At 43.0% G+C, this 65,973-nt stretch overlaps 2 protein-coding genes and 1 long non-coding RNA gene across 5 annotated transcripts; all 3 read left to right on the top strand.

Annotated features, from left to right (window-relative positions):
* The first annotated feature begins 6,666 nt into the window (after positions 1–6,666).
* On the top strand, positions 6,667–41,142 carry gna11b (guanine nucleotide binding protein (G protein), alpha 11b (Gq class)). 2 transcript variants are annotated; one of them, XM_023973164.3, is made up of 7 exons: positions 6,667–7,835; positions 27,026–27,210; positions 27,386–27,540; positions 30,870–30,998; positions 35,229–35,358; positions 35,642–35,795; positions 35,912–41,142. In XM_023973164.3, exons 1-7 carry the CDS (start codon positions 7,700–7,702, stop codon positions 36,100–36,102), a joined length of 1,080 nt encoding a protein of 359 aa, XP_023828932.1. In that variant the 5' UTR covers positions 6,667–7,699; the 3' UTR covers positions 36,103–41,142. The 2 variants fall into 2 exon arrangements, with proteins under 2 accessions (XP_023828932.1, XP_023828931.1); XM_023973163.3 differs by lacking the exon at positions 30,870–30,998 and adding an exon at positions 31,549–31,677 and having other exon boundaries at positions 6,671–7,835.
* On the top strand, positions 31,688–32,656 carry LOC139023129 (uncharacterized). Its single transcript, XR_011474280.1, has 2 exons — positions 31,688–31,768; positions 31,817–32,656. It is a non-coding gene; the product is annotated as an uncharacterized lncRNA (long non-coding RNA).
* A 540-nt stretch (positions 41,143–41,682) lies between the features above and the next one.
* Positions 41,683–54,085, top strand: LOC111953223 (TLE family member 5). Of its 2 annotated transcripts, none has more exons than XM_023972346.3 (8): positions 41,683–42,444; positions 44,172–44,269; positions 44,432–44,495; positions 46,139–46,183; positions 46,696–46,758; positions 46,886–46,960; positions 47,053–47,226; positions 50,970–54,085. In XM_023972346.3, the coding sequence occupies exons 1-8, from the start codon at positions 42,418–42,420 to the stop codon at positions 51,054–51,056; spliced, it is 633 nt and encodes a 210-aa protein (XP_023828114.1). In that variant the 5' UTR covers positions 41,683–42,417; the 3' UTR covers positions 51,057–54,085. The 2 variants fall into 2 exon arrangements, with proteins under 2 accessions (XP_023828114.1, XP_023828116.1); XM_023972348.3 differs by having other exon boundaries at positions 41,686–42,444; positions 47,056–47,226.
* Positions 54,086–65,973: the final 11,888 nt, after the last annotated feature.

The following is a 65,973-nucleotide window of genomic DNA, read 5'->3' as shown; positions in this document are numbered from 1 at the left end:
TAAGAAATAACACATAAAAAAACAAAATACTGCATATTTTCCAAGGAACGCGAAGCGAGGCGGCCATCTCGTTTCGGCGCCGGATGTTGTTACCACTTAATTAGGGTTAAGTGCCTTGCTCAAGGGCAGATCAACACATTTTTCACCGAGTCGGTTCAGGGATTCTAACCAGCAACCTTTCGGTTACTGGTACAACTCTTAACTGCTAGGCTACCTGCCGCCCCAAAGCTTTAAATAAGGTCTATAGTCTCTAATCTATCTCTCTCCCAGGATTGAGTACAGCATATTTGTCTATTATATTTCTCCAGCATGAATCTGGCCTCGACCCAAGGAGACATGGTTATACTAGACTGGTACACATACACATCATAGTTTGGTATGTCCCCCCCAATCCTCCTTGGAGAATTTCACTGCCTATTGGTAGGTCTCCTTCTCCATAAAGGCAAGTTTGCCTTTGGAGTGGAAGCCAATCCAGGAGTAGTAGAAAGCGTCCTTCCATTGATCAAAGTACTTCCTGATGTAAAGTTGAGCGCAGGCCTTTCCATCTTTAACCCAGCTGCAGACTGGCTTCACAGAGCGATAAATAAAGGGGATCCTCCCCACTGGCGTCGTGAAACTCAGGACCCCACTAAGGTGAATGCACCAATTTGTAAGGTGAATGCACCAATTTGTAAGTCGCTCTGGATAAGAGCGTCTGCTAAATGACTTAAATGTAAATGTAACCAATGAGAGTTCTCCTGGTGCAGCCTGGCCAGTAGGCCGGGATTCAGGAGCACTGAGGTGTCGTAGCTCCCAGGGGCCCCGCGCCTGACCACGGTGTAGTCCAGCCTCTCTTGTTCTTATAAAGCACCACTGGTCCAGGAGCCTTCCGGGGATGTCCGTCCATCTGATCTGGGCTCTCCCTCTCTGTGTGCTCTTTATTTCCAGCTTCATCCTGACAGTTGTTGCTCATTACCTCAGCACCCTGCAGTCCACCGTACGGACAAATGAAATCCTCTCCACCGAATACAAAAATCAGCAGCAGTGCTATCCCTGCTGAGGCACCCCAGCTGACTCACATCTCTTTTGTTGCAGCTTCGGATTTCACCTGGCGTCATTCCAGGGAGTTCCCGAAATCTTTGGATCTCTCTGAGGAGATTGTGTGTGACCTCATAGGTGGTCCGTGGGTTGTATGCAATTCCTTGTGGGTGGCTGTATGGATGGTTCTGTGTTATGTAGAGCTTGTCCACTCTGAAACTCATATAGCCTTCCTGTCTGACTCTGAATACAACTCGGTATCTTGTTGTCCTTAGAATCCAAGGAGTTGTAGCAGCTTTTAGTGACATAAGCAAGAAGTGCTTTGTTGTGGTTGCCATTGTGGTTGAGATTTCCCAGTGTGTCGTATTCATCCCCGTCTGGATAAGGTAACATACGTTCATAGTTGTAATAGTGATGAAAGCCGTAGTCTCCCCTGTTTGGTTCGAAGGGGGGGACTACTGATGTTGCCATTGTTGTCGAAGGCGATATTGTGAGCAAACAAGTGCAGCAGCGTGACGCCGTAGCGAGGGACGTTTGGTTGGCCCTTCCCTTGCTACGGCCTCACGCTGCTGCACTTTTAAAGCTCCTGCTGTTCATTAGGTCTCTGATTAGATTGAGCAGATAAGGATTCCTCTTGTCAGGGTCAAAAGTGAAGTGGAAGCTGAAACGGTTGAACTAACAAGGCACATTTATGTCTAAGTCATAAAACTTTGGCAAACACTCGTTCTTTAGATTTACTGGGTGTGCAGGCTTTTACTCCAACCCTTCTCTAACAYTCAGCTGCTCATCAGGACCTTTAGGTTTGGCCACCAATGGTGGAAAGAAACCAACTCGATGAGAGATTTCTGCGATAGTGTACTATGGGTATGCGGTTGAGTTACGTCCTCTTATCTCCCATTTCTCTACCCCCCTCAACCCCCCACACCTAGTGGCCTATCAGAGCTGAACTAGGTGCAACTCCTTTGCCCACGAGGCCCTGCATGATAGTCCTAGTCCTAGAGGGTTGCTACAATATAAACAAATATATAAAGACATAGAAACTATATAGAAACTATAATACCGGTACCCTGAATGTCTTACCTTGTTTATGTCTGCAGAAGGCTTGTAGTGAAGTGAGCAGACAACTGACTGAGCCTATTGATTCTGTGTTTTTTGACTTTGTCCTCTCTAGCTGTAGCCTCCCTCTCAACCCTCAACAGGGTCGTCACTAGTTACCACCCCGCCTACTTCTAAAATGTATCTTCTGAATAAAATGTGATTTTAAACCTAACCTTAATCCCACTGCTAAACGTATGCCTAACCTTAAATTATGACCAAAAATATTATTTTAGTTTTCAGGAATTTTTACGATATAACCAAACTACAGACATAGCACAGCCACAAAGTATAAATCTGACTATCTAGTGGAAACCCCTCAACAGTCGCCTCAGAATGGAAAGGGAATGTGATCTACGCTTGGAAAGTGAAACTCAAACTCCCGCTTCTTTCTAGTGATGTGTATCCCATCATACCCAGGTCCCATACCCATCATTTATAGATTTATAAACACTGCGTCTTTCCCTTGGCCTTGATTTCAAATGTGGGTATGTTCCCTTGACTCAAATGTGTGGTTGATATTTTAAAGCTCCTGCTGTTATTTACAATTTGTTATTTATCTTAGCTTTTTCAGGGACCTGAAAGCTCTCGAGGGCCTGCCCGTTTGAGAGTGTAATTATGCAATATGGCCACAAGATGTCATTACACTTCTTCAAAAGTTTTGCTCGCTACATTTGCTTTACTGTCGTGGTGATTCTGTTTATTTATTTATCATGTTGTTGTTTTTTATATGCTGTAATGGTCTCCAAAGAAATTGTCATCAGTGTTCTAACCTATTAAAAATAGGGTACTGGGCGGTATCTTGCCCCCTGGGGGTAACTTCCCCCACCCCCTGTAATTCACATTAAGACCACAAGATGTCACCAAATTATTTCCCCAACACTTTCCTGGCTGCCACTGCTCTTGCTCAGCACATTGTTTTTATTTATTTTATTTAACCTTTATTTAACTAGGCAAGTCCCTCTGTGATTCCCTCTGTGTCATCACAACTTTGGGAGATATTTCAACTAAATGATTTTGAGGTAAGTTTATCTATTTTTTAATTTTGAAAAAGTTGTAGATATATTCTAATGAAGTTAGAACTATATTTTTTTTAATATACAAATAGGAACGGTTTAAGATAAATAATCCACTTGTTTAGAGAGAAAAATTGTAATATTTTTTTTGTAAAGTAGTAATATATTGGATGAGTGTGGGTAACTGATCCCTGGGGGCTAGTTACCCCTTTATGGTTATGGATGGGTTTCTACCTGTCATTTAGGCAATGACTAGAACAGTTAGCGCTAGTTTATTCTAACTTGCTAACTAGCAACTTCACTATCAGTAAATGCTAGCCAGCTAGTTAGTTAGCATTAGCTGCTAGGAGTGATAACGAGCAACCTTACTACCAATTTTGCATTGTTTGTCACTTATTTTGTACATGTTGCTGCTACTGTATCTTATGATCGAAAAGAGCTTCTGGATATCAGAACAGCGATTACTCACCTCGAACTGGACAAAGATTTTTTCTTTAATGAGTCCGACGCAAAGGATATACTGTTTCTCCGAGACCAGGCCCAAATAATTTGTGTGAGGAAAAGACAGAGGTACAGGGGACGGCGATCGGGGTTCCTTGTGAGAATTCATCTGCAAGTGGGTAACCCGTCTCTAAATCAAATKAKATTTTATTTGTCACATGCGCCGAATACAACAGGTGTAGTAGACATTACAGTAAAATGCTTACTGACAAGCCCTTAACCAACAATGCGGTTTTAAGAAAAATACCTAAAAAAAAAAGAAATAAAATAACAAATAATTAAAGAGCAGCAGTAAATAACAATAGTGGGGCTATATACAGGGGTTACCGGTGCGGGGGCACCGGTGTTGAGGTAATTGAGGTAATATGTACGTGTAGGTAGAGTTCTTAAAGTGACTATGCATAGATAATAACAGAGTAGCAGCAGCGTAGAAGTGGGGTGGGGGCAATGCAAATAGTCTGGGTAGCCATTTGATTTGCTGTTCAGGAGTCTTATGGCTTGGGGGTAGAAGCTGTTTAGAAGCCTCTTGGACCTAGACTTAGCACTCCGGTACCGCTTGCCGTGCGGTAGCAGAGTAAATAGTTTGACTAGGGTGGCTGGAGTCTTTGACAATTTTTAGGGCCTTGTTCTGACACCGCCTGGTATATAGGTCCTGGATGGCAGGAAGCTTGGCCCCGGTGATGTAATGGGCCGTACGCACTACCCTCTGTAGTGCCATGTGGTCCGAGGGCGAGCAGTTGCCATACCAGCAGTGGCGCAACCCGTCAGGATGCTCTCGATGGTGCAGCTGTAAAACATTTTGAGGGTCTGAGGACCCATGCCAAATCTTTTCAGTCTCCTGAGGGGGAATAGGTTTTGTTGTGCCCTCTTCACGACTGTCTTGGTGTGCTTGGACCATGTTAGTTTGTTGGTGATGTGGACGCCAAGGAACTTGAAGCTCTCAACCTGCTCCACTACAGACCCGTCGATGAGAATGGGGGCATGCTCGGTCTTCCTTTTCCTGTAGTCCACAATCAWCTCCTTTTGTCTTGATTACGTTGAGGGAGAGGTTGTTGTCCTTGCACCATACGGTCAGGTCTCTGACCTCCCTATAGGCTGTCTCATTGTTGTCAGTTATCAGGCCTACCACTGTTGTGAAAACTTGATAATGGTGTTGGAGTCGTGCCTGGCCGTGCAGTCATGAGTGAACAGGGATTACAGGAGGGGACTGAGCACGCACCCGAGGAACACCTATGTGAGAATGCTATTCATTGGCTACAGCTCAGCGTTCAACATCATAGCGCCCACAAAGCTCATCACTAAGCTAAGGACCCTGGGACTAAACACCTCCCTCTGCAACTGGATCCTGGACTTCCTGACGGGCCGCACCCAGGTGGTAAGGGTAGGCAACAACACATCTGCCACTCTGATCCTCAACACGGGGGCCGCTCAGGGGTGTGTGCTTAGTCCCCTCCTGTACTCCCCATTCACCCACGACTGCGTGGCCAAGCACGACTCCAATACCATCATTAAGTTTGCTGACGACACAATGGTGGTAGGCCTGATCACCGACAACGATGAGATAGCCTATAGGGAGGAGGTCAGGGACCTGGCAGTGTGGTGCCAAGACAACAACCTCTCTTTCAACGTGAGCAAGAGAAAGGAGATTATCGTGGACTACAGGAAAAGGAGGGCCGTCACATTGAAGGGGCTGTAGTGGAGCGGGTCAAGAGTTTCAAGTTCCTTGGTGTCAACATCACCAACAAACTATCATGGTTCAAACACATCAAGAAAGTCGTGAAGAAGGCCTTTTCCCCCTCAGGAACCTGATAAGATTTGGCATGTGTTCCTAGATCCTCAAAAAGTTATACAGCTGCACCATCGAGAGCATCCTGACCGGTTGCATCACCCCCTGGTATAGCAACTGCTCGGCATCCGACCGTAAGGCGCTACAGAGGGTAGGGCATACAGCCCAGTACATCACTGGGGCCTACATGTACAAATTACCTTCAATAACCTGTACCCCCGCACATTGACCCGGTTCTGGTACCCGCCTGTATATAGCCTCGTTATTGTTATTTTATTGTGTTACTTTTTAAGTAAGTATTGCACAGTAAGGTCTATTTGGCTGGCGCATGTGAGAAATACGATTTGATTTAGCTTGATAGCTAGCTACATTTTTAAGAGAGAACATTTCAATTGGCATCTCTCCCAGTTTTTAGTCACAGGTGGGCTTATGAGTTGTGCTCCACTATTACTGGGGATAGCTTTATTTGTGACCTATGTACAAATTAGAATCGTGCAATAGCAGAGCATAAGAGTTGCCACATCAATGTTACACTGAATGAATTAGTTATGAGTTATTGTTATTAAACGTTATATTCCAATGTTATTAGTTATATTCCAATATTATATTCCAATTAATATTTTTTTTCAGAATTAACAACTATTGAAAAACCTTTTGCTACTGAATGTCATTTTTAAAACTGTTGTGATTTAAAATCTTGCATTATTCAAATAATATGTAGTGTCATTGTACATAATGGATTGTACGAAAAAGAACAGCAGAGAAAATTTATGTGCAGGTGAATTAAAAAGAGGAACCTTACATCAAATCTCCTCATAGTGCGGATATTAATGGTGACATGCAATGTGCGAATGTTGCTTTTTTGTATCAGCAATTAGACATTGTTCTTGGGGGGGCTCCTAACGTCCATAAACTCCATCATCTAATAGCGTGCATTTGCAGTGCAAACCCGCAGATCATTAGTGGGTGGGAACTGCAATATTAATCCGTTGATCCCTGTGCCATTGAAAAACCAATACCGGTAATCACCCTAAATAGATCTATTATAAACTCATAAGGAAATATGGCAAAAATCTGAATTATTTGTCGTTGATTTTTAGCTGTATTTTATGTGTGCCGTTCCTTGTATGCATCGACCTAACTTGAGTGGTTCTCAGAATCCACATCCAGAATTAAAAGACGTCCCGCCCCTTTTCCTGTCCATGTAACGTGCAAACCCACTGTCACTCACTTTGGTTGCCTAGTACCCTCCTGGCATCAATCTAAAGTGTGCCATGCCCACGGTTTTCAACAGAAGCGCAACGATCTGCTAATAAATGGAACTGCTAGTTGCTAGCGAGTGATGGATCCATCTTCTTGGACGAAGGCCATCAATACGCATTTTGTTTTCTGTTTATTTAACTAGCGGCTGTGTTTTCATAGGAAATGTATTAGCAATCTAACGTCAGATAGCTCGATAACTGCGCCAAAAATGATGCGAGATTCAATCGAATGRTGCACTGCTAGCTAGTCAGCCAAATCTGACTGGGGAATGGTCATTTCTCAGTTTGCCAGCATCACAGCTCTGACACATCGCGAAGCCGTTCAGCTATCGAGACATAACGCTGGAACCTAGCTAGCGTTTAGTTGGACAGAAAAAGAGGACGAACATTTGTTGGGAAGCGGTGACTGTGCCATTGCAAGACTGGTCATATGGATGCTTCGTGTGCATTTTATTGACAATTGTGGCTTGGCTCTAGCTAGGGGGCGGACAGCTCTGAGAAGGCGGACAGTTGGCTACGTTAGCTTGTTGGATGTCGCGACAGTGCAGTTAGGTTCGTTCGTTGTCATGCCAGGGARGCACGAACCCAGTCAGTGAACAGGGGGTATCGCAATCGAGGCGGGTAATAGGGATAGTTAGCTAGCCAGGTAGCTAGCTAGTTGTCCAACTAACGTTAGCTAGCTAACGTGAGAAATCTAAACAAGGCTTGTAGCGCGCATCAACGGAGTGAGGCCCTCAACACACCCCCTCGCATCGACACTGCCCCCTCTTCGCCGATCCTCCCGTGATTTGCTGAGATCTGTACACGGGTGAAGTCGGACAGTTCTCGGTTGGGGACAACTTGACAGCGAGGCCCCTAGCTCCCCTCCCCCATTCCCATCCAAGACCCCTCAGTCCACCTCTTCGCAAGACATTAGAAGCGAGGATCGGGATATTAGATACCTAGCTAAAGTTAACCCATCCAACCGAAGTCTGTCATCCAGCTAGTCCATTCTAACCCGCGGGTTGCCAAAACCAGGAGGTATGACTTTGGAGTCGATGATGGCTTGCTGCCTGAGCGAAGAGGCGAAGGAATCGAAACGAATCAATGCGGAGATAGACAAACAACTCCGGCGAGACAAGCGGGACTCGAGGAGAGAGCTGAAATTACTSCTTCTCGGTAACTCAAACTGTCATTCATATTTTGGGGATTCTTTGAACCATAGTTAGCTAGTTGCCGTTTTGTGAAATATCAATTTAGCTAACTAGATAGGTTAGCTAGCTAGCAAGCTTCAGGCCTCCACCCCCCCCCAAGCTAGCTAATGTTAGCTAACCAGTCAATATGTATTAGTTAGTTAACGTTAGCTAGCTAGGTATGTGTTTGGTTAATAAACGAGTTTGTTAGCTAGTCAGATGGGTAGGTAGGTAGCTACCTCCTGTTGCTAGCCAAATCACCAAGCCACTTGGCCAACATCTGGTCACTTTAGTTGTTGGTGTTGGTGCTACTAGTGCTTGCTAACCAACTAGCTACCTAACGTTGGCATCTAGCTATTTGCTGTCATTGCTTGCTTGCTAGCTAGCTAACTGTATCTTGCTTACCATCCACTCACCCCTGGTTTAACTAGTCAATTAGTCTATGGACGGTTAGCTAGCTAAGGGCTAGGCTTCAATTTAATTCTTAGAACGGGGGAATGGTTCGTAATCAAATCAAGTGGTTATGCTAACTATGTATTATTAGATGAGTAACGTTAGTGTCACCATATTGTTATAACCAAGTTCTACTATTACTACAAGGACTGGAGAGGTCAATTTCAGAACGAATCTGATGGTGAAAATAATTTAAGCATATATGGTCATGTTAGTGGTACTGTATTGCAGAAAACAGATCCCTCCTGGCTATTTTTACGTTAACCCCAGCCAAATGAATGATCCATTGGAAGGTGATAGATTGTAACAGTTGTACTGCTAAATAAAGAATACAGGTGAGCTGAAAGGATGAATAGGACTAGGGGGTCACACATTACACAACCTGGCAGATGCAATTCCTATAGCTAGGCCTAGGCTCTATATGGGAAAGAGTTCTGGTGTGTTCTTTGAATTAAATGTATATATGAAACATTGGGTGCAGCTTCTCAACATCAGTCAGAAGCATGAAGATACTTGTTTGTATATGTGTCTCTGTGCTTTTACAGACCCCCACGATGAAGAGCATGGAGGCAAAATCAGCAGTAACTCTTTTAAATCTCCTGGCAGTAGAAGTTGTCTTAAGACACAGGTCTCTAGGATCAGTTTGGCGTTCCTAAATCCTAACCTTAGCCACAGGAGAAAAATAACTGGCCTTAGATTGCCAGCATCTACCAGTCTTCTAGACACTAAAAAGTTACATTGTGTTTCTATTGGACAAGTTCATTTCGGGTAGTAGACTACCTCTGTTTCAGAAACGTTTGCTCCCGTTTCACACTTACAAAACATATCCCAGGTTGTCTGACACGTGTGATTGCCCCTCTCTCCAGTCGTTTCCCTGTGGACCCTGGCTCAGTTCTGAGAAGTAGGCCAAACCACACAGAGACACACTATTCTATTGTAGGCTATTTAGTCATTTTTTCCCCCTATTTTATCACATTCTATCCTACTGTATTGTATTCTTGACTTGAACCTGTGGGGAGCATACTAGGCCTAGGTCATGAAGAAAATAATATATAGCTGTCACACTGAACAAAAATATTAACGCAACATGTAAAATGTTGGTTTCATGAGCTGAAATAAAAGATCTCCGAAATGTTTCATACGCACAAAAAGCTTATTTCTCATTCTGTGCACAAATTTGTTTACATCTCTGTTAGTGACTATTTCTCCTTTTGCCAAGATAATCCATCCACCTGACATGTGTGGCATATCAATAATCTAATTAAACAACATGATCATTACACAGGTGCACCTTGTGCTGGGGGCAATAAAAGGCCACTAAGATGTGCAGTTTTCTCACACAACACAATGATACAGATGTCTCAAGTTGAGGGAGTGTGCAGTTGGCATGCTGACTGAAGGAATGTCCACCAGAGCTGTTGCCAGAGAATTTAATGTTCATTTCTATACCGTAAGCTGCCTCCAATGTCGTTTTAGAGAGTTTGGCATTACATCCAACCGGCCTCACAACCGCAGACCATGTGTAACCACGCAAGCCGAGGACCTCCACATCCGGCTTCTTCAGCCACTTGGACAGCTGATGAAACTGGGTTTGCACAACCAAAGAATTTCTGCACAAACTGTCAGAAACCATCTCAGGGAAGCTCATCTGGGTTCTCGTCGTCCTCACCAGGGTCTTGACCTAATTGCAGTTCGGTATCGTAACTGACTTCAGTGGGCAAATTCTCACCTTTAATGGCCACTGGTACGCTGGAGAAGTGTGCTCTTCATGGATGAATCCCGGTTTCAACTGTACCGGGCAGATATGCAGACAGTGGTATATGGTGTAGTGTGGGGCAAGCGGTTTGCTGATGTCAATGTCAGAGTGCTCCATGGTAGCAGTGGGGTTATGGTATAGACAGGCATAAGCTATGGACAATGAGCACAATTTCATTTAAGCAATGACAATTTGATTGCACAGAGATACCATGACGAGATCCTCATYCCATTCAAATGGCGCTATCACCTCATGTTTCAGCATGATAATGCATGGCCCAATGTTGCAAGGATCTATACACAATTCCTGGAAGCTGAAAATGTCCCAGTTCTTCCATGGCCTGCATACTCACCAGACATGTCACCCATTMAGCATGTTTGGAATGCTCTGGATTGGCGTGTACGACAGCGTGTTCCAGTTCCCGCCAATATCCAACAACTTCACACAGCCATTGAAGAGTGGGACAACATTCCACAGGCCACAATCAACAGCCTGATCAACTCTATGTGAAGGAGATGTCGCGCTGCATGAGGCAAATGGTCGTGAAACCAGATTGGTTTTCTGATCCCCCTCCCCTACCTTTTTTTTAAAATCTGTGACCAACAGATGCATATCTGCATTCACAGTAATGTGAATTCTATAGATTAGGGCCTGATTAATTTATTTCCATTGATTGATTTTCTTTGAACAGTAACTCAGTTAAAATCTTAGAAATTCTTGCATATTGCATTTTATATTTTTGGTGTGTGTACACAGAGTAGGCGCAGTTGGATTACTGTTCCCCACTTCCATTTCTCAATTCTACTGCTTCAGAGTGGAGCACAGAGAGGATGGATGTGTGGGTTGGGACTGCTCACTTCATCATCAATTTATCTCTGTTTATACCTACTGACTATTCCTACTCTTGTGATGCAATGCTGTGTGAGTCTAGGACCAGGGCTGGAACTAAAGCCAGTACTAGTTCTGCAGGAACTAAAGCATGTAAAGACCAAGCTAGCCCTGATCAGGGATCAGTGGAGAAGTCTACTTCCTGTATCAGATTCTTAGATGTTAGTCAGTCAGTGGGACTTCTGTGAGAGGCAGTGTGTGCCTGTGCCTCTGTGTGACCAGTCATGCTGTAAACAGACTATTCTAAGTGAGTTAAGGCTGTGTATTTGTGTCTGAGCAGGGATAAGGAGGTGTAAAGAAGGATTAGTCCTTGTCTATAATAGGCTTTGTTAAACATGGATAAAGCTTAGACTGATATGTCACTGACTCCTATTAGTCACACGTCTCACTAGGGCTGTGCGTGGTTTTCCAGGTCAATTAACTTGTTTTTAAATGCTCCATAGTTCTACACTCTCCTGTTCAATGCATGATGTTACGAGTACCACAGTCCCAAGCTGTTGCATTTATCAGGAGTTGATTGTACATGCAAATACTGTGGTTTCCTATGGCTCGGTTGGTTGGAGTATGAAGTGCTTGTATGACCAGAGTTGAGTTTTGATGCCCAAAGATAGGACAGGCCATGGAGACCTCACTCACTCTCTACCCCCTCCCCCCGTAACATGTGCTGCTGAGGGCAATATCAGGCCATAGGACCAGCCATGGTGTTTTTCTCTACTTGGTCAAAACATAGAGGGCTCTAGGCTGGCTCGGCTGGTGGCTGCTGTAGCTTGACTTGGGGCTTGCTGGCTTGGGCTGCTATTGCTGGGCTTGGGGCTGTGCTGTGCTGGTTGGCTGGGATTGGGGGCTGCTGTAGCTTGACTTGGGGCTGACTGGATTTGGGGGCTGCTGTAGCTTGACTTGGGGCTGACTGGATTAGGGGGCTGCTGTAGCTTGACTTGGGACTGGCTGGCTGGGCTGGGGCAGTTGTTGCCTGAAATGGGGCTGTGTTGGCTGGCTGGCTGGCTGGGCTGGTGGCTGCTGTAGCTTGACTAGGGACTGGCTGGCTGGGCTGGGGGCTGCTGTAGCTTGACTTGGGGCTTGCTGGCTTGGGCTGCTATTGCTGGGCTTGGGGTTGTGCTGGCTGGCTGGGATCGGGGCTGCTGTAGCTTGACTTGGGGCTGACTGGATTGGGGGCTGCTGCAGCTTGACTTGGGGCTGACTGGATTGGGGGCTGCTGCAGCTTGACTTGGGGCTGGCTTGGCTAGGGGGCTGCTGTAACTTGACCTGGGGCTGGCTGGCTGGGCTGGGGGCTGCTGCAGCTTGACTTGGGACTGGCTGGCTGGGCTGGGGGCAGCTGTTGCCTGAAATGGGGCTGTGTTGGCTGGTTGGGGGCTGCTGCAGCATGACTTGGGACTGGCTGGCTGGGCAGGGGGCAGCCGTTGCCTGAATTGGGGCTGTGTTGGCTGGGCTGGGGGCTGCTGCAGCATGACTTGGAGCTTTGTTGGCTGGCTGGCTGGGCTGGTGGCTGCTGTAGCCTGACTTGGGGCTGTGTATCTGTGGCCTGGGTGACCTGGGCTGTTGGCTAAATGAACTGCTGCCTACTCAGTCACTTTCTTGCCCTGCTGCTTCGCTCCAAATGGGAGGGGTATCCATGTCGGGCTAGCAGGGCTTAGACTCTCCCAATGGAGAATAAACTAGCTCAGATGAAGTTCGATTTGGGTGGTCACTCACTAGCCAGGGGCAGGTTGATGGGTTTAGTTCTAAACCCTGGTGACGGTCAGAGCAGAAATAGCCTGGAGGAGAAAAGACTCAGGTGTTCTCTCATTATTTTGGTCATATAAGGGAATGTTGTCATGCTTCTTGAGCTAGTTCTGACAGCCCTGTGTGTGTGTGTGTGTTAAATCCCTCCATGCCAAGGGTCAGGTTTAGGGATAATGATCTGACTTGCATTACATAAATGCTATTACAAAAAAATGGTATAATTTTATAGTGGCCATTTTTTCACCTCCTAGGCCATCAACACGGTGTTCAGGTTCAACAAACGTTTTCTATGATTCTGACCCACTGGCTGGTACACAGTCCGACGAACACACACACACACACACACACACACACACACACACACACACACACTCAGAAGCCAGCCTATAAATACTTTCCCAGGTGCTCACCTTGTTAATGAAGAGGATTTTAATCGAGTGTGTGTCCCACAGCCGCCAATCCTCATGGAACACCACACACACACAGCCCAAACGGGGTCATGCATTTCTCTCTGGAGATGTAGGGGGGTTATGAGGCAGAGTTCTAGACTAACTTTTATTCTGGCGGCTCTGGTGCTCCCAACGTTTTCAGTTGATGCCACCAGCACATGATTTGGTCGTCCCGGTTTTTCACCACTGCTCAGCGATAATGACCTGAGTCTCATAATGTGCCTGCATTCCATACAGAACCTAATAATGACTAGCCGTCTTTTATATTAGCATGCCCTTGCAGAGCTTGACATTCAGGTACATTTGCCAGTGGCACACCGGGCCAGTGCCAACAATGCTACTGGCCCAAATTAAAAGAATACTGACTAGGGAAAGCGGATGATGCACGCATAATTTAAATGTTATCTTTCGTTGGTGGGCTGAGCAAGTAGCCTATAGTCTATAATGACCTACCCTCCATACACAAAGAAATTACATTTTAACTTGACAATATCATTTATATTGATTGTTTGGAGGGAAAAAATGGTGCAAAGATTTTATTTAATCTCAAAAAGGGTGTTAATGTTAAAGATTTTTGAAGTCACTTTGTAGGGTCCTATAAAATCCAGTTTTATCTTTTGGTAAATTCAGTTTTCGCTGTTTTATTTTTCCAGGCTTCTGAGTTATCCTAGTTTTTTTTCAGGTTTTCTCTCTGTCACCTTTTTATAGAAAAGAACATTCAATTTCTGTATTTAAGTCCACGACAATGCTTAAACCACATCAGGAGAACAAAAGCAACATTGGAGGGTGTAGTTGCCCTTTAATTTGTGTAAACTAGCAAGAGACCATTGTTTGGCAAGTTGTTTTTTTTTACTCTAGGCTACAATGTACAGTGTAGGCTACATGTGATGGCAGTTTGCTAAACAAATGTCCCGCGATTGGTACAAATCATCATGAAATCATTCTGCCAGGTAGACCTACTTTGCAGTCAACATTTTAATTGGGAAGTTTTTTGGGGGAATGCCTTTAGAAATGTTCATTCAGCCTCCCAAGTGGCGCAGCGGTCTAATGCGTGCTGCGAAGTCACTACAGCCTGGAGTTCGATCCCACAACCGGCCACAATTGCCCAGCATTGTCCGGGTTGGGAGGGTTTGGCCAGGTTGGGGTGCTTTACTTGGCTCATCGTGCTCTAGCGACTCCTTGTGGCGGGCCGGGCGCCTGCAGGCTGACTTCGGTCCTCAGTTGAGCGGTGCTTCCTCCGACACATTGCTGCTGGCTTCAGGGTTAAGTGAGCGGGTGTTAAGAAGCGCGGTTTGGTGGGTCATGTTTCGGAGGACGCATGACTCGGCCTTCGCCTCTCTCTCGTTGGGGAGTTTCAGCGACGAGACAAAATCGTAATCACAAAAATTGGGGAGAAAAAGTGGGTAAAAATTACTTCAAACAGTGCATGATGACTGAATTGCGCAACGTGAAGATTCAACCAAGACTTCGGACCAAACTTTTTGAATACCTGGTTTACCATTGCTGTTTTTAAAAGCTAAATGTGAACCAAAGACTAACGTGACCAGCTAAAAAAAAAGAAATAACTTGCGACCAATAAAAAATTTGTGTCGTACTGCCAAGCCAAATGGTTGCAAATGCAAGTCTGTTTTTTTGTCGCAGTTTTGAGCCTTGTGAGGGTAGAGGGGGAAACTGGCCAATTTACTACCCCATTGTCAGTCCCAAGGGGCCAAGGTTCCGTTCTAGAAGCACGGTTTRGACTGCTCCTACAGTTTTGCTTCGGTACTGCAGTTTAACTGACACCCAGCCCAGAAAGATATTTGCCACATAGAGAAGTCAGATTCGAAAATTCCTAATACGCAGCTCTCGAATTTCCCGGCGGCATCGACGGACATGGCCGTAATGCCTCATAAAAAAATCCATGCCTTGCAGCCAAAGTGGCCATTGTGCCCTTGCGCTGAATACATTAATTATTCTTCGCTTCTCCCAGCTACCAATCGCCATGCTCCGAAGCACCTCTCGCTCACATGTCTTTCTCAGATAATTCAATTCTTATTAACCATGCCTGTCACTTGATTGGGTCCTTCTCACCGGCGTCGCCGGGTAGACTACAAGTGAAGACGGACTCATCAGGGATMCAYCCGCGGGCCATTCTTATCTGAATTCCGATGCACAAATAACCTGTTATCAGCGGTCTTCTTTACCACAATGCAAATGTCTATCTCTGGATTTGCAAACACTTATATATACAGTGTGTATGTATATATATATATATATATATATACGGTTGAAGTTGGAAGTTTACATACACTTAAGTTGTAGTCATTAAAAACTAGTTTTTCAGCCACTCCACACATTTCCTGTTTTAAACTATAGTTTGTTTTGGCAAGTCGGTTAGAACATCTACTTTGTGCATGACACAAGTAATTTTTCCAACAATTGTTTACAGAAAGATTATTTCACTTATAATTCACTGTATCACAATTCCAGTGGGTCAGAAGTTTACATACACTGAGTTGACTGTGCCTTTAAACAGCTTGGAAAATTCCAGAAAATGATGTCATGGCTTTAGAAGATTCTGATGGGCCAATTGACATCATTTGAGTCAATTGGAGGTGTACCTTTGGATGTATTTCAAGGCCTACCTTCAAACTCAGTGCCTCTTTGCTTGACATCATGGGATGTAGACCTCCACAAGTCTGGTTCATCCTTGGGAGCAATTTCTGAACGCCTGAAGGTGCCACATTCATCAGTACAAACAATAGTACGCGGGTATAAACACCATGCGACCACGCAGCCGTCATACCGCTCAGGAAGGAGACGCGTTCTGTCTCCTAGATATGAACGTACTTTGGTGCGAATAGTGCAAATCAATCCCAGAACAACAGCAAAGGACCTTGTGAAGATGCTGGAGGAAACAGGTACAAAAGTATCTATATCCACAGTAAAACGAGTCCAATATCGACATAACCTGAAAGGCTGCTCAGCAAGGAAGAAGCCACTGCTCCGCCATAAAAAAGCCATACTAACCTTTTGGAACTGCACATGGGGACAAAGATTGTACTTTTTGGAGAAATGTCCTCTGATCTGATGAAACAAAAATAGAACTGTTTGGCCATAATGACCATCGTTATGTTTGGAGGAAAAAAAGGGGAGGCTTGCAAGCCGGAGAACACCATACTAACCGTGAAGCACGGGGGAGGCAGCATCATGTTGTGGGGGTGCTTTGCTGCAGGAGGGACTGGTGCACTTCCCAAATAGATGGTATCATGAGGAAGTGAAATTATGTGGATATATTGAAGCAACATCTCAAGACATCAGTCAGGAAGTTAAAGCTTGGTCGCAAATGGGTCTTCTAAATGGACAATGATCCCAAGCATACTTCCAAAGTTGTGGCAAAATGGCTTAAGGACAACAAAGTCAAGGTATTGGAGTGGCCATCACAAAGCCCTGACCTCAATCCTATAGAAKATTTGTGGGCAGAACTGAAAAAGCATGTGTGAGCAAGGAGGCCTACAAACCTGACTCAGTTACACCAYCTCTGTCAGGAGGAATGGGCCAAAATTCACCCAACTTATTGTGGGAAGCTTGTGGAAGGCTACCCACAACGTTTGATCCAAGTTAAACAATTTAAAGGCAATGCTACCAAGTACTAATTGAGTGTATATAAACTTCTGACCCACTGGGAATGTGATGAAAGAATTAAAAGCTGAAATAAATCATTCTCTCTACTATTATTCTGACATTTCACATTCTTAAAATAGTGGTGATCCTAATTGACCTAAGACAGGGAATTGTTACTCGGATTAAATGTCAGGAATTGTGAAAAACTGAGTTTAAATGTATTTGTCTAAGGTGTATGTAAACTTCCGACTTCAACTGTATGTGTGTGTGATATACACGCAGGCACGCATGCATACACACACGCGTAAATCACCAGGTAGGGCCCTATAAAAACGGAATCCAGATGTYGAAACGGAATAAAAAAACAAACAAATTTTAGTAAAAATATATCTATATCAATTTAAATAGACTATTTTGGTTAATGGCCTTGGTGCCCTAGCAGGTGGCCTTGGTGCCCTGGCACACTGGGCTCCTGTTGAAGGCCAAATGGCCTTGCCACTAAGAAATTCCAGGCCTGCTAATAAGACCCTTTTAGTCATCACATCACATCGGAATTAGTCAAATAATTGTAGCTGAGGCCGAAAATGTAAAAATAAACGTAATATTATTTAGCACTCACAGCCAAAGATATTAACGTTTTTATATTCATGCAATGTCTGCCATATTTTTGGATAACGTGATGTTGCTGCTTGCTCTGCTCTGTGCGCACTGAGTGGTAGTGCACATGTGATGCTGGTCTGTATAAACCGGATGCAACCCGGATATAGACGGTCCATGAATTGGCGAACGTGAGTAGATTACCTTGAAAACAACGAGCCGTACGTCTTGGACGCAGTCTCCAGTTCTTATACCCCAGTGGTCAGACCCCCACGTCTCTTTCTCCCCCTCTCTCTGTATCCCTCTTTCTCTGCACCCCCTCTCTCATCATTCCCTTTTTCTGTCTCTTTATATCCCCTCCCTTCCCCCTGTTGATGTCAGAACGGAAGTGATTCACTGGTACATACGTTTGTTCCCCCTTCTTACCCTAAGCTTGGGTATATGGGTGGGTGTGTGTGTGTTTAGGTAGGCCAACTAAGGGAAGTGGGGCGTCACAGCGAAGGTAACATTGACTGGCCTGCGGCTGACCACAGGATCTCTATAACCTCAGTTGGTAGGCAGCTGGTGTGTGTTGTATGCCTTAGGGCTGCCTTGGCTGCTACTCTCTGTGTGTGTGTGTGTGTGTGTGTCCTAAATGCTGCCAGAGAGATACGTATACTTTGGGTCGCCCAGCAGGCATGCTTTTGTGTTTGTCTCTTCGCTCCAAATGTCTCTGTACAATGATTAGCTGAATAGTCCATTATTTCTTCTCCTTTCTAAAGTAGTACCCACACCCACGTTTCCACAACAGGTTCAGGGTACAACAAAAACATAATGGGGAAAAACAAATTAAAAAAATCCCAAGACATTAAGAAATAGTTGTTTTTTGTTAGGTGTGAGGCATTGTAGACGAAGCTTGGGCAGCATCGACACGGTCTATGATCACGTTCCCATCCCACAGTGGGGAAGTCCAGAAATGAACTACACAGATAATCAACCACAGTTCACCACTGTTTAACCTCACCTAACCTGTTATCAGCAGTCTGCTTTACCACAATGCAAATGGCTACCTCTGGATTTGCAAACACACTTATATAATATATACACACACACGTAAATCACCAGGTAGGGTCCTATTAAAACTGAATCCAGACTTKGAAACGGAATAAAAAAACAAACCGATTTTAGTTAAATTATTTACGTGTATTGAACTTATTAGAAAAGTAGTTAAATTGCACTGAACTGTCAGCAGAGGAAATCCATTTTGAGATATTACAGGTTGTGTCTGCAGGTGCAGACTTTGGTCTGGTTTGTTGTGTTTCAGTGTCTTTACTATGTACAGTACCAGTCAAAAGTTTGGACACACCTACTCATTGAAGGGTTTTTCTTAATTATTATTCTACAATGTAGAAAATAGTAAAAAAATAAAGACATCAAAACTATGAAATAACATACAGTTGAAGTCGTAAGTTTACATACACTTAGGTTGGAGTCATTAACTCGTTTTTCAATCACTCCACAAATTTGTTAACAAACTATAGTTTTGGCAAGTCGGTTAGGACATCTACTTKYTGCATGACACAAGTAATTTTTCCAACAATTGTTTACAGACAGATTATTTCACTTATAATTCACTGTATCGCAATTCCAGTGGGTCAGAAGTTTACATAAAGTAAGTTGACTGTGTCTTTAAACAGCATGGAAAATTCCAGAAAATGACATCATGGCTTTAGAAGCTTCTGATAGGCTAATTGACATCATTTGAGTCAATTGGAGGTGTACCTGTGGATGTATTTCAAGGCCTACCTTCAAACTCCAGTGCCTCTTTGCTTGACATCATGGGAAAATCAAAAGAAATCAGCCAAGACTCAGAAACTAAAAATTGTAGACCTCCACAAGTCTGGTTCATCCTTGGAGAAATTTCCAAACGCCTGAAGGTACATGTTCATCTGTACAAACATTAGTACGCAAGTATAAACACCACGGGACCACATAAGCTCAGGAAGGAGACGCGTTCTGTCTCCTAGAGATGAACGTACTTTGGTGCGGACGTGTAAATCAATCCCAGAACAACAGCAAAGGACCTTGTGAAGATGCTGGAGGAAACGGGTACAAATTTATCTATATCCACAGTAAAACGAGTCCAACATCGACATAACCTGAAAGGCCGCTCAGCAAGGAAGAAGCCACTGCTCCAAAACCGTCATAAAGCCAGACTACGGTTTGCAACTGCACATGGAGACAAAGATCTGTACTTTTTGGAGAAATGTCCTCTGATTGTGATGAAACAAAAATAGAACTGTTTGACCTATAATGACCATCGTTAGTTTGGAGGAAAAAGGGGGAGGTTGCAAGCCGGAGAACACCATCCCAACCTGAGGCAGCATCATGTTGTGGGGGTGTTTTTCTGCAGGAGGGACTGGTGCACTTCACAAAATTGATGGCATCATGAGGAAGGAAATGATGTGGGTATATTGACGCAACATCTCAAGACATCACTCAGGAAGTTAAAGCTTGGTCTCAAATGGGTCTTCCAAATGGACAATGACCCAAGCATACTTCCAAGTTGTGGCAAAATGGCTTAAGGACAACAAAGTCAAGGTATTGGAGTGGCCATCAGAAAGCCTGACCTCAATCCTATAGAAAATTTGTGGGCAGAACTGAAAATGCGTCTGCGGGCAAGGAGGCCTACAAACCTGACTCAGTTACACCAGCTCTGTCAGGAGGAATGGGCCAAAATTCACCCAATTTATTGTGGGAAGCTTGGGGAAGGTCACCTGAAACGTTTGACACAAGTTAAACAATTTAAAGGAAATGCTACCAAATACTAATTGAGTGTATGTCAACTTCTGACCCACTGGGAATGTGATGAAAGAAATAAAAGCTTAAATAAATAATTCTCTCTACTATTATTCTGACATTTCACATTCTTAAAATAAAGTGGTGATCCTAACTGACCTAAAACAGGGAATTTTTACTAGGATTAATTGTCAGGAATTGGGAAAAACTGAGATTTAAATGTATTTAGCTAAGGTGTATGTACATTTCTGACTTGAACTGTATTTATACACACACAGTACTCAAGTTCAAAATAACGTCAAGATTTTTTGCTGACCGCATTCTAGCTTTTTGTTTCGCTGAGGAATTGTATGTTAAACAAACACTTTTAACATTTGTGTGCATTTACCAATAACATTTTCAAATGTGGTGTTTAGTGTCCGCTAAAAATCAGTACGGTGTGTGTGTGTTTCTGTTTGCTGAGGTTTTTGCGCAAGGTTCCCCTATTACTCTGCTCTCTTGCCACCATCATATCTGTTACCACATACACCCCTCTCTTTACCAGACGTGTGTGTGTGTGTGTGGGCTGTGTGTTTCACCCTGCGCTGTAGCCTCGTGGGCGTTTTTCTAAGCGCTGCGGTCTTTCTCGCGCTGCTGCCTGGAAAGACCCAAGTAGTGTCAGCTAGTAAAAGGTGTGTGTGTGTATGTAAGCGTTGCTCTGGTTCGCTCTCTCTCTCTTTTCCGACTGGGAAGGAAAGCGTTATCAAACCCAGTAGTGTGGTCTATTAAAAGGTGACCTCCGTTTTTCTAGGTCGCCACCAAAAAAGAATGGACAGATTCTAGTTCTGAATATCCCAAATGCTTGACAGGGAGGAGAATGAGCGAGTGAGGGACGGAGAGGCGAAGGGAAGGGGGAGGTGGATGATAATGGGGGAGATGGATTTCCAGCCTCAGGGAGTGGGAGGAAGACAACGATTAGGGGCATGAGAGGAGAGATGGAGTAAGGGCGAGGCTGGGTGAAGGGGAGGCGGGAGTGGGCTGGGGGAGTGGGAGGAAGACAATGATTAGGGGCATGAGAGGAGAGATGGAGTAAGGGCGAGGCTGAAGGGGAGGCGGGAGTGGGCTGGGGGAGAGGAGGGGAGGCGGGAGTGGGCTGGGGGAGAGGAGGGAGACAGAGGCTGGGCGAAGGGGAGGCGGGAGTGGGCTGGGGGAGAGGAGGGAGACAGAGGCTGGTAGTGTGCTCTAGAGGAGAGGAAGCGACAGAACAGAAGCGAGATGGAGGGAGAGATCTTATGACAGGGTCACGAGAAATAAATCAGACCTCAGACTGATCTTTCACTGAGGACACGGGCCGTGTTCCAGTACTGTAACACAGCCTCTTCTCTCCTTGGGCTGCATACCAATACTGTGAAGGGGAAATACAAAACTGACCTTATATCAGCAGCGTCTTTTTTAAATTTATTTTTACCCCCTTTTCTCCCCAATTTTCGTGGTATCCAATTGCTAGTAATTACTATCTTGTCTCATCGCTACAACTCCCGTACGGGTTTGGGAGAGACGAAGGTCGAAAGCCATGCATCCCCCGAAACACAACCCAACCAAGCCGCACTGCTTCTTAACACAGCGCGCCTCCAACCCGGAAGCCAGCCGCACCAATGTGTCGGAGGAAACACCGTGCACCTGGCTCCCTTGGTTAGCGCGCACTGCGCCCGGCCCGCCACAGGAGTCGCTGGTGTGCGATGAGACAAGGATATCGCTACCGGCCAAACCCTCCCTAACCCGGACGACGCTAGGCCAATTGTGCGTCGCCCCACGGACCTCCCGGTCGCGGCCGGCTGCGACAGAGCCTGTGCGCGAACCCAGAGTCTCTGGTGGCGCAGCTAGCACTGCGATGCAGTGCCCTAGACCACTGCTCCACCCGGGAGAGCAGTGGCTTTTATATATACAGTACCAGTCAAAGGTTTGGACACCTACTCATTCCAGGGTTTTTATTTATTTTTACTATTTTCTACATTGTCTATGTAATAACTATGAAATAATACATGGAATCATGTAGTAACCAAAAAAGTGTTATATAATATATATTTGAGACTCTTCGAAGTAGCCACCCTTCGCCTTGATGACAGCTTGTGCCTTGTTAAAAGTTAATTTGTGGAATTTCTTTCCTGCTTAATGCGTTTGAGTCAATCAGTTGTGTTGTGACAAGGTAGGGGGGTTTACAGAAGTCCATATTATAGCAAGAACAGCTCAAATAAGCAAAGAGAAATGACAGTCCATCATTACTTTAAGACATGAAGGTCAGTCAATTGGGAACATTTCAAGATCTTTGGAAGTTTCTTCAAGTGCAGTCGCAAAAACCATCAAGCGCTATGATGAAACTGGCTCTCATGAGGACCGCCACAGGAAAGGAAGACCCAGATTTACCTCTGCTACAGAGGATAAGTTCATTAGAGTTAACTGCACCTCAGAATTGCAGCCCAAATAAATGCTTCACAGAGTTCAAGTAATAGACAGATCACAACATCAACTGTTCAAGGGGAGACTGCGTGAATCAGGCCTTCATGGTCAAATTGCTGCAAAGAAACCACTACTAAAGGACACCAATAAGTAGAAGAGACTTGCTTGGGCCAAGAAACACGAGCAATGGACATTTGACCGGTGGAAATCTGTCCTTTGGTCCAAACTGTCTTTGTGAGATGCAGAGTAGGTGAACGGATGATCTCCGCATGTGTGGTTCTCACCGTGAAGAATGGAGGAGGTGGTGTGGGGGTGCTCTGCTGTTGACACTATCAGTGACTTATTTAGAATTCAAGGCACACTTAACCAGCATGGCTACCACAGTGTTCTGCAGAGATATGCAATCCCATCTGGTTTGCGTTTAGTGGGATGATCATTTGTTTTTCAACAGGACAATGACCCAACACACATCCTGGCTCTGTAAGGGCTATTTGACCAAAAAGGAGAGTGATGGAGTGCTGCATCAGATGACCTGGCCTCCACAATCACCCAACCTCAACCCAATTGAGATGGTTTGGGATGAATAGGGGTGCAGAGTGAAGGAAAAGCAGCCAACAAGTGCTCAGCTTATGTGGGAACTCCTTTTAAGACTGTTGGAAAAGCATTCCTCATGAAGCTGGTTGAGAGAATGCCAAGAGTGTGCAAAGTTGTCATCAAGACAAAGGGTGGCTACTTTGAAGAATCTAAATTATATTTTGTTTTAATACTTTTTTTGGTTACTACATGATTCCATATGTGTTATTTCATAGTTTTGATGTCTTCACTATTATTCTACAATGTAGAAATAAAGTAAAACCCTTAAATGAGTAGGCGTGTCCAAACTTTTGACTGGTACTGTATATATATATATTTTTTTWAATCTGTATTTAACTAGACAAGTCAGTTAAGAACTAAGTCTTATTTACAATGATGGCCTACCAAAAGGCCTCCTGCGGGGACAGGGGCTGGGATTAAAAATATAGGACAAAACACACATCACGACGAGACCACAACACGCCATAGAGACCAAAGACAACGCCATAGCATGGCAGCTACACATGACAACACAGCATGGTTGCAACACCACATGACAACAACATGGTTGCAGCACCACATGACAACAACATGGTAGCAGCACAACATGGCAGCAGCACAACAGTTGTTTAGAAACAGCCTCGTCCTCCTCCTCAGTATTGTATCTAACAGACTGAAGAGAGGAGCAGGGCCCTTCTACATAGCAGCAGAGCGAGATGGAGAGAGAGAGCCTGAGGCATAGTTATATTTACTATCCGCTAGGAATGAAAGAGGGGAAAAAATGCAGGAGGAGAGAAGAGGGTTGCCATGGCAACCGAAATATGGCTGCTCTTCAAAAACCTTGAATGTAAGTGGTGGTGTTTCTTTCTCTCCATCTCTTTCTCCATCTCTTTCGGTTTGCAGATATAGCAGATCTGTGTTTAGGGATTGATGTGGCAATAGCCTGGTGTTAGCCTGCCTCAGGTTATATGTGTATTTCTGTGCATATGGTGCAGAGAGGCTGAGAAATATGGGTTACCAGCAGCCCCCTTGGCTAGTAAGGGTTTAGCCAGCGAGGTGAAGTAAATCTAGCTAAAATAGTTACTTTGCCAAATGTGTGTGTGTTGTGAGTTCTCATAAAACCACTGCATCAGAAAATGAATTTCTGATCGGACACGTTCAGATAGTATCTCGCCGTTTCTTTCCGTCTCGTTCGTACAAAACACGACCCCGGTGAGGACAGTTGGTGCCAGAAATCGATCAGTTATTTACCAGGGAGAACAGAGTTGCAGCAGTACTGTAGGCCTGTAGGGGAACACCCCTCCTTTAAAAGGCAAGCGGCTCAAGTTGTTTAATCTCACCCAATGATATGGCTGATTATCGTATTCCATAACTCCCCCCCTCTCAGATGGCTGTAGTATTGGGACAAAGAACCTTTGACATATCTGAGAGCATAAACAGTTTAGCGTAATCAATTAGATCTGTTCTCAGTACTGTTTTGTAAGGCATGGTGTCTGGCTGGGCCCTGGAGAGGCTTGTATTAGCAAAAGGAGATGAGGATATGGCAGGGTCCCAAGTTTCTACTGGAAAGACAAGGGTCTACTTCTGGCAGTCAAGTCATGTGACAGTTTTGTTTGAACCAATTCCCTGCCTCCCCTGGATTATATACGGAAAACAAAAATATAAACGCAACTTGCAACAATTTCATTGATTTGTACTGAGTTACAGTTTATATGAGGAAATCAGTCAATTAAAATAAATAAATTAGGCCCTAATCTATGGATTTCACGACTGGTCACAGATACCTTAAAAAAAATGGCCTCACAATGGTCCTCAGGATCTCGTCACTGTATTTTTGTGCATTCAAATTGCCACCGATTTAAAATTGGTAGAGAAATCAACATTCAATTCTCTGACAACAGCTCTGGTGGACATTCCTGCAGTCAGTATGCCAATTGCACGCTCCATCAACCTGAGACATCTGTGGCATTGTGTTGTGACACAACTGCACATTATAGATTGGCCTTTTTATTGTCCCCAGCAAAAGGTGCACCTGTGTAATGATTGTGCTGTTTAATCGGCTTCTTGATATGCCACAGCTGTCAGGTGGATGGATTATCTTGGCAAAGGAGAAATGCTCACTAACAGGGATGGAAACAKATTTGTGCACAAAATTTGAGCGAGAGTTTTTGTGCGTATGGAACATTTCTGGGATTTATTATTACAGCTCATGAAACATGGGACCAACACTTTACATGTTGCCTTTTTTTTTCTTTTTTTCAGTGTATGTCATTGGTTGGATAGAGCCTCATTTGAACCCATTCCTCTGTTTACGATTCTTTCTCTTCTCACGGAAGTGCACTCATTCATCCCTCTTCATGGATTGGAAAGGACTGGTGAAAGAAGGAACGTTTAGGCAGTGGAAACTCCCTGTAGCCCATACCTACACCAAGCCAATGATTTTAAATTCATGAGGTGGGAGTGAGCAAGCACTCCTTTGTGGAAACTGTGAGGGGAGTCTAACTTGTGGTCGTACAGTAGTAGGATTTCATAGTAACCCCAAACCGTCCTATTGTAGTTGACCATGGGGGTGAAAAGAGACCGTGTGCGACTGGATACTGCAMTGCAGGCTGGGTTGAATGGAGCTCTGGGTGGTGGGGGTGTCGGTCTGAGGAGGAGGACATGACTGTGGAGATCTGAGAAACATCTGGTTCCTTCTGTTAGAAGCTGTCTGCTGCTGTCGTAGCTGTTTGTGTTAAAGAATGACACCGTTGAAACGGATCTCACTGGATTCCCCTTCACCCTGGCACTCACAACACAACTCCCTCCCTCGCTTTCTCGCTCTCCGTCTCGCTCGCGCTCTCCGTCTGGCTCTGTATACTATGCTCTTCAGTGATGTATTGAAGGTTTAACGCAATTTACACACTTTTTTCAAATGTAATTTTATGAATAGCATTTACACACCTATCCCGCTACATTAGCGCACCTGTTGCACAGCACAGGGTGTCGGATGCATTTGCTGTTTGTTTTGGTTTTTCATATTATTTTGTGCCCAATAGGAATGAATGGTAAATAATGTGTAGCCATTTTGGAGTCACTTTTATTGTAAATAAGAATAGAATGTTTCTAAACATTTAAAGTGGATGCTACCATGGTTACGGATAGTCCTGGATGAATCATGAATAACGATGAGTGAAAATTAGATGCACAAATATCATACTCCCAAGACATGCTAACCTCTCACCATTACAAGCATCCACATTTAATGTAGAAGTGTAAGAAATTCATTTTTATTGTGCCCAATAAAAATGAATAGTAAATAATCTGAAACYCAACCAAAACAAACAGCAAACACATTTGTAGTCACAAGCTTCATGTAATCATTGCGTGCTAAGGATACGGGACCAAATGCAAAAATGTTGACTACTTTAATACACAAATTAATTTGTCCCAATACTTTTGGTCCCCTAAAATGGAGAGGGGGGATATGTACAAAAATAGTTGTAATTTCTAAACCGTTCACACAATATGGATGAAAATACTCTCAAAGTTGAGTCTGCACTTTTCAAATCCAACGTGCTGGAGTACAGAGTCAAAACAAATACTTCTGGAGCTCACTGTAGGTGTGTGTGTCCAGGTACAGGAGAGAGTGGTGCTAACAGTGGGTGTTCTATGTGTGTGTCCAGGTACAGGAGAGAGTGGTGCTAACAGCGGGTGTTCTATGGTTTGTCCAGGTACAGGAGGAGTGGTGCTAACACGTGGTGTTCTAGGTGTGTGTCCAGGTACAGAGGAGAGTGGTGCTAACAGGGGTTTCTATGTGTGGTCCAGGTACAGGAGAGAGTGGTGCTAACAGCGGTGTTCTATGTGTGTGTCCAGGTACAGGGAGAGTGGTGCTAACAGCGGGTGTTCTATGTGTGTGTCCAGGTACAGGAGAGAGTGGGAAGAGTACATTCATCAAGCAGATGAGGATCATCCACGGGGCGGGCTACACAGAGGAGGACAAGAGGGGTTTCATCAGGCTGGTGTACCAGAACATCTTCACCTCCATGCAGTCTATGATCAAAGCCACAGAGAACCTCAAGATCCCCTTCAAATACGAGCAGAACCGGGTAGGAAGTACTAACGCAACCATAAAAAAACACTGCCTTCCACACACACAACCAGAATAGGTTTGGTCAGAACGCATCTACAGTCACTCACACAAACACAATCTAGTTCAAATGCGCTCACTCTTCCCTCCTCTCTCTCTCTCTTGCTCTGTCTGTCTCTCCCCTCCCTCCCCAGTCTAATGCCATGTTAGTGAAGGAGGTGGACATAGAGAAGATCTGTGGTTTCGACCAGCCCTACATCAGCGCCATCAAGACCCTGTGGGCCGACCCTGGGATACAGGAGGCCTACGACAGACGCAGGGAATACCAGCTYTCAGACTCCACTAAATAGTATGTCCTGGTGTGTCTCTGTGTGTAAGAGGTTGTTCGGGTGGGGGAGGGGTGGATGTGAGCGCACGTGTGTGTGTGTTGGGGTTAAGGCATTTGCGTGTGTGTGTGGTTCACTCTGGTGCCTCTCGACCGGTTGCCCCAACTCGAGAGCTGATGGCTAGAAATAAAGTGAGATACCGACTGTCACACACAGTGCATTTGGAAAGTATTCAGACCCCTTCACTTTTTCCATGTTTAGTTACGTTACTGCCTTATTTTAAAATGCTAATTTATAGCTGTATTTGGAGAGTTTCTCCCATTCTTCTCTGCAGATCCTCTCAAGCTCTGTCAGGTTGGATGGGCAGTTTTGCTGAACAGCTATTTTCAGGTCTCTCCAGAGATGTTCGATKGTGTTCAAATCCCGGCTCTGTCTGCGCAGTTCAAGTACATTGAGATTTGTCCCGAATCCACTGCTGCGTGGCTTCGGGACACTCTTGGCTGTGTGCTTAGGGTTGTTGTCCTGTTGGAAGGTGATCCTTCGCCCCAGTCTTAGGTTCTGAGCCCTCTGGAGCAGGTTTTCTTCAAGGATCTCTCTCTACTTGGCTCCGTTCATCTTTCCCTTGATCCTTACTAGTCCCCTAGTCCCTGCCGCATAAAACATCCCCACAGCATGATGCTGCCWCCACCATACTTCACCGTAGGTATGGTATTAGCCAGGTGATGAGCAGTGTCTGGTTTCTTCTAGACGTGACGCTTGACATTCAGGCCAAAGAGTTCAATCTTGGTTTCATTACACCAGAGAATCTTGTTTCTCATGGTCAGAGTCCTTTAGGTGCCTTTTGGCAAACTCCAAGTGGGCTGTCATGTGCCTTTTTACTTCCGTTTGGCCACTTTACCATAAAGGCCTGGTTGGTGYAGTGCTGCAGAGATGGTTGTCCTTCTGGAAGGTTCTTCCATTTCCACAGAGGAACTCTGGAGCACTGTTAAAGTGACCATTGGGTTCTTGGTCATCTCCCTGACCAAGGCCCTTCTCCCCCGATTTCTCCGTTTGTCCGGACAGCCAGCTCTAGGAAGAGTCTTCTTCCATTTAAGAATAATGGAGGCCACTGTGTTCTTGGACCTTCAATGCTGCAGACATTTTTTGGTACCCTTCCCCAAATCTSTGCCTCAATACATTCCTGAGCTCAATTTTGAGTCTCATAGCAAAGTCAAATCAGATGTATTTATATAGCCCTACTTACATCAGCTGATATATCAAAGTACTGTACAGAAACCCAGCCTAAAACCCCAAACAGCAAGCAATGCAGGTGTAGAAGCTTGGTGGCTAGGAAAAACTCCCTAGAAAGGCCAGAACCTAGGAAGAAACCTAGAGAGGAACCAGGCTATGAGGGGTGGCCAGTCCTCTTCTGGCTGTGCCGGGTGGAGATTATAACAGAACATGGCCAAGATGTTCAAACGTTCATAGATGACCAGCATGGCCAAATAATAATAATCACAGTAGTTGTCGATGGTGCAACAAGTCAGCACCTCAGGAGTAAATGTCAGTTGGCTTTTCATAGCGATCATTGAGAGTATCTCTACCGCTCCTGCTGTCTCTAGAGAGTTGAAAACAGCAGGTCTGGGACAAGGTAACACATCCGGTGAACAGGTCAGGGTTCCATAGCCGCAGGCAGAACAGTTGAAACTGGAGCAGCAGCACGACCAGGTGGACTGGGGACAGCAAGGAGTCATCATGCCAGGTAGTCCTGAGCCATGGTCCTCCGAGAGAGAGAAAGAAAGAGATAAGGAGAGAATTAGAGAGAGCATACTTAAATTCACACAGGACACCGGATAAGACAGGAGAAATACTCCAGATAATACAGACTGACCCTAGCCCCCCGACACATAAACTACTGCAGCATAAATACTGGAGGCTGAGACYGGAGGGGTCGGGAGACACCGTGGCCCCATCCGACGATACCCCCGGACAGGGCCAAAGGGTCTGTATACTTATGTAAATAAGTTATTTCTGTTTTTGAAAAGCCTGTTTTTGCTTTGTCAAATGGGGTGTGGTGTGTTGATTGATTAAGGATTTTTTTTTTTTTGTAATCCATTTTAGAATAAGGCTGTAACAAAAATGTGGAACAAATCAAAGGGGTCTGAATACTTTCTGAATGCACTGTACACACACACACACACACACACTACAGTTCACACACTCCTCTCTCCACCCCTCACACTCAGCTAATTGAAAGCTTATGTTGAATATACACCATTGCTTTACCTTCTAAGAGGTGCTGGGAATAAATCTCCAGTACTTATTCAACAATAATATTACACTACTACACACGCATTTACCATTCAACAATAATATTACACTACTACACACGCATTTACCATTTACACAATCTATTCCTGACATTTAATTCAAGTCAAACCTTAGAATAAATTGAATCGTGTGTGTGAGTGTAATGTTGATCTTTGATTCCTGGTTGGTTGCCTGTTAACGTTATGGGAGGACACCATCTCTGCTGACACCCGGCTAATTGGACATCAGGACCTTGATAAGCTGAATTGGGTGTGATTGAGTTGGACTGGGCTGGAACGAACGCCTGCACACCCAGGGCTGAAGAATCGCTCCCAACGCTGCCCTCTGTCAAAAACCCTGTTGTATTACAGCTAATCAGTCTCTTCTGCCCGTGTGTGTGTGTGTGTTTGTGTGTGAGAATTACATGCTGACCACAGTGCTCACGGCGTAAGCGTTGCAAAATAAATGTACACAGACATGTTATCATTGCACCCACACTGCTTGCACACGTCAACGAGCGTCTCCGTAGCCAGGCTCTAATATAGAACTTGGTTCTATTTGTGACGCTTGACACGCTGAAAGTCCCGCCTCTCCCAGCTCCTCATTGGTTTTTAGGATTATATACCCACGTGTGTGATTGAAAGATGAACTGAGGTCCATTGTCCAGTTGGTGGTGGTAATGCACCCTAAAGTTGGGTGCCAGCCGCCATATAAAGTCAAAGGAGAAGAAGAAGCCCGAAGGAGGAGAGATTACTAGTAAACAAACTCGGTTTACCCTTTTATCTGTGGATTCAGTGTCGGAGTAGAGGACCTTGTGCATTTCAGGTAAAATAACAACCCAATGTTTATATCATGCTTTTCGACCTGTCCCCAAATTAATGTAGTTGGTTCAGAGTTCGTTTTGATATTTCAACCTGCGTGTCCTGATCGCGTCTGGTGTGGGTGGACAAAATCAACATGCGCGCGATGGCGCACAAACGAGCAGTCTGGTCAGCATGTTGGTGTGTATGTGCAGCCATCCAGTTTCTTTAGTGATAGACTGTGTGTCTGTGTGTGTCTTCAGTTACCTTAGTGATATAGACCGCGTCACCGCGGAGGGATATGTTCCTACTCAGCAGGATGTGCTTCGTGTCCGGGTCCCCACCACAGGAATCATAGAGTACCCATTTGACCTGGAGAACTGCATCTTCAGGTACCGTCACGGTACTGCAGCGAGGGACTGCTCCTTCTCTGCCTCTGCTGCTGCCACCGACGTCCTCACTATGTCACTGTCCTGCAACACACTGACACACACACACCCAGGTCCCCACATAGCACCTCTCTGAGACTGGGCCCACTCAGGACAACCCAACTGTTATGCAATCGTTGCAGAACCCCAAACTAGAAATGATGTGAAATAGCATCAACATGGCTTGTTAGCTTGATGCAAAAATGGCTACAACTAAACTAAAGCCTCAAGGTCTTTTATTGTGATGGTAAAGACCTGAAACGGCCGTTCTCAGAGTTGCTTTGGGGGGTGAGCGGGTCTGTGTATGGGGCTCGGGGTGGTGGTGGAAGCCTAATACGGACCAACACCACTGTTCTTCTAGACTTGGTACGGGCGCCCAAGCCTTCCACACTGGACTGATCCACCTTCTCTGGATTGGTAGGGGMGTGTGGCGGTAATGCTTACTGTCTACCGTGCTTTATATGACTGTGGTCTGTCTCTTTCTGTCTCTCTCTCTTTCTCCCTCTGTGTGTAGCTATCTAACTGATCTGGACCGTATCTCAGACAACKACTATCTGCCCACACAGCAAGATGTTCTGAGGGTGCGAATCCCCACCACCGGCATCATAGAGTACCCCTTCGACTTGTCAAGCATCATTTTCAGGTAGACAATGCTAGCGTGCTAACTTTAGCCTAGCAAATGCATCAGTCAGGTGGAGTTGCTAACATTAGCCTAAAAAAAGCATCATATTCAAGTAGAGGCTAACGTGCTAACATTAGCTTAGCAAATGCATCATTTTCAGGTAGACAATGCTAACGTGCTAACATGAGCCCAGCAAAAGCATCAGTCGGGTGGCGCAACTAACGTCAGCTTAGAAAAACCATCCTATTCAAATAGAAGAGGCTAAGGTGCTAACATTGGCCTAGCAAATGCATCATTCAGGAAGGGGATGCTTGCATCAGTGCCCTTGTGCAGTCATGTTAACCAGTGAATCATCCCATGGCCCTGCTCCATTACTTCTTAAAATGCATCCTCCTTTTCTCAAAGTAATCACCGCTTTGGCATGAGAGCATAGGTGAAATTTAGGGTCCCACTTTAAGCTTTCACCAATCCAGTCATGTCAGGAATTAGTGGTTACTTTAAATTAAGGAAGGATGCATTTATTTATCAGTATTTGGACAGGGCATACCGATGTGTGCGTTCATCTCACATGTCATACGTTCTGGTTGTTCCATAACTATCATTGAACTCTTCGATCAGCAGTGGACAGAGCTGTGTTTTATTGTAGGCTTGATCTCCACCATTACGGCCCGATCTCTCTCTCTCTCTCTCTCTCTCTCTCTCACACACACACACACCCACACCTAACCTCATCCACTCACACACATCCTCGTGAGTCCAAAGTCCTACATTCTGGCGCCCGTCTTTTTAAAATGGGTCACCCTCTTTCTCCTCTCCTCCCCTCTGTTCATCCTGGCAGAGGAAAGGAGGTCGTCCTCTCTCTCTCCCAGTGAAGGATGTTATTTCGGGCCTGGGGTCCTGCAGGGCTCTGATTGGCTCTTGGTCTCTGTGGACTGCAGTATCCCATGCTACAGCAGGAGGGCGTTTCATCACAAATTAAATCACATACATTCACTTCTGGGGGGAAAAAACAATCTGTTTAATTCAAAGACAGGACTATGCAAATCTAGGCCTCGAAGACCACAGTACTGCTGGTTGCCTTTTCCCTGGATGTTAAATCATTGATTAAGATCACTGACTTAGAACAAGTCTCACCTGGTCTGAGTCAGTTCCTGGTACATAATGTAACTTTATCAGACAGACTAACATTTTACATGACTTAACTTTACTTCTACTTGAATCGTTTAACACAGAAGAACGCTTAACAAAACCTAAAAGACAACCTAGGAAGACAGTGGCAAAGAAAAACGGAAGGAAGAAACCTTGACATGCACACACACACACACACACACACACACACACACACACACACACACACACACTCCAGTCAGAACTACTCGGAGGACACACTCCTGTCGTTCACCCAGCAAAGGAATCCTGCCATCATCAGAGGTGCCTTCTGTATCCCTCCCCCTCCATCTTCTTCCCTTTTTTATTCTCATCCCTTCCTCAGTCTTCATCTGCTCCTCTTTCTCTGTTCCTAGTCCTCTCTCTACCTCCTCTCCCGTTCTCCTCTTTTTGTCTCACCTCCACTAGGGTTGCACAATTGCTCTTGGCTAATGCTTCAGGGACACGGACACACACACACACACACACACACACTAGGGAATGGTGGGAGAGCTGGTTTGCTTTTTATGCCCTCCCATCTTGCCACTGGGTGGACTAGGTAGAATTTTCCTCCATCCACTGATCCAGGATCTGATATATCTTCATTCCCCTTATGGTTAATGTTTGGAATTGGGGTAAGGTTATCTGATCCTAGATCTGAGGTTAGAGGCAACTTGAGAATGGTGATGGGCACCGCTCACTCTTTACTGATGATCCATTCACTGGGTAACACTTTATGCATAGATAAGGTTATAAACTGCCTATAACATAGGCCTACCAACTAAATGATGTAATGATAATAAGCAGTTTAAAGTCAGATCTTCAAGAAGTAAAGTGTTACCTACATTTGTTTCCACACTGTTACATACAGTACCAGTCGAAAGTTTGGACACAATCATGTAGTAACCAACAGTGTTAAATAAATCAAAAAATATTTTATATTTGAGATTCTTCAAAGTAGCCACCCTTTGCCTTGATGACAGCTTTGCAAACTCTTGGAATTCTCTCAACCAGCTTCATGAGGAATGCTTTTCCAAACGTCTTGGAGTTCCCACATATGCTGAGCACTTTTTGGCTGCTTTTCCTACACTCTGCGGTCCAACTCATCCCCCGAGTGATATTGGAGGCCAGGTCATCTGATGCAGCACTCCATCACTATCCTTGGTCAAATAGCCATTAGACAGCCTGGAGGTGTGTTTTGGGTAATTTCCTGTTGAAAAACAAATGATAGGCCCACTAAGCACAAACAGATGGGATGGCGTATCGCTGCAGAATGGTGTGGTATCCATGCTGGTTAAATGTGCCTTGAATTCTAAATAAATCACCGACAGTGTCACCAGCAAAGCAACCCCACACCATCTTGCTTTCCTGTGGTGGTCCTCATGAGAGCCAGTTTCATCATAGCGCTTGTTGGTTTTTGCGACTGCACTTAAAGAAACTTTCAAAGTTCTTGAAATTTTCTGCATTGACTGACCTTCATGTCTTAAAGTAATTATGGACTGTCATTTCTCTTTGCTCATTGGAGTCGTTCTTGCCATAATATGGACTTGGTCTTTTACCAAATAGGGCTATCTTCTGTAAACCCCCCTACCTTGTCACAACACAACTGATTGGCTCAAAAGCATTAAGAAGGAAAGAAATTCCACAAATTAACATTTAACAAGGCACACCTGTTATATGAAATGCATTCTAGGTGACTACCTTATGAAGCTGATTGAGAGAACGACCAAAGAGTGTGCAAAGCTGTCATCAAAGCAAAGGGTGGCTACTTTGAAGAATCTTCAATATAAAATATATTTTGATTTGTTTAAAACTTTTTTGGTTACTACATGATTCCATATGTGTTATTTCATAGTTTTGATGTCTTCTATTGTTCCACAATGTAGAAAATAGTAAAAATGAAGAAAAACCCTGGAATGAGTAGGTGTGTCCAAACATGACTGGTACTGTATTTCAGTTTATGATCTGTGTGTGTTTTCCACTGTAGGCTCTCCTTCTAACTGTGACCTCTCAGGGCCATAGATGAGACAGAATTCAGCGAACAAACTATCCTCCATGTTGCCACCAAACGTTCTCGTTTAGATTCTCAGTGCAATGGGATTGTCTTAGAACGTTAGGTGCCAAAATGGCGGCCATTAGGATTCTACATCTCAAGTTTGCCACCACCCTCTGTATATGTGTGTGGTTTTGGGCTCAGTCTTCAAGTAGCTGTTGAATCCATCCATACACTACTGTATGTGGAGTTAAATCACAGACATAGAAAATCAATGAGGACCAACCCTTTTGCATGGATGGATTCAGGAAGCCATTTTAGAGTTTTTAGACAGTCTTATTAGTTGTTCTACAAACACAACAACACTGTTTAACATCTCTTCTCTCTCGTCCTCCGTGTCCTGGCACCTCTCCTCCCTCCGTCCATGCTCCAGGATGGTGGATGTAGGGGGTCAAAGGTCAGAGAGGAGGAAGTGGATCCACTGTTTTGAGAARGTCACTTCCATCATGTTCCTGGTAGCCCTCAGCGAGTACGACCAAGTACTGGTGGAATCTGACAACGAGGTGTGTACACACGCACTAGGGAAAGGTGGGAGAGATGGTTCGCCTTTTTGTCTACCCAGTTTCCCATAGTGAAACATTGGTGCACTAGGTAGAATTTGACTCTTTCCAGTGATCCAGGATCTGATATGCCTTTATCCCCTAATGGTTCATTTTTGGTGTTGGGGTTAGGTAATCTGATCCTAGATCTGTGGTTATCATGTCAAAGATACCACACACTCGCCGCACACATCACGGCACACACACATCAAACACCCTTACTAACTGTCCTCTGTCCCTCTGTCAGAACCGTATGGAGGAGAGTAAGGCGTTGTTCAGGACCATCATCACCTACCCCTGGTTCCAGAACTCCTCAGTCATCCTGTTCCTCAACAAGAAGGATCTGCTGGAGGAGAAGATCTCATACTCCCACCTGGTCGACTACTTCCCTGAGTTTGATGGTGTGTGTGTGTCTGTCTACAGTTACCTTCGTGATATACCATGTGTCTGATGGTTTCTGACTACCGTGATGCGGGATTGACTGTGTGTGTGTGTGCTCGTGTCTGTGCCGCCCCAGGTCCCCAGCGAGATGCCCAGGCAGGCCGGGAGTTTATACTGAAGATGTTTGTGGACCTGAACCCGGATAGCGACAAGATCATCTACTCCCACTTCACCTGCGCCACGGACACCGAGAACATCCGCTTCGTCTTCGCTGCCGTCAAAGACACCATCCTGCAGCTCAACCTCAAAGAATACAACCTGGTCTGAGAGACTCTTGCACACACACACACACTCTTCCCAGTTGCACAGCTTAGCCTACACGCGCGCGCACACACACACACACACACACACACACACACGGACACACGGACACACACACGGACACCTATGAAGCTTACACACACCTACATGTCTAGTTGATCTTTCCCCCTCCTGCTTATCACTCCAGCGATTTAAGACCCCTCTCTTCCAATATCTCTCCTCCCATCCGCTCTCTCATTCCTTCCCTCTTTCTACCCTTTTGCCATAAGCCTGTCCTCTCCCTCGTTCTCAGCAGCTTGTTAGTCTCCTCTTCTCCACACCACACATACACACACGCCATGCAGTATACAGTGACTACGGGAGGGGACAATGGGTGTATGTGTGTGAGAAGGTGAGGAAGAGGACCAGTGTGGTCAGTGAACTGTGGGTCTTTAACCCTTGAACCCTCAGTCAACTAGCCTGAGATCACATCCTCTGATTTGGTGGAAGGAGTGACCCAACCGCAAGGCAAAAAACACCTGAGAGGGTGACGTTTTACACTCTATAAGGGAGGGGCTAAAGACTGGGAGGGGGGTGGAGACGATGAGGTAACAAAGGAAGCCACTAGGACCCGAGCAGGAAGTGATGTCACACACAAGTGAGGAGTCAGACCAAGGATTCTGTTTGCACCTCGCATTGATGAATGTATACTCCGAGTGATCGTTGCAAACGCAAAAAAATATATAATTAAATATGTTATAAAGTAATTACATATGTAGACAAAATACACGAAGACTGAAAGCACCAGAGGGAGAGGAAAAAGCGAATTGATTAAATATGTGTTTCGCTGAGCTTTTTTACAAATAGTTTTTAATAATAGTAACTTGTTGCTACGTCAACTTCTATCCGACGACTAAGAAGTGGTTTGAAAAGTTTTAGAAGCGGTTAACAAAACAAAATCTCGTATTTAAAAAATTTGCAAAATTGCCAAAATATCACAAAAACAAGATGGTAACCAGAAACTGACTCTAATTTTATCCTTTACAGACGGCTGTGGTTGTTCATGTTTAGGTTTGATCACATCGCTTCCCTCCTTCACTGGTATACTGACTGATACACCGGAACCTTCCGTTTGACATCCGCAGTACCACGTTCTGTTTGATACACGCTACATTAAGATTACCGAACATCCGATACTCGCTACTATGTTCTGATTGGACAGTTGCTGAGGGGGAGGGAGTCATGTATGGATATGATGTCATCACCGTACGGTACATCAGTCTGTGAAAGAATGACATCACGTGTTAAGTCGCCCAGCGACCCAATTAGATGTGCTCTGGAGATTCTGGGCAATCCATCCCCACAAATGACACGGTGGCATCCATTATTCCAGACACACAGGAAGCTATATGTTGTTTACCTTCTTTTTTTTTTACTGTATAGACACTTTTGTTTGTTGATGAGAGGTGGTTGTTGATTGGTGGGAGCAGGAGACGTAAGATCCTGTCTCCCAGATGGCCAGGCAAGCATACTCTGAAGTCAAAAAGTTATTGTTTGTGTATATTTCTGTTTGTAAATATATGTACACAGAAACGCTCCTGTACAAAAACACTCTGTGGTACAGTACACCATCTTTGGCAACAACAGAAAAAAGAGAAGAAAATCCATTTTTTTCCCGATAGTGTACTGTTTTTGTTTTCCTATGAATTTACTAGTATTTATACTGTGATTCTGGATTTGTTTGATTATTGATAATCAGTTGATTATAAGAGGACTACACACATAGAGGGCTGCAGTGAGAGGAAAGGAACAGTCTCAGAACAGAGGTTCTTAACCATCAGGAGCCTTCTAGTCTAGAACCTTCAGAACATTCTAGATCCTCGGCTCTCCTCTGCAGCTTCTCCCTACTAACACTAGAGCAGATTAGTTATTCACAATATGTTGACAAAAGACATGATATTAAAAGAGTAACTAAATAAAGATTTTTTTTTTTTTTTTTAATTTATCTAATAATTTATGGAACCAGGTTTGAAGGTGTTGATGAATTTGACAGCTTTTGTTTCTATCATGTTGAAATGCGGTCGGGGCTAGACTTGAGTCTAAACTGCTGTAACAAAACAAACGTCTACTATAGTATGTACTAAATCTCTGCTTTCTTTTTTTKTCTTAAGACAATTCCAGATGTACTTTGCCATTCTATCTATATCCATGTTAAATTCTATGGTTTTCTTCTCACATTAAGTCACTTTGTTTCGTTTCATTGATGAAAACTTGTATTTCTCCTCTTGGGTTTCTAATAGGCACAGCTCTGTAACTGCATACATAGGAAATGTACCATATGAACGTAGGTGAATTTTTATAACCAGTGATTGGAGACCAGTACGGTCTATGCTTGCTCTGTCGTTGTAATTTAAACACAGTTTGCGTTGTCGTTGGTTTGAGTTGTTTTAGTTCAAGTTCCGAGGCTTGCTTTGATAGAACCAGTGACGTTGCAGATCTACTTTTGAAACTCTTTCTACAGGCAACTTTTTCTTCATTATTCTCATTAAGGGCTATCGCCATGCACCAGACAGGCAGATGGGGGAGAACTAGTAGAAGACGGGGCTCAATTCGGTTTTCAATTCATGAAGTGAGTGGAAATTCAATGAGTGAATTCAAAAATCCTAGAAAGCGATGGGCAGTAGAGGACAAGGGTACACTGTTGCATTCTGTCCTCAAGGGCTGCAGTCTTGCTGGGGTTTTTTTTCTGTTGCCTTCTAACCAAAAATGGATTTCTACCTGTGAAATCAGGTGTTTGCAATCCCCAGCCGATTGGTAACATTCATTGATCAAGTAAATGCCGGGGAGAAATGAAAACCAGCAGGAATGCGGATTTCGAAGCACTGGGTTGTGCACCCCTGGTTTTAGGTTCACAGTCAACTAAGCCATTCACTCATGAGTGTTTGTGGGATCATTTTGTTCAACAAAGACTGTGTGTGAATACAGCTGTGGTAGGATACATGACCAACACTACTATTAGAAGGTTCATTTTTTTTACTTTTTCTTTCTCTGGATCAACAGTGGATCACACAAGCTTCCAGCTCCAAATGAGGGAATCTCTCAAGCCCCAAGTTCCCTACTGCACTGTTTGATGTGTTATCATCAGGGGTGTGATCCTGGATCAGCTTACCCTCCTCCCTCAATGCTAACCTTAAAGGCCCAGTGCAGTCAAATGTGATTTTCCTGTGTTTTGTATAGATTTCCACACTGAGGTTGGAATAATACTGTGAAATTGTGAAAATGGTGATAATGCTATTTTAGTGTAAGAGCTGTTTGAAAAGACCGCCTGAAATTTCTGCCTGTTTTGGTGGGATGGAGTTTTGGTTTGTCTGTTTGATATCACCATGCGATAAATTAGTTAATAAACCAATAAAAAAAAGTTTCAAACCTCTCTGCCAATAACAGCTAGTTTTCAGTTTTCCCCTCGCCACTCACACCACTTCGACAGTCCTAGCAAAATTCATGCTTGATAAATTACTCATGCTAAGGAGCTATTTTTGTTTGTTTTCACTCAAAATGGTCAAAAATAATCAAAGGTACTTAATTGTTACCCAGAAATGACTTGATTTTGAGGTAAAAACGTCTGCATTGGGCCTTTATCCATTAGGGGGGATGCAAAACTGACCTTAGATCAGTGTTAAGGGGAACTTTCCTTCTACTGTCCTACTGCTAGTTTTACCATCCGGGGGTGTGCTTTGTGCTTGTTGAGGAGATTTTGCACATTGTCAATAGACACTCCTACAGTAGAGGCAGGGTGGTAAACCAGGTGTTAAAATGCTATTCCAAGTTAAAGCATAGCTGCGCAACACACAGCTCTAGCACACCTGTGCAGGATTTTGTTCCATACCAGCACTAACACCCCAGTCAACTGATTGAGAACTAATCATGGTTTTGGATTTAGACCGCAACTAGTTGAACCAAGTGTGTTAGTGTTGTACTGGAACTAAAGCCTGCACACTTCAGCCAGTATTAGAGGATGTTATCCAAGTATGACATGCAGTATTTAATTCAGTGTTGACCTGCCCACAAACAATGTGTTGAATACAACTCGCATACCAAACAGACAAGCACTTGGGCTCCTGTACTGCCTCCACAATGAAGGGTGAAAACAGCCCTAACTACAAGCATCTGACTTGGTGATTAATCAGTCATATTTATAGGAAACACTACTAATCTCTTGTTTACCACTTTCTGTGGGTTAATTGGTTGGCACTCCTGAAGTGTCTGCACATTAGGGGCCAGAGTTTTTCCTAGGCTGTAACTAGGACCCAGAGTTTTACCTGGTCAGATTAACATGGACATGGTGCGTATTGAGAACTTAGCTTGACTTATTTCCTTTAAATCTTTTTTGTAAGATTAAAAAAACATTACCGGAACACTATTGTATTTAGGACCACTTGATTTATTTTTTAATCTAAGGAAACCTGAGGGTTAAATGTTTTAGTTGGTGTATAAAATATACAATGCTGTTTTTGTTTTTCTTTATTTTGTATGTAAACCAAATGTAAATGATGTATTATACTGTGTGCCAACCCAACTCTCTAGAGCCAGGCTCTCTCTCTCTTAAGTGCCAATGCTGACTTCATCATCAGGGGACAGCCATCTTGGATGGTCCCATTTTTAAGAACACCAGAGACCTAAACACGTGGCATGTTCGACTACGCCACCCCTAACAAAAACTATAAGTACACATTTTTTTTTAAATTGTGTAATTATATAATTGCATGTATTTAGTGTTGGGAGGAGGTGAGGGCTCGGAAAAATGTATTGGCTGATGCAGAGACCTTGATGAAAGGCTGAAATCGGTTATTGATTGATCGGTTGGTTATTATGTATTATTGATTTGCATTACTCTCGCCATATTTCTTTTTTTTCTGTGTGTTTTCATGCATTTGTTTCAACCACTGTTGCCTGATCCTCATTCAAACATGAACATGATTTATTACGATCATCGTCGCCTTCTAAGAGAGAACATAATGACAAGGTATCTGTTTTAAATTGAAATAAATTTGTTCGTATACTTGCTGATGGTGTGTGTGTGGTTCATGACTAGTCTGGCATATTCCATGTCTAGAAACAACCCAAGCACTTCTACTCTAGCCACTATGCACTTGTGTAGGTCTCAGAGGATTTGATAAGTAGGCCTTCAAGTGCCTATGGTTCTGAACAATAGGGGTTGTTTCTGGACCTGGCCCTTGTTTCATCAAAGAGGGTCTATACAATATGGCRCTTGGGTCTATACAGAGGTTTTCCATCCTCTCTTGGTGTTTTTGATATGCTGTCATCTCTCAGAATTGTCAGTTGTCATTCTGTGACTTCTGATAGTGAAATAGATGGAGTGTCACAGAATAGAAATAATCAGTGATGGACATATTTCGTCTACATTATGAGGATCATGATAACGAAGTTATGGGAATGGGGTTATTCTACATTAAATGAGCAGGCTATTGTTATGAGTGTTAGGGAACCACCACATCTCACACTTGTAGACGTAGCTCGTTTGTGCGTGCATCATCGGAGGACAGTTCTGCACACCTTCCACCGGGGGCACACGGCAGCAGTAACACTTCCGCAAACTGTAATTTTATACATTTGACATCTTAAATGGGCCTTCCGAGCGCCACCTCATTCTCTCATCACATGCAACGCCCGCTCATCGATGACTCGTACATTTTGTAGCGCAAGGGGTGGTTACAGCTAGTAGTGAAGGCTTGTGTGTGGACATTAGCTAGCTAGCCAGCTAACGGTAGCTAGCTAACATATTGTGGAATTGAAGACGCTTTTCAAGAACAGATTTTCGATACGATTGCCCCACTTGACAGTAGCTAGAATATCTACGAGGAATTGGACAATATACAAATCTGCTACCTAAACTTACGTTGGCTCGCATGTCTCTGCTAAGATTTGCTAGCTAGTTAGTTAGCTAACAAGAAAGGATATTGCTGCGACTTAGTCAACATCTACCTAGCCCAGATTTATTTTAAGATTCTTAGTAATCGGTGCCATATCTAACTTTGCACGTCTTGGTGTTCAGCCTTTGTTGGTGCAATTTGTAATTTTTTTTTGCAAGGAACCAAATCAAAACCAACGCTAGCTAGCCAACAACGTTGGAGAAAAAACAATCACGACGCAAGACTGGGTAACGTTAACTGGTGTCCTAGGTAACGTTAAGATAAATAGCTAGCCAGCTAACGTTAACGTAGCTGTCTAAAAAGCAAGAAAGGGAAGACGCTATAGTTGTCCAAAAACGGGGTGTAGATATTTTTATCCTGGTTGCTGAGGAACACCGATAAATCCATTGACATGATGTTTCCACAATCAAGACACTCGGTAAGTAGCTAACGTTAGCATAATTAGCTAGATGATAGCTAAATTCAAGCTATTCTAGCTAGCTACATAAGCAATTCGGCGTTATCTATGTAAGAATAAAGYGGGATATCTACGATGGCCATAGCGCTGTGGTATGTTTTCATTTGTGTTGTTGATGATGGATTCAATCGCTTGTCTGTCACGCGCCCCCGGCATTTGTTTACATTCCAGGCTAGCTCCCACTTAGCTAGCTAACGTTAGCTAACCAATATTACTAACTACAGCAGTTTTCATTAAGCTTTGTAAATTGATGTTTACCTTTTTGCTAGTATATAATACTACACTAAACGTTTTTCACTCATTGGTAATGTGACATATTTGAACAGGGATATCTCAGTTAGCTAGGTAAAGTGACATGTGCTAATAAAACGTAGCCTAGCCAACGTTGCTAGCTAGATAACTTTATTCTTGTCAGTCTTTGAGTCAAACCTAACACTTAAGGGCATGTGGAATTAAGTCAGTTAATTCATACACTAATAATTAAAAGTTACCCTTGATTGAGGATTCAATGGATGTCTTTAATTTGGATKCTTGATTACATTGAAGTCTCAAGGACTTCCAGCCACTATGCCATGTGGGATCACTACAGAAGTGGATGTAATATGCAATAAAATATGCCATTTAGCAGACTATTTTATTCAAAGCGACTTAGTCATGCCCACATTTTATGTATGTGTGGCCCAGGGAATCGAGCCCACAACCCTGGCGATGCAAGTGTCATGCTCTACCAACTGAACTATACGGGATTTTGTGGATTTATAATTTAGGCCTGAAGGTTTTAAAATTAATACTGGTGTGCTAATGATAATGATGATAGGGGTTGGGAAATAAGAATGTACACAATTTGTTATGGTTGAGCCTATTTCTGTGCTTCTTCTTTCTCTTTAGCGTCCTACTACCCCTTAGGCCGGGATTGTAGTTCACACTATCAGGGTTTGTCCCTGCATAAACCTGTCCTCTCTCAATTCCAGGGGTGACCAGCCCCTCCTGGAGAGTGTGTGCTCTACTGGGTGCGCAGGCTTTTGCTCCCGCCCTACTAATCACCTCATCAGGAGGACCTTGATTAGCTAAACCAAGTGTGTTTGTGTAGGGGCTGGAGCAGAAGCATTCACAGCCAGTAAGTCTCCAGGATGGTAGTTGTAGAGCCCTGGTGTAATTTGGGTGGTGGCCTCCTTCCACCAGTCTGAAGTAGTAAGGCCTTGATGAGAAGCTTAACACTGGATTATGGCTCTGACCCAGCCTGGGGTCATTCTTGTCAGTTGGCCACCTCTGGAAACTCTCATCTAACCCTGACCATACTCACAGACACACACATCCTCTCAGCCTGCGCTAATATCCCCCCCCCCCCCCCCAGTAAAAGTCTAGAAAAAAACCCTGCTATAAGGTTAATCTCAGAGGTCAATCCCTCTGTTACTAAACAAACAATACCACCCCCATCTGTCTCACACACAGTCACAAACCGTGCCTGTTCCCTTTCTATCACACACCCAGGTGTACGCCGCTTCTGATAAACATACAGTCCCACATACAGGGGGAGTGAAGACATGCACATGTCAGTGAGAAGGGTAGGGGATGGAAACGCAGCTTCTCACTGATTGWTGTTATCTTGTTGATTGTCTAACTGTTTGTTGTTGTTGTCGTCTTGGGGATTCTGACTGTTGTATGTTTGTTATTGTGTTGTCCCCCAGGCTTCCTCCCAGTCCTCCCAGCCTCTCAAGTTCACCACCTCTGACTCCTGCGACCGCATCAAGGATGAGTTTCAGTTCCTACAAGCACAATACCATAGGTAACACTGAAACACACACATGCTCAGTCACACACTGAAAATACCCACCTACACACACCCACAAACACTCACGTCACACACACTGCATGCACTCAGATTCCAACATGCACTCACTCATATATAGACACGTTCCTTACCAAATGTTGTCATATATCCAATCAGCTTGAAGATGGAGTGTGACAAGCTAGCTAGTGAGAAGTCAGAGATGCAGCGTCATTACATCATGGTGAGTGACATCATCACCTCTTCTTTTACTTTTAGCCTACCTAGGATACACGTTGGCCATTACTACAATTCTCTCAGATATACAGTACCAGTCAAAGGTTTGGACACACCTACTCATTCCAGGGTTTTTATTTTATTTAGACTATTTTCTACATTGTAGAATAATAGTGAAGACATCAAAACTATGAAATAACACATATGGAATAATGTAGTAACCAAAAACGGGTTAAACAAATCAAAATATATTTCAGATTCTTCAAAGTAGCCACCCTTTGCCTTGATGACAGCTTTGCACACTCTTGGTAGTCACCTGGAATGCATTTCAATTAACAGGTGTGCCTTGTTAAATGTAAAATTTTATGGAATTTCTTTCCTTCTTAATGCGTTGTGTTGTGACAAGGTAGGGGTGGTATACAGAAGACAGCCCTATTTGGTAAAAGACCATGTCCATATCATGGCAAGAATAGCTCAAATAAGCAAAGAGAAACGACAGTCCATCATTACTTTAAGACATGAAGGTGAGTCAATCGGGAAAATTTCAAGAACTTTGAAAGTTTCTTCAAGTGCAGTCACAAAAACCATCAAGCGCTATGATGAAACTGGCCACAGGAAAGGAAGACCCAGAGTTACCTCTGCTGCAGAGGATAAGTTCATTAGAGTTAACTGCACCTCAGAATTGCAGCCCAATTAAATGCTTCACAGAATTCAAGTACAGACACATCTCCGCATCAACTGTTCAGAGGAGACTCAGGCCTTCATGGTCGAATTGCTGCAAAGAAACCACTACTAAAGGACACCAATAAGAAGAGACTTGCTTGGACCAAGAAACACAAGCAATGGACATTAYACCGGTGGAAATCTGTCCTTTGGTCTGATGAGTCCAATTTGGCGATTTTTGGTTCCAACCGCCATGTCTTTGTGAGACGCAGAGTAGGTGAACAGATGATCTCCGCATGTGTGGTTCCCAGCATGAAGCATGGAGGAGGTGGTGTGGGGGTGCTTCTCTGGTGACACTGTCTGTGATTTATTTAGAATTCAAAGCACACTTAACCAGCATGGCTACCACAGCATTCTGCAGCGATACACCATCCCATCTGGTTTGCGCTTAGTGGGACTATCATTTGTTTTTCAACAGGACAATGACCTAACACACCAATAGGCTGTGTAATGACTATTTGACCTAGAAGGAAAGCTGCATCAGATGACCTGGCTTCCTCAATCACTCGACCTCAACCCAATTGAGATGTTTTGGGATGAGTTGGACCACAGTGTGAGGGAAACGCATCCACCAAGTGCTCAGCATATGTGGATARTCCTTCAAGACTGTTGGAAAAGCATTCCTCATGAAGCTGGCTGAGAAAAGGGTGGCTACTTTGAAGAATCTCAAATATATTTTGATTTGTTTTTTAAAAAGTAACCAGTTTTTTGGTTACTACCTGATTCCATGTGGGTTATTTCATAGTTTTGATGTCTTCACTATTGTACAGTGTAGAGAATCGTAAAAATAAAGAACCCATTGAATGAGTAGGTGTGTCAACTTTTGACTGGTACTGTACACAAGTGTATTGAGGGCTATGGATTGATTTGGAATTCTGCAGTATGTTAAAGTGTTACGTCACAAACTCCCAAATCTTCTTTTTGCAGTACTACGAGATGTCTTATGGACTGAACATTGAAATGCACAAACAGGTAACTTTTATTTTCCCTCTCTCTCTTCTCTCTCTGGTACTGTGTTGTATGGTAAAGCCAGTGTTGTATTCTGACCATAGAGATCGTTAGAGGATGCAACATTGCATCTTTCCCATTATTGCATCTGTGAGAACATTGGCACCATTGAGGCCATCTCCATTTTGAAGTAGTACATTTTCTTCCTCTACTACTTCTGAGTTGGTAAACAAACTGAAAGGGTGCACACGGCCACCAAGACTGTGTTGTTTGAAACGGTATAAAGCCAAGGTTGGTGATTTACTGCCACCCGCAGTTATGGAATGTTTCCTCACGAGTATAATTCATTGGCTGATCCCTCCTGATGACCTGGATGGAATTATGTGATCTTTCCTTAACCCATAGGAAGAACCACTCAGTTAACTACTTCAAAATGGTGAGTGTCTTCAATGGCGCTGCCCATGCTAAAACGGGCTTTGGGCACTAGAAACCTCTATCTCTATGATTCTGACTGTCGGTCTGTCTCTTCTCCCCAGGCTGAGATCGTGAAGAGACTAAGCGGGATCTGTGCTCAGGTTCTCCCCTACCTATCTCAAGAGGTATTAGACTCTCCTCTCTACACATACTTTTCCTCAGGATAACATAATCCCATATCAACGGGCTGTACAATGTCAATCTATTTAATTCTGTACAATAGCTAAATGTGTTTGGATGTGTGTGTTGCAGCACCAGCAGCAGGTCCTAGGGGCCATAGAGAGAGCCAAGCAGGTCACTCCTCCTGAGATGAACTCTATCATACGGGTAGGCTGGTGTGTGTGTGTTAACCGTGCGTATGTTACTCATGTGTATGAATATGTGTGTATATAACCATATGTATCTGTCTGTGCGTTTAGCAGCAGCTCCAGGTACACCAGTTATCTCAGCTTCAGGGCTTGGGCCTCCCCACGATGGCCCCTCTCCCCATGGGTCTGTCTGCTCCCAGCCTCCCCCCAACCTCCAGTGCCGGACTGATGTCCCTGTCCTCCATCCTGGCCTCGCACTCCCACTCACAGGCAGCACATGCACAGGTAACACACACACACACACACCTAACACGGGCAACGCACACCTCCAGGGCTCTACAGTGTGACCATTTCACTCGCATATGTGACTAAAAATAAATATGCGCTAAACGGTCAAAGTGATGTATCCAAGTGGGGACTTATACCCCCAGTACCAATACTGCTGTGGTTGTAGTATTTCTGCTATTTTATGGTTGGTAATCACACGAAGAACTACCAATACCATAATGCAACACACAGCTCAATGAGCCAATCGTAGCATAATGTAGTCAGAGGCCGGAACTACCTCAGTAGGCTGGAAACGCAAGCCTTTGAATAGCTACCTTGAGAGGATCTGCATTCACTTCTGTCAGGAGAAGGATGAAGATGATCACATTTTATTTTAAAGGTGTACTATGAGGAAATCGCTCCGCTTGGTTGCAAAAATGTTAACCGTTCGCCTCATTTCGGTTTTTGACAAAACAAGCAAGTAGTGTACAGAATCATTGTACAATCTAATATATTTTCTGTGAAATATATTTTCCATAACCAAACATTGTATTTTCACTGTTTTGAAGCTGGTGTACAAAACTGAACATGAAAGACGCAAAAAAGAAACTTAAGAACTGGAATCATAGAAATAGTGGACATAGAACGGACCTACCGCTTCTTCGACTTGCTTTCAATGAGAATGTCAGGTCTATAACTCCACATTTCTATGTGAATTTTGTCAGGTCACCCAAAAAGTTACATATTGCAGCTTTAAGCGACAAGATCAACAACAGGAGACCGATGTGTCTGCCAGTGATATTGATGTGGCTGAGCCCATGGTCGTCGAGCCAACAGCAACACAAGAAGACGAAGCTTTCGCTAGCACTAATAGTGACGTTAGCGCCGACGTTGCTCTGCTAGCCAGTGTCACTGCCAGCGGGAGGCATACAAGTACATCGAACAGTGAGGAAAAAGCTTGGAGAGTTTGGAGGTTAATGAAAGCTTATGTTTTGCAAGTATTGAAAGGCCGAACCAATACTTGCAAGGCAGCATTCTAGCTTTGTGGTGGGGAATCCTCACTTAAAGGGAAATGTACAAAAAAAAAAATCAAATTCATCATCTCCAGCTCCACCCCAACATCAACATATGTGAAAATAACGCTTTTTTAATGTTTTGTAGTCAAAAAGACAGAGGAAGATTAGTGTTTTAGTATGGAATGCCTACTTATAATTTTAACCAATTAGGAGTAGGCATTCTATACTAAATTGTCTAAGAATTGGTTGATGATGTCATTAGAAAGACTTATCTTCCTTTTGTAGTCTTTTTGACTACAAAACATAAAGCGTTATTTTCACATATGTTGATGTAGTGCCTGAGATGTTGAGAAATGGTGAAACGGAGAGACACTTTTTGACACTTGTTAAACACAGTGTCAAAAAGCACATCTCATCAAGACCAACAAATCTCATCAAGACCAACAAACAACACTTCAGTCGGCTGTGAATAGGCAGGTGAATATTTGAGAAGACAACAAATGTAAATTCAATATATTGTCCATGAGTAGTAGATTTGGTTACATCAAATCAAATGTATTTATATAGCCCTTCTTACATCAGCCGATATCTCAAAGTGCTGTACGGAAACCCAGCCTAAAACCCCAAACAGCAAGCAATGCAGGTGTAGAAGCACGGTGGCTAGGAAAAACTCCCTAGAAAGGCCAAAACCTAGGAAGAAACCTAGAGAGGAACCAGGCTATGAGGGGTGGCCAGTCCTCTTCTGGCTGTGCCGGATGGAGATTATAACAGAACATGGCCAAGATGTTCAAATGTTCATANCAGCACCAGCAGCAGGTCCTAGGGGCCATAGAGAGAGCCAAGCAGGTCACTCCTCCTGAGATGAACTCTATCATACGGGTAGGCTGGTGTGTGTGCTGGTGTGTGTGTGTGTGTGACTCGTGTATGAATATGTGTGTATATAACCATGTGTATCTGTCTGTGCGTTTAGCAGCAGCTCCAGGTGCACCAGTTGTCTCAGCTCCAGGGCTTGGGCCTCCCCACGATGGCCTCTCTCCCCATGGGCCTGTCTGCTCCCAGCCTCCCTCCAACCTCCAGCGCCGGACTGATGTCCCTGTCCTCCATCCTGGCCTCGCACTCTCACTCACAGGCAGCACATGCACAGGTAACAGACACACACCTGACCCGAGCGACGCACACACCTTACACGGGCAACACACACCTCCTGGGCTCTACAGTGTGACCATTTCACTCGCATATGTGACTAAAAATAAATGTGCACTAATAGCAAAAGTGATATATTCAAGTAGGGACTTATACCCCTACAAACCAATACTGCCGTGGTTGTAGTATTTCTGCTTTTTTATGGTTGGTAATCGCACGAAGAACTACGAATAACATAATGCAACATGCAGCTCAACGTAGTCAGAGGCTGGAACTACCTCAGTAGGCTGGAAACGCAAGCCTTTGAATAGCTACCTTAAGAGGATCTGCATTCGCTTCTGTCAGGAGAAGGATGAAGAGGATCACATTTTATTTTAAATGTGTACTATGAGGAAATCGCTCTGCTTGGTTGCAAAAATGTTAACCGTTCGCCTCATTTCAGTTTGTGACAAAACAAGCAGGTAGTGTACAGAATCACTGTACAATCTAAACCGCGGTGAAATATATTTTCCATAACCAAACATATTGTATTTTCACTGTTTTGAAGCTGGTGTACAAAACTGAACGTAAAAGACGCAAAAAATTTACTTAAGAACGAGAAGCATAGAAATAGTGGACATAGAACGTATCTACCTCTTCTTAGACTAGCTTTCCATGAGAATGTCAGATCTATAACTCCACTTTTCTATGTTAATTTGGCCTGGCCAGACAAAAAGTTACATATTGCAGCTTTAAGCGACAAGATCAACAACAGGAGACCGATGTGTCTGCCAGTGATACTGATGTGGATGTGGCTGAGTCCATGGTTGTCTAGTCACCAGCAACACAAGAAGACGAAGCTTTCGCTAGCACTAAGTGACGTTGGCGCCAACGTTGCTCTGCTAGCCAGTGCCACTGCCAGCGGGAAGCATACAAGAACATCCAACAGTGAGGAAAAAGCTTTCTTGTGGTTAGAGTTTGAAGGTGAATGAAAGCTTATGTTTTGCAAGTATTGTAAGGCCGAACCAATACTTGCAAGCCAGCTTTGTGGTGTGGAATCCTCACTTAAAGGGACATGTCATAAAAATGTTTACTTCATATTCAACACTTTTCTATGTTTTGTAGTCAAAAAGTCAGAGAAAGATTAGTGTTTCCAATGACATCATTAACCAATTCTTAGACAATTTAGTATGGAGTGCCTACTTATAATTTTAACCAATTAGGAGTAGGCATTCCATACTAAATTGTCTAAGAATTGGTTGATGTCATTGGAAAAACTTATCTTCCTGTCTTTTTGACTACAAAACATAGAAATTCACTGTTTTCACATTCGTTGATGTAGTGCTGGAGATGTTGAAAAATTGTGAAACAGACACTGTTAACAGATCATTGTGCCAGCCCTAGAGACAATTAAAACACTACCTCGACTACTTTTCAATTTGCGCCTGCATTTATTTGTGTGCGCACCTAAATGTTTCTATTTAGGCGCACATGTTTTCCTTGTATAAAATACCAGCGTAGAGCCCTGACCCTGACATTCAACACCCCCCCTACAGGTAACACACACATGACAGTTCACGGCTCTCTTCCTTGTGTTTTGTTCTCTGGTCTCCTCCCCACCAGGCTCAGGCCCAGCTGGCTAAAGAAGACAAGGCCAGAGACGCAGCAGAGAGAGAACAGAGGGAAGAGGATGGAGACAAGTCTGACTGATGGTGGAGTGTGGATGGGAAGGAGTGGAGAGCGGGCCGAGGGTGAGACAAGTTGGACTGATGGACAACCAGGAGTGGATCTACTGTGGGAGGGCTAAGGGGAGGGGGGGTGAGTTGAGTGTTCATACAGTAGGTGTCACCCTGTGGTTCAGGTCTTTAGAGTTATTCTCTGGGCATCCACTCCATCGCTTTCTTATCCTTCTTTTTCATCTTCTATTATCATCAAATCAGTTCGTCACCAAGCCAGTTGGACAGATCTCCTCTGTCTGACTCCTTCCTCTTCTCCTTTCCTCTCCTCCTCTGTTCACTATTGCTGCTGACAACCCATTGCCAACAGATACTACCCTGACCTCTAACCCAGAGATGTGGACTCGAGTCACGTGACTTGGACATTTTATGACTTGACATTTTATGAAGCACCCCGCTCTCCACTGTCCTGCGATATTTATTTAGCAAACGTGATAACACATCACTCCCAACAAACAAAAGCAAGAACTCTTAACAGAAATGTTACAGCAGCCTACACCTAAACTGTATGGGAAGAAAACGAGATGACTTCTGTCTGATCAACTAGGCTACTGACAACAACCAGGTGGTAATGTTATGTAGCCTATTTTATAGACCGTTTATTTGTGTTAGGAGAAAATGTGATCAAATTTGGTTTAATCTAAATTCAAACTTGGACTGGCTAGGCTACCTTGACCTTTTCAAACCAAAACTATTAACTGAAATTAATCAAACACTACTGATTTTACATGGACTGTGTGAGTTACTTTTGAATTAAAGTTGCAGAGGCCTACACGATGTAAACCTGCATAAAGCCAGCTTAGCCCTGTGAGTTGTATTGTCCAATTGCAATTGTTGTGTCTGTAGAGGAAACCCTTGTTAGTCTAGTTTTTAAATATAATTAATGTGAACAAGTACAGGGTTGGTGCAGTTTGACGGGGGTTTTCATCCTCCCTAGGGCCAGGAGTAAAAAAAATAATAATAATATTGGGGCCAACTCACATTGTCCATATAAAAACCATTTTACAAATGATTAATGACTGTCATACCCTATAAAGTCTTTATACCTGGTTAGGTTACCAGATTAGGGAAAGGTCTAAGCCCCAGGGAAAACTATTTGCCCTACCACTCTGGGACCTGCCACCTCTGCATCAGGGCATCTGGATCAGCCCCAAAATTCGTTGCGTTCAGTTTGAAAGACTGTGGGGGGGGGGGGGTCCAAAATCATTGCAGTTGCAATGAAATTGGCATAAAACACTTAACCTTTGACTTGAGGACTCGAAACCCAAAATTAGGAACTTGACTCGACCTGAGCTGTGGGACTTGACTTGAGACTTGCCCGTTATTTCTTGGGACTTGACTCAAAGCTTAAAACTTGAGACTTGCCGTTATTTCTTGGGACTTGACTCTAAGCTTAAAACTTGAGACTTGKCGTTATTTCTTGGGACTTGACTCAAAGCTTAAAACTTGAGACTTGCCTGTTATTTCTTGGGACTTGACTCAAAGCTTAAAACTTGAGACTTGCAAAATTGTGACTTGGTCCCATCTTAGCTCTAACCCTTTAACCCCTGACCTCTGTTCCTCTTCTCCTAGTAGAAGTTGCCCTTAAGCTCAGATTTAAACGATCAAAACATTACTGACCTTTGATCAGTGTCTAGGGACAACTTCCTCCTGTAGGTCTCTGCTGATTTGGCTGCAGAGTTACTGCTAACTCTGCTCACTGATCTCATAGACAGTGTTCTGAAAGGGCCACTTGAATAAGACAGTCAAGTGTAAAAGTCATAGGAGCTAGAGTGTGTGTGCAAACTTAAGTTTTATTTTTATGAACCACCTTTCGTATTCTCCCTCCCGCCCCTGTCTGTCCACTCTCTTAACTGACCAAGTCTATGGTCCAGTCCCAAATCAACCCCTATCCCCTAAGCACTTTCCCCTAGACAGAGGAAGTGTCCGAGGGGTAAGGGTTGATCCTGGACGGGGCCGAAATCTAACGGGACCTAAACTTCACATCAATCATGTGCTCATTCAGATCAGATRCTATTGGTGGAAAGAGAGAGGAATATATTTGCATATGTCGTTCTGTTGGGGTTAGCATAGCACTTGGAGCTAGAATGTGTGGTGAGCGAGCCTGGTGCCAAACCATTGAACACAGCTGTAGCGCACTAACCTATTACCTACCCTCAGACGCGTAACTGTCTTTCTAATTCAAGTCGATAAATTTTAGTTCTTCTCCAGGACAGTAGGTGGCAGCAATGCCACACCAAAGCCAAACCAGACCCAGGGCTGTATTCAATCAAACCCCATTACAGTATTTACACACACTTTATTCCCCCCCAATGGATTAATTAAAATCACAGGACCCTAAAAACCTACTACTACTGCCAGGTAGACTCCCCTCACAGGTAGATGCTTCAAGTTTTCAGAATAAGAAGTGTGATTTTGGGCAGTAGTTTGTAAACCAAGACACTGTAAACTTTGCTATTGCAGGTTTGATTGCATTTAGAGCAAAACTTGGACATGAATGGTTTGTGTGTTTCTGTTGTGAAGGGCCCATTTATATAACTATATCAATATACATATATACTTTTTTAAGCATTTTTGTATGTTTCAAAGCTGCTTTTAGTGTGTATGCGTGTGATGGAAGACGACGTTTCAGTGTAGCGTGTGTATTATCTGATGTGCTATGGAAAGAGGTACTATCCAATACCCCCCCCTCTCCTGCCCCCTTGACAATGCTGAGGAAATGTCGCCTCCTTGTTGAGCTTTGTAAATGTAATTTTTTAAACTCTTAATTTTTGTCATTGTATGTGAAACTTCATAAGTGTGTACTTGGCGATAATGTATGTCATTTGTGTTATGAAAAACCAATACTTATAGCTTCATTTAAAAGAAAAGACGTGGCGGGGAAAAGTCACATCTAATGTAAACCAACCAAACAGAAACATTGACTACACAACATGACTGAAAGAAGCGCTCGGCAGTAAGGAAATGTCTATGGTGCCTTACAAATAAATGACTCAACGGAGAGACTGTTTCTAGTGGTTTTTGTATTTGTGTGTTTGCATACAAGAATGCCTGTGGGTATACTACAAAGCAGTATCGATGAGTTAGCCAGATAACTTTGATAAACAACCAGAAATAATTTCAGATTTTCTGGTTTATTAAGAAAGCTTAAATTAACTTGCAGAAGTTTAGATTTTTTTTTTTGTCAACAGTCTACACAGTACTTTGTCAAAGTGGAAGAACTTTTTTTTTTAAGATTAATTCAAATGTAATGACAGTCATTAAGTTGCATAAGTATTCAGCTCCCTGAGTCAATACATGTTAGCATTACCTTTGGCATCGATTACAGCTGTGAATCTTCTTGGGTAAGTCTCTAAGAGATTTCCACACCTGCATTGTGCAATATTTGCTTATTATTCTTCATGCTCGATCAAGATGTTGCGGATCATAGCTAGACAGGAATTATCAACTCTTGCCCTAGATTTTCAAGGAGATTTTAGTCAACTAACTTGGCCACTCAGGAACATTGTCTTGGTAAGCAATTCCAGTGAGGATTTGGCCTTCAGTGGTATGTTATTGTCCTGCTGAATTCCTCTCCCATTCTCTAGTGTGATGCAGGTTTTCCTCTAGGATTTTGCCTGTGCTTAGCTCAATCCCATTTATTTTTATCCTGAAAAACTCCCCAGTATTTTCCAATGACAAGCATACCGATACCATGATGCAGCCACCATGATGCAGCCACCACCATGCTTGAAAGTAAGGAGGCAGTTACTCACTGTTGTGCTGGCTTTACATTTAGACCTTTGCTGTGTTTCTTTGTGGTATTACATTAGTGCCTTGTTGCATACAAGATGCATGCATTTTTATTCTGTATATTTCTGTTCTTTTCACTCAATGTTTTTCTCCCATCACAGCCATTGAAGCGGTTGTAAAATCACCAATGGCCTCATGGTAACATCCCTGAGCAGTTTCATTCCTGTTCTGGAGCTCAATTCAGAAGGACGACTATCTTTTGATGTGTCTGGGTGGTTTAATACTTAATCCACAGCATAATTATTAACTACACCATGGTTAAAGAGATTCAGTGTCTGATTTATTGTTAGCCATCTATCAATCACTGCCCTTCTTTATGAGGCTTTCGAAAAGCTTGCACTGATCTTTGTAGTTGAATCTGTGCATGAAATTCAATACTTAACTGAGGGAACTTACAGATGTTGTATGTATGGGAGACAGAGGAAGGGCTAGTCATTCAAAAATCATGTCAACCCCTATTATTTCACACCGAGTGAGTCCATCTAACAAGTGATTTGTTAAGCCAAATTTGACTCCTGAACTAATTTAGGCTTACCTAAACAAAGGGTCTGAATGCTTATGCAACCACTATATTTTAGTTAATTTGTTATCCACTTTGACAGTCTTTTATATAGATTGTTGACATTTTAATTCCACTTTGTAACAAAATGTGGGGGGGAAATCCAAGGGGTCTGAATACTTTTGCAAGGTACTGTGTTTTTGGTTGAGTCAATTATAGTGCCTTCAGAAAGTATTCATACCCCTTGACTTATTCCACATTGTGTTACAGCCTGAATTCAAAATATTGTTTTCTCACCCATCTACACACAGTACCCCATAACGACAAAGGGAAAAACATGTTTTTAGAACTTTTTACAAATTTATTGAAAATATCTAATTTACATAAGTATTCACACCCCTCAGGTGCATCCAATTTCCTTCGATCATCCTTGCAACGTCGTTAAAACTTGAGTCCACCTGTGGCCAATTCAATTGTTTGGGCATGAGTTAGACAGGTGTTTCTTTCTATGTAAGGTCCCACATTTGACAGTGCTTGTCAGAGCAGAAATTGAAAAAATATGGAATACCCAGACTCTGCTTAGAGCTGGCTGTCCCAATGACCACTCTAACAGAACTACAGAGTTCCTTGGCTGAGATGGGAGAACCTGCCAGAAGGACAGCTGTCTCTACAGCACTTCACCCATCAGAGGCTTCATGGGAGAGTGGCCAAATGGAAGCCACTCCGGTGAAAAAGGCACATAACGAAACACCTGGAGTTTACAGAAAGGCAAGGATTCTGTGGTCCGATGAGACAACAATGTAACTATTTGGCCTGAATGTAAAGCTCTGTCTGGAGAACCAGGCACAGCTCATCACCCATTTTAACACCATCCCTACCATTAAACATGGTGGTGGCAGCATCAGGCTATGGGGATGTTTTTCAGAGGCAGYGACTGGTAWGGATAAAGAGAACAAGTGGAGCCAAATACAGGCAAATCCTTGATGTGAACCTGTTTGAGTGCAAATGATAGACCGGGGGTGAAGATTTACATTAACAGGACAATGACCCAAAGAATACAACCAAAGCAATGCTGGAATGGCTTCAGAACAAGAATGTGAAGTCAGAGTGGCCCAGCCAAAGCCCAGACTTGAATCTCATTGAAAATCTGGAGAGACTTGATTGCTGTTCACCATCTAACTCAACAGAGCTTGAGAAAATCCCCAAATCCAGATGTGCAAAGCTGATAGACATACCCAAGATGACTCAGAGATGTAATCGCCACCAAAGGTGCTTGCTTCTACAAAGTATTGACTCGGGTGTGTGAATACTTATGTAGTAATTGAGATATTTCTGTATTTCATTTTTCGATAAATTTGCAAACGTTTCTAAAAGCATGTTTTCACTTTGTCACAAAGTATTGTGTGTAGAAGGGTGAGAAACAGTTTAATCCATGTGTGGATGGTGTGTGTTTTATTTTTTTGTTATGTTTGGGAAAGTGTGGTGTTGAATGAGAAAGGAAATGGTTGCATATCCCAGAACCAATGTATTGCTGTGAGCGGGTGTGGGAGAGAACTTTCAATGTTGTTCAGATGATGGATATACTTTTTATAATGAATTATATGTCTTATTTACTTATTTATTGTCCTATCATGGTGGAACTGTTTTAAAATAAATTATACATTTAATTTATTTATTGTCCTATCATGGGGAACTAAATTTAATTTAAAAAAAAAAATGTATATCTAATTAATTAATTAATGATCCTATATTGATGGAACGGTCCACAACCCTATACCCTAGACACACACCTGAATGACCCAGATACTAAGGAGAAGTCCCTAACTGTTTTATGGGCCTGCTGTATGCAGCCAAAATGCGGTCAGAGACCTAGAGCAGCACTGCCCCCTCAATATTCTGAGCCTYCTTGGCAGGGTTGGTCCTGCAAAGCCAAAGCCCCCTYAAGGGAGAGCATACTATACAAGGAAAAAGCTGCTAATTGATAGGSGACAGAATGCGGTCGGATCATCACATAATTGGCATATATATTACTCTTACAGAATTTCCACGTGGGCGAGGATATTGGAAATTTAATGAAAGCCTACTGGATGATAAATTGTTTAGAACTAGGACAGAAGAATTTATAACTGACTTTTTCAGACAACATCGGTACAGCAGATCCCCTTATTGTATGGGACACTTTTAAATGTGCCTTTAGAGGCCATGCAATTCAGTACTCATCTATAAAACAAAAGCAATTTAGATCAAGAGTCCATATTAACAAAGGAAATTGAAGGACTAACAGTACAGTTAGATAGCAATAAAAACTGTACCATAGAGGCACAGAATAAGTTAGAGGAAAAACAAAAAGAAATGGAGGAACTTATTCAAGAAAGAGCCAGTGTAATATATTATAAAAAATAAAGCAAACTGAATGGAATATGGGGGAAAATGCACCAAATTCTTTTATCTTCATTATTAGAAATGCTACCAAAAAATGAATCACGCATGATTCACTGAATTATATTTTGAAAGAGGAAGTAAAGTACTTTAAGAATATGTTTTCGCTTCATATACATGTTTTATATATGTTTTCGCTTCATATGGCAGTGCTCCTCCTTGCACAAAGGCGGAGGTAGCGGTCCTGCTGCTGGGTTGTTGCCCTCCTACGGCCTCCTCCACGTCTCCTGATGTACTGGCCTGTCTCCTGGTAGCGCCTCCATGCTCTGGACACTACGCTGACAGATACAGCAAACCTTCTTGCCACAGCTCGCATTGATGTGCCATCCTGGATGAGCTGCACTACCTGAGCCACTTGTGTGGGTTGTAGACTCCGTCTCATGCTACCACTAGATTGAAAGCACCGCCAGCATTCAAAAGTGACCAAAACATCAGCCAGGAAGCATAGGAACTGAGAAGTGGTCTGTGGTCACCACCTGCAGAACCACTCCTTTATTGGCGGTGTCTTGCTAATTGCCTATAATTTCCACCTTTTGTCTATTCCATTTGCACAACAGCATGTGAAATGTATTGTCAATCAGTGTTGCTTCCTAAGTGGACAGTTTGATTTCACAGAAGTGTGATTGACTTGGAGTTACATTGTGTTGTTTAAGTGTTCCCTTTATTTTTTTGAGCAGTGTATAAAGATCCAGTCCATTTAAAAAATTGGAGACCTCTTACACTTCAGTGTTGTGATGCAAAAATCCTAGCAAAATGCTTGGCGCATAGAATTAAAAAAGTATTGTCAGATATTATTCATCCTAATCAGACAGGTTTTTTACATGGACGATACATTGGAGATAATATAAGACAAGTACTGGAAACAATATAATACAATGAAATATCGAGGACACCAGGCCTGGTTTTCATAGCTGATTTTGAAAAGGCTTTTGATAAAGTACAACTGGAGTTTATATATAAATGCCTAGAATATTTCCATTTTGGGGAATCGCTTATAAAATGGMTTAAAGTTATGTATAGTAACCCTAGGTGTAAAATAGTAAATAATGGCTACATCGCAGAAAGTTTTAAACTATCTAGGAGTAAAACAAGGTTGTCCACTATCGGCATATCTATTTATTATTGCCATCGAAATGTTAGCTGTTAAAATTAGATCAAACAATAATATTAAGGGATTAGAAATCCGTGGCTTAAAAATGAAGGTGTCATTGTAGGCTGATGATTCATGTTTTCTTTTAAAACCACAATTAGAATCTCTTCACGGCCTCATAGAGGATCTAGATACTTTTGCTTTCCTCTCTGGATTAAAACCAAATGATGATAAGTGTACTTACTGTATTACGTATTGGATCACAAAAAAAATGCAAATTTTACATTACCGTGAAGTTTACCAATTAAATGGTCTGACGGAGATGTGGACATACTCGGTATACAAATCCCAAAAGAAAGAAATGATCTCACTCCAATACATTTTTATAGAAAGTTAGCAAAAATAGATAAGATCTTGCTACCATGGAAAGGAAAATACCTGTCTATTTGTGGAAAAATCACCCTGATTAACTCTTTAGTCATATCACAGTTGACCTATTTGCTTATGGTTTTGCCTACACCTAGTGACCTGCTTTTTAAATTATATGAACAAAAAATATTCAATTTCATTTGGAACGGCAAGCCAGACAAAATTAAAAGGGCCTATTTATATTATGAATATGAATTCGGAGGGCAGAAATTATTTAATATTAAAGCATTAGACCTCTCACTAAAGGCATCAGTTATACAAAAGTTATACTTAAATCCAAACTGGTTCTCTAGTAAATTGGTAGGAATGTCTCATCCTATGTTTAAGAATGGCCTTTTTCCCTTTATTCAGATTACACCTGCTCACTTTTGGTTGTTTGAAAAGGAAATAATTTCCAAAATATAGTTATTTTTTTAAACAAGCCTTAGAAAGTTGGTTGCAATTTCTGTTTAATCCATCTGAAAATACAGAACAAATAATACAACAAATATTGTGGTTAAACTCAAATATACTAATTAATTTAAAAAAACGTATTTTTCGATTTTTTTTTTTAAGGCCAAATTTTAGTGAATGATATCATAAATAGGACTGGTGGAGTTATGTCACACATGCAGCTAACACAGACATATGGAAATGTCTGCTCTACCCAAAATTACAACCAATTAATTGCAGCATTAACCACAAAAATGGAAGAGGCAAGTAGAAGGGYAAAAAAGTAAGCTACTTGTATGTCGGCCCTGTATTAAAGAACATAAATGGTTAAAGAAGAGTGTGATAAATAAAAACATATATAATTTTCATTTAAGGACCAAAAAATTGACAGCTGTGCCATATAAATTGCAAAATAGTTGGGAAGAGATTTTCGATGTACCCATTCCATGGCACATGGTTTATGAATTGATACACAAAACAACGCCGGATTCAAAACGTCAAATTTTTCTATTTAAATTACTATACAAAATTCTTGCAACCAATAGAATGTTATATATATGGGGGATACAATCTTCCCAGCTCTGCAGATTTTGCTGTGAGAAGGCAGAGTCATTAGATCATTTATTTTGGTATTGTCCATATGTAGCTCGTTTTTGGTCACAGGTCCAGGAATGGCTGAAGAATTGCAACATTTGCCTAGAACTAACGCTACAGATAGCAATACTGGGGGATTTGAAAAGTCATAGTCAAATCAATCAATAATATAATAATTATTTTAGCAAAAATGTTTATTTTTAATTTACAATCTGTAGAAGCTATGAGAATAGAAAGGTTCAGTACTTTTATGAAGCATCACAGCCCAGTTGAAAAATATATGGCAAATAGAAATCCAAAATGGATGATGTTGAGAGATAGATGGGAGGAATTGAATTGAGCTGAAGGGTGGGACTAATAACAGTATAACCAATGTAAAACAATGTTGTGAAATAGCACAGTTACAAATAGAAATCAAACTGGATGGACATCAGAAATAGAGGAAGGACTAAAAACAAACAAAATAGAACTATTGTAAAATAGATTGTGTCTGTAAAATGTCTATAAGATGTATAAACTGAAGGTAGAAGCCTAAGTGTTTGTTAGTTTACTCCAATTGGGGGAAGGGTGGTAAGGGTTTGCGGGGAATAATAAAGGTATATTCTTTAAAAAGTATGTATGTCTATATGTGTATATGTATGCATACGTGTATGTATATGGATATATATATTTACCCAAAAAAGATATGGGGGATTGGAAATGATGCAGACAATTACATTGATAGAAGCAACAATCTTTTCGCAATATTAAGCTGATCCACCCCTTAATTATTATTATTTTTTAATCCATATTGAATTCAGGCTGTAATACAAATTAGAATAGGTCAAGGGGTATGAATATTTTCTGAAGGCATTGTAGACCATTCCCATTTCAAACCTTTTTCTTAAAAGAAAATGTAAAAAATAAAGCTCCTGATATTTAGGCAAACTAGCTGGCTAACTCATTGATTCTGCTTGTAGTATACTCCTATGGAGTTTGTTTTCTAACTGACGAGAATTATCCCACAAATCGGACAAGTCTGGACAGGCCTGCAGCATCCTGGGAGTTCCACTTGTCAACAGGATAGTGTTTCACCTGAGTACATCCAAGTACATGTCACAATACTGATGTGTTTTTTTTAACATTCAGGTTAGGATAATTAACTAGGCAGGTTAGGACAACTAACATGGCAGGTTAGAATAATTAACTAGGCAGGTTAGGAGAATGAGGTTAAGGTTAGGCCTAGCTAAAATGCTACAGTTTTCCCCAACGTGACAACTAGAAGGCGCTGCACTGGTAGCCACAAACGTACAAACCATCAGTACCATAACACCGGCTGTTCTTACGAGGAAGCGCATAGTGTATACAGCGAAATGGTTTGCGAAGAGAGTCTTTGTCTGCAAGGACCATCCAAACTAAAAAAATGGAATCATGCGCAGGGCTTTATAGCAACCGTGGTTGAGGTACAGTCAATTTATACCTGCACCCTTTCCAGCAACTATTCCCTCATTAGGCTACAGAATCAACTAGCACACACACACTCGCTTTAATAACAAAAATCAGTCTGATGCACAAAGGGCATATTAGTTCGTCTTTATACATAAACTACAAAAAAGCAATAGAGAAATAAAATAAAACAACTTGAAATAAAGCTATGACAACATGTGCAACGTCTTCATCACTGGGTCTGGTGTGCCATCACCCCAACAAACATTGGGAAAGTCCTAGTGAATGACTTGGATGAATCCATGAAGTTGAAGGCGTCCTATCCATTCATCCATCCCTCCACTCTTCCAATCATCCCTCTCTACCCATCCCTCCACAGCAGTAACTCTGTGGTTCTGCATGCACTTTCGTCTCAGCAGGAGTTGTCAGATTATAAAGGAAAGACACTTCTGTAAAATCAAGTTCCCTTTTCCATCAAGAAGAAATACACACATTTGATTGCAGCTACAGTTTGTTACAGACAAGCTTATGAAGGGTTACAGTGTGGATACAAACACAATAAAATACACTACATGGCCAAAAGTAGGTTGACACCCCTTCAAATTAGTGGATTCGGCTATTTCAGCCACACTCGTTGCTGACAGATGTATAAATTGAACACCCAGCCATGCAATCTCCATAGACAAACAATGGCCCGTAGTGAAAAGCTCAGTGACTTTCAACGTGGCACCGTCATAGGATGACACCGTTTCAACAAGTCAGTTTGTCAAATTTCTGCCCTGCTAGAGATGCCCCAGTCAACTGTAAGTGCGAGTGTCAACGTCTAAGAGTAACAATGGCTCAGCTACAAAGTGGTAGGCCACAAGCTCACAGAACGGGACCGCTTGTCTTCGGTTGCAACATTCACTACCGCGTTCCAAACTGCCTCTGGAAACAACGTCAGCACAAAAACTGTTTGTCTGGAGCTTCATGAAATGAGTTTCAATGGCTAAGCAGCCTAACAGGCTGACTGGAAGAGACTAGTAACGATTCGGTTGACCGTTTATGTGTGGATTAATTGGTGGAGTGGAGGACCTTGTGCATTTCAGGTAAAACAACTCAATGTTTATATCCCAGGACAAATTAGCAACAGCAAGCTAGCTAAATAGGACAAATTAGCTAGCACATGCACGCTAACTAGCCATAAATGTTTAATGGTTTTCGACCTGTCCCCAAATTTATATCATTGGTTCAGAGTTTGTTTTGATATTTTAACCTGCGTGTCGTGATCGCGTTTGGTGTGGGAGGACAAAATAAATGTATGCATGATGGTGCACGCGCGAAGCCGGTTTGGGTTCCGTGTAAGATCACCATGTGCAATGCCAAGCGTCAGCTGGAGTGGTGTAAAGCTCGCAATTGGATTCTGGATCAGTGGAAATGCGTTCTCTGGAGTGATAAATCACGCTTCACCATCGGACAGTCCGACGGATGAATCTGGGTTTGATGGATGCCAGGAGAATGCTACATGCCCCAATGCATAGTGCCAACTGTAAAGGTTGGTGAAGGAGAAATAATTGTCTGGGGCTGTTTTTTTTCATTCCAGTGAAGGGAAATCAATGATATTCTAGACGATTCTGTGTTTCCAACATTGTGGCAACAGTTTGGGGAAGGCCCTTTCCTGTTTCAGCATGACAATGCCCCCATGCACAAAGCGAGGCCCATACAGAAATGGTTTGTCGAGATCGTTGTGGAAGAAATTGACTGGCCTGCACAGAGCCCTGACCTCAACCCCATCGGACATCTTTGGGATTAATTGGAACACCGACTGCGAACCAGGCATAATCGCCTAACATCAGTGCCCAACCTGACTAATGCTGGTGGCTGAATGGAAGCAAGTCCTCATAGCAATGTTCCAACATCTAGTGGAAAGCCTTCCCAGAAGATTGGAGGCTGTTATAGCAGCAAAGCGGGGACCAACTCCATATTAATGCCCATGATTTTGGAATGAGATGTTGGTTGAGCATGTGTCCACATACTTTTGGTCATATAGTGTATATATTAACCCTTTGCAGAAGTGTAATGTGTTTTTCAGAGAACATCTCAGTGAGTGACTCAATCATTGACACACTGACGATTGTCAACATCAACATTTCAAAGGCAGCACATGGCATCATGATCTCACAGGACCTGTGTTGCCATGCGAGAAGGCAGGTTATACACAGCTTTATATATAATAAACTGGAGTAACTAATACAAGTTGCGTCAATAACATTAAAAAAACATCAGTGGGCTAGTAGTGGTATTACATTCTTAGAGATACAACAGAAATAAACAGTTAGTTAGAAAGTAATTATCTATGCAACACTGTGTTTTACATTCCATATACTGTACATGCATGTCTTCTACAGACATGCTAGGTATCAGTAGGCCTAACATTGAACTCCACAGACTATTGGTCTTCCCCTCCTCCTTGAGAACTACAGGATGAGCACACTAACCCACCCGATTCAGCTAATCAAGGTCTTAACGACTAGTTAAATCAGGTAGGTTGGTGGTGGGCGGGAACAAAAGCCCGCAGCCTAGTAGATCCCCAGCACGAGGCTTGGAGACCGGTGTCTTGATGGAAGAAGTGTGAGAGGGTTAGCTCCAGTGTAGGTAACAAAGGGATCAAAGCATTACAAACACACACAAAAAAAACGAATTTACAAATTCAAACTAGACTAGAGGGTGGGTTAAAAAAGAACTACAGGACACTCAAAGAAACTACAAATCCCAAGAAGACAACCTGGTTGATGCTGCTGCACAGGAAATATAAATGAATCATAAAAAAKCATTTAAACAAAAGTTGTTTCAGTGTTTCCTGTTAGCATAATTGAAATCTAGGGAACTACACAATAATTCTTTCTCTCTGCTAAAACTGTCTCATCCTCCATACTTTTAGTACATTTTATTAAAATACAAAGTTAAATGCATGTGAGTGGTTATACACATCTTCTCATATACACCAGTGGCGGCTGGTGGGAGAAGCTATCGGAGGACAGGGTCATTGTAATGCTGGACTGGAATAAACAGAGTCAAACATGTGGTTTCCATATGCTTGAGGTGTTTGATACGTTTCATTTATTCCAGTCCAGCCAATACAATGAGCCTACACTGATATACACACTTCTCTCACACAGACAGCCCCACGGCAGGGGCGTAGGCATGGGTGGGCCCAGCCCCCCCCCCCCACTGGGAGCAAAAACCTATTTTCTTTCTAGATATAAAAAAAAAAAAGTACTGCTCTTTCCTTGTCATTGTTCCAAATGGGACATTATTTGTAGAGCCCGACCGATAAATTGGTTGACCGATATTATCGGCCGATATTAGCCTTTCACAGAAATATTTTTATCTGCCTTTATTCCACAGATAAAGTGCCCATATTATATACATAGAATAAACAAATGTGTCTGCTCCATTTTCAATGGTTGCCTAAAGAGGGCACTCTACCAGCTGCTCATTGAACATCATTCAGCCCTAGTCCACAATGTGAGAGAAAGTAGACATGGTGGTTTGATGGTGAGTAGCTTGCCACAGCCAGCATGAGTAAATAATCAAAAGTACACTTCACCAAGCAAGCAGCCCTGTCCTCATCACATTCTCACTTTGTTAACGTTAGCTGGCTAGCTAGCCAGCAAGGTAGTTAGCTTAGCTATCTAGCCAGCAAGGTAGTAAACTTAGCTAGATAGCTAGCAATCTGTGCTACGTATGTGCCAACACTGGACTGACGCCAAAGTGAACACTCGTCCTTGATACAAAAAGACGACCGATACTGCCAGGGCCTATTATGTTAGCTAGTGGGCTAATTTAGTTAGTTTTCTGAAATATGCAATCTGCAAAAAACAACAGTTGGCGCAGGTCTATCATTCATGCCATGTGCTTGCATTCATTATGAGATAAGTAGCTAATGTTAGCTAGCTCGCGAAATTAGAATGTGTGACAAAAACCAGTGAGGCAAGAATTTGCATGCATAAACATTTTCAGTCATCAGCGCATGCCATTTGCAGTTGAAATGTATAGCCAATATATTTTGTATTGAATAACAATGTTATGTAAATATGGTTTCTGTAAGAAAACATTGTCGTAATGAACAGCTAGCTTGTGCTTGTCATAACGTACTCTCATTGCAAGGTTGACCATAAAGTGTTTGTTTACACGACCACCCTTATGGTG

Source organism: Salvelinus sp. IW2-2015, linkage group LG27 (genome assembly GCF_002910315.2).
Source record: "Salvelinus sp. IW2-2015 linkage group LG27, ASM291031v2, whole genome shotgun sequence".
Taxonomy (NCBI): Eukaryota; Metazoa; Chordata; class Actinopteri; order Salmoniformes; family Salmonidae; genus Salvelinus; species Salvelinus sp. IW2-2015.
This window is presented reverse-complemented; position numbering and strand designations above follow the sequence as displayed.

Excerpts from the sequence above, each read along its gene's own strand:
- LOC111953223 (XM_023972346.3), top strand. The coding sequence starts at position 42,418 with ATGATGTTTCCACAATCAAGACACTCG. Across the intron at positions 42,445-44,171 it reads TTCCACAATCAAGACACTCG|GCTTCCTCCCAGTCCTCCCA; the intron begins GTAAGTAGCTAA and ends GTTGTCCCCCAG. Across the intron at positions 46,759-46,885 it reads TCCCCTACCTATCTCAAGAG|CACCAGCAGCAGGTCCTAGG; the intron begins GTATTAGACTCT and ends TGTGTGTTGCAG.